The sequence below is a fragment of the Onychostruthus taczanowskii genome, unplaced genomic scaffold (assembly GCF_017590055.1).
Source record: "Onychostruthus taczanowskii isolate IOZ18803 unplaced genomic scaffold, ASM1759005v1 scaffold8, whole genome shotgun sequence".
Lineage (NCBI taxonomy): Eukaryota > Metazoa > Chordata > Aves > Passeriformes > Passeridae > Onychostruthus > Onychostruthus taczanowskii.
The window spans coordinates 10,031,035-10,102,233 of record NW_024505892.1 but is presented as its reverse complement, the minus strand read 5'-3'; the positions used below and the strand labels follow the sequence as shown (position 1 = coordinate 10,102,233).

At 40.8% G+C, this 71,199-nt stretch overlaps 3 protein-coding genes across 4 annotated transcripts in view; all 3 read left to right on the top strand.

The window, feature by feature from the left end:
• MAS1 (MAS1 proto-oncogene, G protein-coupled receptor) overlaps nt 1-447 on the top strand; it is a 7,182-nt gene extending 6,735 nt beyond the window's left edge. The window contains exon 3 of the mRNA XM_041424035.1: nt 1-447. This exon is cut by the window's left edge and continues 178 nt beyond it. Coding sequence (XP_041279969.1) covers nt 1-436 — 436 coding nt within the window. The 3' untranslated portion in view covers nt 437-447.
• Nucleotides 448-12,479: 12,032 nt separating this feature from the next.
• On the top strand, nt 12,480-68,304 carry IGF2R (insulin like growth factor 2 receptor). 2 transcript variants are annotated; one of them, XM_041423643.1, is made up of 48 exons: nt 12,480-12,636; nt 20,296-20,429; nt 25,776-25,900; nt 27,511-27,609; nt 28,019-28,148; nt 29,174-29,294; nt 30,394-30,511; nt 32,040-32,202; nt 32,357-32,537; nt 33,262-33,365; nt 33,747-33,911; nt 34,598-34,738; nt 35,099-35,251; nt 36,121-36,252; nt 36,639-36,786; nt 38,165-38,342; nt 38,905-39,020; nt 39,413-39,575; nt 41,067-41,246; nt 42,281-42,382; nt 43,190-43,291; nt 43,966-44,140; nt 45,409-45,576; nt 46,138-46,281; nt 47,537-47,715; nt 48,077-48,164; nt 49,531-49,737; nt 50,089-50,219; nt 50,897-50,994; nt 51,796-51,932; nt 52,529-52,719; nt 53,285-53,411; nt 53,783-53,905; nt 54,888-55,150; nt 55,841-56,053; nt 56,975-57,124; nt 58,149-58,310; nt 58,796-58,997; nt 59,392-59,538; nt 59,662-59,896; nt 60,900-61,036; nt 61,557-61,671; nt 63,044-63,190; nt 63,615-63,799; nt 64,182-64,368; nt 65,387-65,551; nt 66,147-66,216; nt 66,626-68,304. In XM_041423643.1, the coding sequence occupies exons 1-48, from the start codon at nt 12,533-12,535 to the stop codon at nt 67,025-67,027; spliced, it is 7,407 nt and encodes a 2,468-aa protein (XP_041279577.1). In that variant the 5' UTR covers nt 12,480-12,532; the 3' UTR covers nt 67,028-68,304. The 2 variants fall into 2 exon arrangements, with proteins under 2 accessions (XP_041279577.1, XP_041279578.1); XM_041423644.1 differs by lacking the exon at nt 12,480-12,636 and adding an exon at nt 12,719-13,138.
• Nucleotides 68,305-70,848: 2,544 nt separating this feature from the next.
• SLC22A2 (solute carrier family 22 member 2) overlaps nt 70,849-71,199 on the top strand; it is a 10,268-nt gene continuing 9,917 nt past the window's right edge. The window contains exon 1 of the mRNA XM_041424034.1: nt 70,849-71,199. This exon is cut by the window's right edge and continues 60 nt beyond it. Within this exon, the coding sequence (XP_041279968.1) occupies nt 70,849-71,199 (351 nt within the window).

The window sequence follows — 71,199 nt, the reverse complement described above, 5'->3', positions numbered from 1 at the left end:
CCATTGCCAAGCACTGCTCATCTTCACATGGATCCTGACTTTCATGATCTTCATTCCTCTAATGATTCTCTCCAGCCTGATCTTGGTTATCAGGATTCGCCGTAACTCCCTGCGACCTCATTCGTCAAAGCTCTACATCATCATTGTGGCCACAGTCATTGTCTTCCTCATCTTTGCCATGCCTATGAGGCTGTTGTATCTTCTGAATTACCACCACTGGTCATCTTTGCTCAGCCAGCAGAACCACGTCACCATTGTTCTCTCCACCGTTAACAGCAGCATCAATCCCCTGGTTTACTTCTTTGTAGGAAGCAGCAAGAAGAAGAGGTTCAAGGAGAGCCTCAAAGTGGTTCTTAGCAGAGCTCTCACTGATGGCTTGCGGCCAAGAAGCCAGGAAGTTGGCATGAGTTTGGATATAGCCGAAACAATTTTCTAAAGCTTAGGGGGGAAACTCTAGGGACAAATAATTGGATGTGGAACATTTAATAAAGCACTGCAAAACTAAAGTATTTTTCATAGGATGTAAAAAGCAAAGGTGAAGTGGCATTGTTATCTTTAATGGTTGAGCAATGGAAAAACATGGACTAGAATAAAGATAACTTTTATTTGGGTTTTTTTTTTTCAAATTTGTATTTTCTCAATTATTCAAAAACATGCTACATCTTGATGTGACTATACCAATCAAAGATATCACAGTGAAAAACAGATAGGCCAACAGAGAATATAAAAAAAGGACACAGAAATGTGTTATAAATAGTGTGACATTTATAAAAGCACCGAGCACCCATAAATGCTATTGAAGTCATCAGGGCCTGTGTGCGTTCACATTTTTAAAAGTCAAACCCACAAAACACAGGATTCATGTTACACACTGGGATTTAATTTCAACTGTTTCCAGTTTGTTTAAGTGCGCAAAAGAGCTGCTCCCTGGGGGAAACAGAGGAAGAAGTCCACGTATGACAATAAGTCCCCATACATAGCCAAGCACATTGGGTGTAACTTTGATCTAGCAAGATATTTAAGTATGTGTTAAATGGCCTAATTAATCTGTTGTTAAACTTCAGAATTTGTTTTCAAAGTATATGTTGCATAATTTCCACTGACACTGAGATGTCTCTGGGTCCTTGGACAATTCAGTACTTGACACATAGGAGTATCTGGCAACACAGGGATGTTGCCAACTCACAGAGGGCTTTTGCCCTAATTATGAAGGGTGGGGCAGGCTTATCCCCAAAATTTCAGCATTCCTGTAGGTTTAGATATTCAAGGAGTCTATGAGAAAGTCAGTCCCAACCTTTGCTGTCCCAGCCATATACTTAGTATTTATCTCTTCTTTGGAGAATATATATCCCCTGTGTGGCCTCTCTGTTTTATAACAACAAATTTTGGAAAAACAGAAAAAGGAAAGGTGCCTCATACAATGAATGACTGGAGCTACACACCAGCCACCCTTTTCCAGCTGCCTGCCTCCCTCTGTTGTATGCCAGGGTACTGGAGCTGGTATTTTGTGGAGTTTACTTCCCAGGGTCACTTGCCCAACTATAGCTAAGCTGCAGAGTGCAGTGGGCAGTAGGAAAGATATGATGGAGTCAGATGAGCTTGATAACACAGAATATGGCAGATTTTGTCAGTCAGAGCACTGTGGCACTTCCAAAGAGACACAAATTTTCTTCTGGCCCCCATGGAGCTCCAAATTCAGCAGGAACTGAGACCTCCCTTCACAAGCAAAAGCAGCATCTTCAGCTTCCCGCCAAGTTTCCATTGGCACACTTAATAGCTAACTGGGGAAAGAAAAATACAACCCACCCCTCCTTTGTTGAAAGATTGCCAGTCCTGGAATAAGAAAGATTGTAGGTTTAGACAGAGGATTGGATGGGAATTCAAAAGAGATCTCAGAACGATAAATGTTCCTTCTACACGTGCCCCTTCCTCCTTACATTAAAGTGTTTCAATGTGTCATTGTAGAAGATTTGGGAGAAGGAAGAGGTTACTCCTACGTCTTCCTGAGTCCCTCACTCCATCAAAACCTTTATCTATGACAGCCTCTTCCCTGACCCAGTTTTTGTCTTTGAAACTCCAGTCCCAGGCTTGTCACCTCTACTGGTTTTGGCAGTAGATGAGTGGAGTCTGCTTCTCTCTTAGGACACAGATCTACTATGCTGCTGCAATGACACATGAGCTGAGCTGCATCCCATCATTGATGGGGAGTGCAGGAGAGGGCAAGGAGGTCTGTGGACACCTTGTGAGGGACACCTTGTGAGGGAGGGCCAGGGGGAAAAGTGAGTATGATGTGCACATACATGTGTCATGTGTGTGCACACAGCTACTGAGGGCTGGGGGACTATCGGGCAATTTGTCAACCCTGATGAATGCTATAAACTTAAATACTAGGGTAGATCTAGCCCCCACCAAAACAACCCCAGACTTTCCTTTAAAGCTGTTCTCTACCTCAAAACCCTTTACAATAATCACACAGAGAACCAGAGAGAGGGGCAACATTGTAGGAAGCACCTTCAACACATGCTTCTGCAGTAACCACATGTAACCCAGTTCTCTCAGAGTGATTCAGGTGAGATAAGGCATATGATTTACAGTGCTTAAACATATCCAGATTATTAACAACAGGCTTGGGTTAAGGACCACCATGCATGCAGCCAGGGCAGTAGATCTGCAGAGGCAATAATATGCAGCGGGGCAATTGGGATGCTTGTGAGCTGAAGAGGTGCTCTAGGACTTCTATCTTCTTACCCCTTTTCACCTGGCCATGCGTCCAAATGTTTCAGATTTTGGACAATGGTCCATAGATCAGTTCACAGAGCAACAAAATTAACACTCAGCATGAGATGAACATCCAGAAGGACAAACAAGAATGAATATCTAACAGTTGAAAGATTATTAATATTTCCCAGTGGACAGATAAAAATAACTTAGGATGTTCCTTCTTTATCATAGCACCTGGTGACTGTTCTCTGTGCAGACAGGCTGCAGTACAAGGGGAACTAATACCCACATGATTCCATGATTAAAAAAACCCAAAACCCCAAGACAGGGAAAATGTGACAATGTTGCACAACAAGGATGTGATTCTCCACCAGCTTGCATATTTAAAAATTATTTGCAGCTGTGGAAGAGATTGAAATACCACTGTGCAGATCAGATGGTTTAGGCACTCTTTAGTGGTGCAGAACAGGAAAGGCTGTCTTGCAGGTCAAGTACTAGCTATGGAGTTTTGAGATGTGGGTTCTATTTTAATGCAGTATTGGCATCTAATTTTTCTGTGCCATTCTTTTTCTTTCCTACCTATAAAATGAGAGTTGTATTATTTTGCCTCCAGTGTTGTGCTTTCACATTTGCACTACAGGCACTTCAGAACAGCAACTATCTCTTGGTTATCTCTGGGCAATAAGGATGTAATTTTGCTGTGCTGTCAAGACAAGGAGTTATTCAGGAAAATAATGTCCAGTATAGAGCTTGCTTTGTTAAAATGCTCATTTCTAGGCTTCTGATCAACTTGATACTAATTAATGTTGTGGGATGTAAAAGTGTGACTAAGAAATACAAGGAGAGGTCACTTCCCTCGATACAGAAGAGTTTTTCTCTTGTAGCTACTCCCTGGGTGGAGAGGATGATATGGGGCAGGCTGCTGTTTCAGGCCCAAAATGATGTGATGAGTTTATGCAGCAGCTTTCCTCTATAACTCACAGACTTTGTGAATTATGGACTTGTGAATTATGGACTTTGTGAACAGTCCTTGTGACAACAAGGGCAGAGAGGTGAGGAACATGATACTGGCCAGTTTACTTCTACCCTGGAGGATACCCTGGGAAATCCTCTAAGGGAAGCTGAAATGCTTCCCAGTTGTACTGGTTGCTGCAAACAACAAACCTCCCTTTCCCAGCATGAGAACAACCCACAAGTCCTTGGCATTCCCTGGTAAAATGCCTCAGGCCACTCTGTGGAGTGACGGTAAGAGGGACAGTTCCTTTGCAGGGTCCTCCAAAAACCCTAGATACATTGTCTTGCTCCCCATGCACCTCAGAGAGATTCCTCAAGTCCTCCTGCTGTGCCAAGTCTCAGGGAGAGTGTGATCCACATACTGGTTTTTATGAGCAGATGTCACAGTGGTGGTACTGGCCAGCAGAAGGTACTTTCAGATGGTAGCAGGTCAAGGGAAAGAAGAAAGTCAGTGCGAGCTTGTGTGCAGCTCACACCATGCAATGCTGCCTGCCATTTGTGTGCCTGCTGCTTCTCTTCCCAACTCCATGCAGAAATAATTCATTAAAATCCACTACACAGGGTTTCTAGATACCCACCCAACTGAAAAGCCAGTTTGCTTTCTATTTGGTTGCCCAGCACTTGTGTGATGTCCACATGGAATTATTTTCTTTTCCAGTTGACTCACACAAGCCTAAAAGATGAATCATCAGGATCCACATCCAAACAAAGTATTACAGGTGCAAAACCTTGAATTCAAATTAGAGGTACTGAGATAGTCTGCATGATTCTAATACTTCTTCCTTGCATATAACATTCCATTTTTAATTATATGATTGCAACCTATTTTTTTATCCAAACTGGACTCTTGCCTCATTAAATACACAAGATTAGACCTGCTGCTGGTTTAGTTAAGGATTTCTAGAGTCCTTGCTTCAATTGTTTCAGAAATATGAAGGGTAATAAAGGGGAGGGAGTGGCTGTGGCTGTTTCCATCTGGCCCCAAATCCTGTCTCCAGTAGTGTTCCCAAGCAGATGCCTACAGAGGAGAAGGAACAGAGCAAACACGTATCATGCTTCTTTCTCATCCTCTCCAAGCCTTCAACAGTTATCAGCTCGAAACACTTTGGTCTAGAAGTCTTTACACTTGGTAATTTTCAATGGATTTCTCTTCAACAAAAACATCAGACCTCCATGGAAGCCATATGAATTTTCTATGTCTTCAACACCTTCATAGAAGTATTTTATGGTTATTCTGAAGGAGTGTCTTCAGGAATAGGAGAATGAAATTCTTACTTGGATTCCATCATTCTAACACCACTAAGCAAGACACAATACACAGCAACCAATTTTTTTTTTCTCTTAGAGCACACATTTTTTTTTCCTCTGGACACAAAGCATCTCTGGAATTGGAGTAACGTTTAATTATTCATTTTTCCTGTTAAGAATTTGCTCTATAAAAAAATATGGCTCTAGAAAAGTGGACATTATAGCAAATAGATAGCAATTATAATGATAAAAGTTAACAGCATTTTGAGAATTTAAAGAATAAATTAAAATATTCATAGAATCAGTATTTTTAGGTATAGTCATCAAAGAGATGTAAAACTTAACAGCTACGTGCAGGAGATGGAGTGAACACCTTGGTATCACTCTTCTGTCTTAGAAAAAAACTCCACTTGCTTAATGCATTAGAGGAGGGTGCTTTATGTTTCATGCTGTCTTTGGTCTATCTGGATTTATATTTTAACTCAAAGAGTGACTATGTGTTTCAGATATAACTTTTTTATATTATTTATAGGAAAAAAGTTCTCTTTGTTATAAGTCAAGTATTTCAGATGACCACATATGCTAAGCTCAATGACTGTACTCAGTTATATACTACAGCAAAATGTAATTATTTTGTAAAAATAAATATATACAACCAGTAATTTTTGTTTTGGCTAATTTTGATATATTTTTTTCTTTTGCTAGGCTTGGCCTGGAATGGACCTGCTCTTAGCCAGGGGACAGGCTGAGCCTGTCAGACCAGTGCCTGAACAGTAAACAACATGTCTATTGCTAACCTGGGCCTGGCTGAGGTCCTCTGTAAATATAGCTCTGCTCAATAACTATTCTTAATATTATCACCTCTCTTTTGGTTCATTTATCTGTTGGCATATATAGCATTTCAGTACAACACTGGCCTCTGTTTCTTAGCAGCATTCAGTGTGGAGAAACTTTTCTCTGTGCTTTTCTGTATCTGGATTTACGTCACCTCCCAAAGCACCATTCAGCCGCTGCATGTGCCATCCTGTGGGATCTCCCTTGTTTAATCCCTGTGGCAGGAGACCTCCAGCCTACAGCACAGCTGTTTTAACTCCCTGGGCAGACACAGTGAGATACACACCATGCATCTCCCAGCTTTCTATTCACCCTGAGTTTCCTACTGTGCACTCCACTCATACTTCCCTCCAGCTTCATCATTCACATAAAGCTTGTACAATTCCGCAGATTTGATGCCTCCTACCCTGTCTGCTCAGAGTCACTGCAGCCATCACGTTCTTCTCTTGGCCATACTCATGGCATCATGTCCCTCATCATGTAGCACTGGGATACAAAACACTGCCCAAAGGACTCAACAAGCTTTCAGCATCACTGCCTATCATCAAACTCAGTCAGTCTCCTTATTGTTGCTTTGTGTGAAGCGATGAGAAAGAAAAGACACAGAAAATCTCTCCAACTAGTTTTATGGAAGGCTTCAAAGACAAATTACTGCTAGCTCCTGAGAAAGCTCCAACACCTGTTTCAGAGAGCAGGCTCTGAGGCTTGAGCACACATTAGAACATTGAGAAGGTAAAAGTTAAGACAAATAATACACAAAGAAAACTATTTTCTTTGTTGTGTGGGACAAACTTTCTATCCTATTTTGGATGAGAACACACATGGCATTTCCTAGTGTTACTTTATTTCAGCTGCTGAGGCAATAACTGTCTGATAATATCAGTATTTATTACTAGCAATTTTTCCACTATGGTGTTTATTCACTTCAGTAAGGGTGAACCAAAAGATTTTCTTCCCCACTGTAACATCTATCATATCTTTAAATGTCATGTCAATTCATGAAAAAATGCCAGAAAACTCTTCAAGACAGTTGTCATTCCATGTCTATCTGATGCATATTTCTTAGCACATTCGCTATCATATTTGTACACTTTCTGTTCCTTTTACTCTGGCTCTAACTGAAAAAAGGCAAGGAAAATCTGGATTGCTGCACAGATTCAGATGGCAACATTACAGATACAAAACTGTGCAGTATGGAGATCTCCTTCTTGTCTTGTGATCCACATGTGTAACCGGTTTCTATGATCTAATGTGAATCTCTAATTGAAGCATTTATTAAATACTGTAATGGCTTACCTGGGCCTTCATGTACACACTGGTACTTATTTTTCTCTACCCTATCTCCTTCAACAACTTGTGAATATAAAACATCCAGGGCAATGTGGTATCTATTATTAAAAAACTCCAGATTGTTACTTTTCTTCTAAGTTAATTTGTAAACGTCTTTCTTCTACTTCATATATCTTAAAATGTTTTACAGACAAACATAATGGAAATAAAATGCATGCCCAGAAGAAGTTTAATACTGGCCTAAACCTATTTATGAATGAGGCTATAAAAACAAATATATATGCATGGACAGAATATATAAATGTATCATCAGAATATATCAATAAATTCTAGCAAGGCAGGGTGATAGAAGAATCACCTGAATAAGGTATACCACATATTTTAGTCCTCTACAAATATCACATTATGCAAGGAATTTCTTGCTCAGTTCTTTTCCCCTGAGAGGACTAGGAAGAAAGAAAATGTAGGTTGAGCCTTGATGCTTTAAACAAAACCAATTTGGTAATTTCTCTGCTGTGTATGAAGTTTGTTAATTTTTAAGTGTGACGATGAAAACAGCATTTTTATTTCAGTGCCCTTCAGCTATATGGGAAAGAAGAATTTCTTTTTCTTTGTAATTTCTCATTACAAAGAACCAGGAAAAATACAGCAAAGCAGAAATTTATCACATACCTTGTAACAATCAAGAAGGAACAGATGACAACATATTTCCTTACATAATACTACTGAATTAGGTGAAGTAACTACTGAATTAGAAAAAGAAATGTTGCCTATTGTCTTACAATAAAAATAAAACATGATGAAGCAGTAAGACTTCCAGATGATTAATTTTTTCACTTCAGCTCCGCACGAGGTACCTGCAGGTTTCTGCCATCGTAAAAAAGTGGTCTTTACACATTTTGTACCAGCTTGCCCTTCTTCCAGCCAAGGATCCACAGCTGTTTCCAGCTTTAGGTCAGTGCTGTGGTTTAGACCCACCTGGCAACCAAGCCCCATGAGCCACTTGCTCTCTCTTTCAGGAGAGAACTGGAAGGGTAAAAGTGAGAAAACTTGTAGGCTGAGAAAAAGACAATTTAATGGGGAATGCATAAGCCATGTCACCAGCAAAATGAACAAGGCATTCACTCACTGCTGCCCATAGGTGTCCAGCCATCCCCAGGAAAGCTGGGCTGCATCATGTGCAACAGTGACTTTGGGGAAGACAAACACTGTCACCCCAAACATCGCCCCCTTCCTCCTTCTTCCCCCAGCTCCACATGTGAGCATGATGCTGTGTGGTGTCGGGTATCCCTGTGGTCACTTGGGCTTGGCTGTCCCGGCTGTGTCCCCTCCCCACACCCTGTGCACCCCCAGCCCTCTCGGTGGTGGCGGGGGGGTGAGAGGCAGAAAAGACCTTGATGCTGTGTGAGCCCGGCTCAGCAATAACCAAAACATCTCTGTATTATCAACACTAACCTTCTAAGCCACAGCACAAAACAGTGCCCTTTTTGGTGCAAACACCGAGTACAGCACGTAAGGACTTTCCCAACAAGACAAAGATTTCACATGAAGTCAAAGTGTTCAGACAAAGCTGACGTTCTTTTACAGTGTCATTGAACAGCACCATCTAGATTAGGAAATGTCATTAATTATCTCCCTAACTGCATTGGGAAGCCTAAACCTAAGTCTGCAAAACAAGGTCATCAGGGACTGTTTTGTTTTTTTTTTTGTTATAAAGCAGGATAATTCATCACAACAAATCAGAAGGTAGCTCTTATCGAGAGCTTGCCTTTAAAAATGCTAAGGAGAGCAGATGTAGAACAGAAAGAAGGAGGGAGCATTAGAAACAAGCAGCAAAAAGGAGCATTTAGAAGTAATGGCAATGGGAGTAATATTAGAAGACTGAAGTATAGTATAGCAAGCAAGAGAGCAGGAAAGAAAAGGTAACTAGCCAATGAATGGCACATCTGTGCTTTTTGAAAAACTGTGCAGCTCCATGGAAGAGCCTTATGAAGCTTCCATCAAGTACAAAAGTAATTACTTCAAGATAATGTAGCTTACAGACAGATAGAAAGAAACTGTCCAGACCTCGCAGGATAAGGAATTTCCCACAATCAAATGTAAAAACAGCTCTGGATGCTGAATTTTTTTTCCCCATTACTGAAAAAAATAGAGATCAGATGTGAGTGTTAAAGGGAACTGAGACAGTAACAGTAAAAGGGAGCTGCCTCTCAGCCAGCCTGACCTGCACAGCTGACGGTGGCCACATGAAGCAAGACTGTGACTCATGAGAACAAAAAATGATGGGATGTTTGACACCTGGCAAGATGAAAAGAAGAATCCTGGAGGACCTGTGTATCCATCACTTATTCATGACACTGTGCCTACTGAAAACCATCCACAACATGGAAATTGCAGCATGGCTTTCAGGTGCACTGGGATTTACTCCACATAACTAGCAGCCATCGTGCTGAATTTCTCCTGAGGGAAAGGAAAAGGTAAGAATAAGACAAGCACATAATTTCAGAATATTTTAACACTCTGTCATGGTACATGATTAGCTGAGATGCCAGTATGATTAAGCATGGGAAGTAAATATTTACTTTATTATTTATAAATCATACTCAGAATGGCATATTCCTATGGGCTATTTGCAAAATATAGTTTAGGATACAAAAATGACTGACACATAGGACCTAACAATTTCTATTGCATATAGCTAGCTTTAAGCATGGCAGAAAGTCCATGAATCTTGAGAGAACTGCTGCATCCATCAGATTATAAAGGCTAAGGAAAATATGTAGTAAATCATGTAGTACATGTTCCACATGATTGGAACTTGCAAACTTTTACTTCATTTTATTTTAAAGATATTTGCACTTACATTGTGTATTTCAGTATTTCTGCAGCACCCTTGCTGTGTTGCATCATTGGTTCATTGTTAGGTTTATTCTTCTGTATTAGCACAGCAGATAAAAGAAGAATTTCTGGTTTGGTCCTTTTCCTTTCTAACTGTGATTTTTCTTCCAGGTATTTCAATTTCTTTCCTTCTGGCTAGATAGCTGTTCACATACTTTCCTCTGTATGCAAAGAAACTTCTCTGAAGTCTTGTGCAAATACAGAGGCCTAAGCATTAACAGCAGTACAAGAAGTGAAGAATGCTACTCTAAGCTTCTTCATTCTTTTGCCAGAAAACAACTTTGAGTTAGCTCTTACCAGGTAACTGGTAAAATTAACTGTTTCTGCACTGCCAGGCCCTAACACTGCAATAATTATATGTATTCTTAATGTTACAAGGCGAGCTGTCACATTTTTCAGTGGAGGCACTCAGGTACTTAAACCTACACAAAGAAAATTTCAGGGATAAAGCCCTATTTGCAGAAACCTGGGTAGCTAGAAAGATCAGGAGCTACAGAATGTCTGCCTGCTCTGCTGTCTGCAGTGAACTTCCTGGCTGACACATTTTTCATTCAAGCTGGTAGGCTGAGACAGGATTTCCACCAAGCCTTTTCTATTTGCACTGTGTGTAAAGTGAGTGATGCCAGTCCTGCCAGCAGAGCAGCAAAGTTTAAGAAACATAACCACAGAAATAACAGATCTAGTTTTTTTTTGTCAACTGCTTTTGTCTTTTTGAGCCTTTGAGTTGGTGTCATCAAGCCTCTCTTTAAACTATACAGTTGGAGTCTTAAAAGCAGACAACAGGGATTCTTGGGTAATCACATTTGCAACTTTCAGGAATACATTGAAGGCTGAATAAAAGACAACAAATTGACAATATTCCATTACACTGCAGTAGAAAGCTGTACAGGACAATAGCATTTACTCAGTCCCTTTTAATAACTCTTTTTCTGCAGTTCCTCTGCCCCTTCTGGAGGTGTTTGTGCAGATAAGCATCGAGCCTAGTCAGTCAGGTGACAGGTCCAGCTGCAAACTTGCACAAAACAATCAGAACAGTACGCCAGCTTTCAGCCAGAGCAGCACCTTCAGGCAGCTGCATGCCCTGCTGCAGAGCTAATGCTACCCGAGAGGTGGGCTGCATCTGAGAGAAAAGAGAGGAAAAGGAGATCACGGCAGCCTGGAACCACACTGAACTGCCTGAGAGGCAGATCTTCAGTGCTCATTCTCATGGATGCTAGGGAATGGGGCAAGAAAAACTATCTCAGCCCTAGGCCTTTTTCAGGTGTTTTTTTTTTTTTTTTTTGTGCAAATGGCTTTTGGAAAGCATTCATAATTAGTGAACAGGATTTCTTCACATAAGACAGCTGTTTGTTAAATGAGTGTGACTTTTAGTTTTTTCTCTCTCCCATTCTTATGCCCCTTACCACTCTCAAAGGTGCTTTTCTTCTTAACTACACTCTCATAAAAATTTACTGCTAATTAATTCCCTCTTTTGAATCCTTAATTTGCAGTTAAAATTTGCTAAATCCTGAAAATAACTATGCAAGCTCCAGGCTGGATCACTTTTCTGTGTAGGCCAGGAGGCAGTGGAGATAGGACAGTGTGTGTTTCACTTCCTGCCTTGTGCAAGCCTCCCCTCCTGCCCTCGGCTTGAAATAGGGGCAATTTCCACACCACACCAGCCTCCCTGCTGCAGTAATAATTCTTACAGCCAGGCAACAAACCACTGTCATTGCCTCTTCAGCCTTCATCCCTAATGGGTTTTGGTTCCTGATGTCTCACAAGATTTCACTGTATCTTTTGAATAACTTGTTCAAAACCCCACTTAACGTTTCCCAAACATCATTCCTTTGACTCAACCACCAAGGCACAGAATGGTTCTGGTCAGAAGGGACCACAGTGGGTCGTTTGGCCCAACCTCTCTGCTCAAGCAGGGTCGTTCCTGAGCACATGGCACAGGATTGTGTACAGATCATTCCACTGAGGGAATCTCCGGTGAGGAAGACCCCACGCTCTCTCTGGGCAACCTGTTCCAGTGGTGATACCCGCACAGTAAAGAAGTTCTCCCTCATGTTCAGCAGGATCTTCCTCTGCATCAGTTCCTGCCCGTTGCCTCTTGCCCTACGGCAGGGCACAACAAGGAGAGCCTGGAAAACCCTCTTGGCACTCCCCCTTAAGGCACCTATAGCCGAGGTCTCTTCTCCAGGCCCAGCTCCCTCAGCCCGTCCTTGTTAACACTTGCTCCGCTCCCTTAATCTCTGTTGCCCTCCGCAGGACACGCTCCGGGACACTCCAGCCCAGGGGCAGTGCGCCCCACAGGGCGAGCCCCCGCGCACCTCAGCGGGCCGGAGAGCAGCCCCGGGGACAGAGGTGCCGGTGTCCGGGTGTCGCGGTGTCCCGGTGTCGCCGCACGGGCCGGTGGGAACGCGGCGCGCACCACGTGAGAGCCGTGCCCGCACATGGCGGCGCTCACGTGACCGGAGCGGGGGCGCGCGGCGGTCACATGACGCGCCGGCGGCCCGCCTGACGTCCCGGGGCAGCCCGGCCCATGGCGCTCATGGCTGCGCTGCTGCTCGGCGCCCTCCTGGCGCTGCTCCCGCCCGCCGGGGCGGCCGCCGCCGCGCTCCCCGACCCCTACCAGGACCTGTGCAGGTGGGCGGCCGCTGGGGCGCGATGGGGCGGGTGCAGATAGGGCTGTACCGGGGGGTGCGGGAAGAGGGGGGGCGTATCTTGGTGCCCGTGCCGCTCCTGCCCTCCGCGGGAGCGCAGCACCGGGACTCGGCAGCGCGGGCACGGGCCCCGGGCTATTGCGGCCCCTGGGCTATTGGTCGCCCGTCCCGGGAAGGGTCAGGCCGGGGAGCTTCGGGGGAAGCGGCGGCCGTGTCCCCGGGCGTGAGGCCGAGGCTGGTCCGTGGCGAAGGCGCAGCAGGGCTGGGGGCCTGAGGGGCCGCTGCCCCGCGGGACCTCTCTGCATGGATCTCCGCGGCGCACACAGGAAATCTGCGGGGGAGAGGACGAGTAGACTTGCGCTGTGCAAAGCGCCTGTTGTTGGTGTAGTCTGAAAACCACGAAGTGTTGTTGGTTTGGAAGGGATGTCACTTGAGAGTTGGCTTTTTGATAAGGATATCACCATGTGCCACTCGCTTACTTACAGGTGGGTTGAGAAAGTTTTGGGAAACTTAGCACGTGGAGATGTCACCTTTATTCATGTCTTGACATTTTTCTGCTCTAGCCGTGAATTTAATATGGCACATATGTGTTGCCAGTCTTAATTTCTTAATTATTCGGCCAGAATATGCAGGGTACATACAAGAACCTATTTCACTCAGTGTCACTGCAAAGGCACCAGTGTAGCAGGGTGAATGTAGCATTAAGGGCAGAGGTTGGATCGCTGGAGGGAATGGGCTCTCCACCTGGCAGAATCAGGGATATGATATTCCTAAATGATGAAAAAAAGGGGGAAAAAAGTGGGTTGGTTTTCAAGAATAACCCATAAGGGTGGCAGATTGGTTTTGTCAGATGACCAACCTAATTGCAGAATTGAGACACTATTGTGTAGCTTTTGGAGGGAATTTACTACTTTGATGAGTGATTTTTGTTGGTGGTGGTTTTTTTTGTTCGTTTAGTTTTTTTGGTTTGTTTTTCCTTTTCTTCTTGGCTTTGTTGTGTGTCTGTGACTAGAGGAATATTTGAGAGTGCTGTGGAGAGACATGCAGTCTCATTTTGGATGCAAATTACTTCAGCTGGTTTCATTTTGTTACTGGCAAGTGGAAATAATTTGCACGCAGATAGCACAATCAGCAGGGTTTCCTTTTAAGATGGACTGCTTTAAAAGCATGTATTTGCTGTTGTGCCATGGTGGGGAAAAAACTGCTTTGAAGAACTTATGTCCAGTAATGCATAATGGGTAAAAAAAAAAAAAAAAGAACTTGAGCTCTGATAGGTGGGAAGTCCTCATGAAGCTCAGTGGGGAGGTTTCTTCTTGGGTACAGTTGCCAGAAAACTACACCAGGTGAGGAATGATGCAGGCAATGCAAACACACTACTGGTGGATTTCTCAGCCAAAAGCTGCAGTGTTGGTATGCAGGACAAGGCCCTGACCAACCTATTTTTGTACTGGCTTAAAACAAGGTTTTTATTTGTTTTACAGTTGTCAAGAAAACAGTGTCCTGGATTTTTGTGTAATAGGGCTGGTGAAACTGCAGCAGCTGTTGCATGTGGTGTGTGAGTGTCAGAAGGTGGGCTAAGAAGGAAATTGCTGGGGCTTAGGAGAGGCACTGGCTGTCCTTTAAGTAAGAGTAGGAAAGCTGTTTGGCAGGCAGGAGGAAAGGTGTCAAAACTGTTTTGCGCAAGAACTGCGGCATGAGGCTACTTAAACTGGAATTGGAGGTTTTTGTTGTTTGTTTTGTGTAGCCTTACTGCTGCTCTGCTTGGATGGTCTCAGGAAAGAAGAAAAGCTTTCATTCTCTGAAACTTTGTCTAATGGCATGGCTTCAGTCACTGATTTTGTTATGCTTTCTCCTTTGTTCTTGTGTGCTCCGGCAGCTGACTGTGGCTGTCATGTGACTTGCAGTTGGAATTCTTTTTTTATCCTCTGTGTAGAGGTTTCTCCAGGATTGCTGCAGTATGAGTACCTGGGAAAGAGTGAAAGAGTGTACAGGGAACTGGTTGGATATAGGAAGTTACTGGCCAGCCCGGTCTCTCCCAGATTTTCTTCTTTCCCTTATATCTTTCATGTTATGATGCAGGAAAAATTCTGGAGTCAGAATTAATTTTGTGACATGTTATTTAAGTCCATCTACTTCAAAAGAAATCGTGACAATTTGGGTTCACCTTCTACGTAACACTACAAAAGTTGCTGTGTAATTTTCCTTTCTTTCTTAAAAAAATGCAGAATGTGATGGTCGAACAGCAAATACAAGCTGCCTCCTCTGTGGGCTGTTTTGCCTGAGGATCTATCCTGGATGAGAGGTCATTTAATGACTGATGATGTTTTTGTCCCCTTGCAAGGATGGGAGCTAGTGCATAACTTCAGTGATTTTTTGACTTGTGGATGTCAGGGAATCTCAAACTGCTGTACAACACAGGATTGCTATTACACAGACTCCAAATTTTGGGGTTGTAAGTCAATTCTATTTTATGTTAAATGCATAGTTTTAACACAATTCCTACAGCTGACTGTACCTGCGCTTCTGCTCATTCAAAACTGTCTTTTCAGCCTTTGTTGTGAAACCACAACTGTGCTCATCTGTGCTGTTTGAAACCCCAAGCTTGGCCTTGGTGAAGAAGCACATGCTGAGTACAGAGGTGACCTTTGGGTGCACTCATTCAGCTCTATTAAGTGCTTTGACATATTTAAGTGGGAGATGTCATAAATAAAGTATTACTGGATTTATATACCAACGTGAATGGTTGTGTCACATGCCTGGGAAGCTGCCATTGTAGTGTCTGAATGTGATTTCTCAGCACATGAGCCACCTCCTGTAGCTTTTGCATGCTTAAACTTCAGGTTACCACCCCTTTTCTTAAGCATTCTCTGAAATGGTGTAGGAGATGTAGTTTAGAGTGCAGCATGAAAGACCAAGTGTCTTCTGGATGCAAAAAGCAGAAGATCTTGTAGTGTAGCTGTGAGGCTGTCATGCATGATGCACACGCAAGAAAACTTGCCTGAAGATACACAGTGTGCGTGGTAGCTGGAAAAGGGGACGGGTGATCTAGAGCAGAATTATGCATGGGTAGGGATGCATTAAAAAGCTCTTGAGGCACAGTGGTGGCTGTACTTTGTGCTGTTCAAGCTCTCATTTTCTGTAAGGAGAGCTTGCATTGACAGAGATTTCTTTACTGTACACGTTCGTGTGAAAAGGGTGGTCACATCTAATAGTGATTTCTGTGGCAGGTGAGCTGCAAGCTTCAAATTTACAGTGGCCATCTGTAAATGGCAATTGTTCCCGATCTTGTCTGCCCGAGATTGTGCTGGTTGAAACTGCTGGTAAAGAGCTTTGGATACTCGTTTAATCTCTGCAGTGTTCTAATAGCTGAGAAGCATCTGGGCACAAAACCGTGTGGCTGCATAATCACATGTGGATGTGCTTTCCAGCTCTGTGGTCGTAGGTTGCCTTGTCTCTCTGCCAGGTCGTCTGTGTAACACCCCCTCAGCAAAATGAGCTATTTCAGTGCATTCCCCTGAGAGGAAACACATGATTCTTTGCGACTGTGCTTTACAGCCGTTTGGAGCAGGGTGCACTGTTCTTCCCAGCAGTCATCCCTTGGGTAACAGTCTGAGAGCCAAAAAGCTTGAACTATTGTTGGAGATTGGTGGCAGTAGTATCTCTGGTGCTCTGCTGATTTGAAGTGGTTCCCTAGCACTCAGGCCTCAAAGTGGCTCAGGTGTTGGGATGCACTTGCTGTGACAGGAGTTAGCCTTTTGCACCTTGCTTGACTTCCGTACCTCAGCTGCTCATCACGAAGTAAACTGGACTTGCTTTTCCCTTTCTCATGTGATTTTTTTTCATATTGCTTCTTTGATTTGTTAAAAAAAGCAGAGCTCTCATTTGATGTTGCAGCTTGCTTGAAAAGTAGATTAATTTTCTTTTTCATGTGATTGCTTCAGTGTCTCAAGAACAATGCTAGGTAGCTGAAAAGGCTGACCTGCAGGCAGGGTTATACCCAATAACTCTTTTGGACCTTGCTTGCACAACTGCTTTTGACAGTGGTCTGAGCTGGCCCTGCCTCCTCCTGTGCTTCCTGGTGTTGGTGTATGGCCAGAAACCACCGTGAGCCAGACGGGGAACTGGCCAGGCTCAGTCCCCCTCCACACACATGCACATGCACCTGTTGTTTTTGCTGAGTTAAATTTGAGAGAGGACAGGCCCTGAGCCCAGCTTGTGTCAGGTGCTCGGGCCAGCAAAGCTGGCAGGAGACAGGAGAGCCTGCCCTGGGGGCATTGATGTGGGTGGTGTATGTTTCATCCCTTAATTGTGGGATAGTTCGCAGTTGGGTTTATCAGAAAACAAGCATTGTGGTTTCAGCAAAAATAACTGTTTGGCACTTTTATTCAGGGCAGACAGCATGTTTGAGCCCTGACCTTGAATTGCTCCAGAAATGGCTGTTTGAATGGTTTAATCTGCAAGGTAGCATCTCTACTGAGCCCCCTGGATCAGAGGATGCATCACACCCCACCCCACGATGGTGGCTGTTGCTTTTTAAAGGTGCTGGTATAACAGCTCCCTAAACTAGCTCAACTGCATTGAAGCAGGATAGCTTAAGCCCTTCAAAGAAGATAACTTCGTCTGGCCCTGGCAGAGGTGATTACATCAGGCATCACCACTGGTTGAGGCGAGTGCTGAGCAGGCTGGAGGAAGCCAGTTCATGTGACTCACATGGTCATGATGGGCAATGTGGTTGCCAACAGGTTGTTTCCATTATGGATTGCAGTACAGAGGTCAGCTTGTATCTTACTGGAAAGTAGAGCATATGCAACTTGAAACTATTCCCAGGTACTGATTTTAATGCCTGGAGTCTTGTGTGCGAAATAATTCCTGCTTTTACTGTGAAAGTACTTTGCATCTCTCTGAGAACAGCTGCTTAGGCTACATCTGGGCTGCTGTTACTCACAATGAATAAATCCCACCTTGCTCCTCCCACACATTAGAAAAAATAGAAGTCTCTGTAACATCCATGAAAGTAATACTACTCTGATTTTCACTTCAATGCGCCCCTGAAGTTGTGGTTTGGAACATGATTGAACATTAGATTTCATATTTCTTTGGTGCAGACTTGTTTTGAAGGATTCCTCAACCTTCCCTGTCCAGGGGCCTGTTACAGGGCAGAGGGAAGGTCTGGCTTCAGTGGCTGCTTTGCTTCTGTTCTGTAAGCTGCACATCTTGTTTCTGTTTTGCTTCTGGCCTGTGGGTGAACTGACTTGAAGATGCTGATTTCCTCTATTTCATAACATTGAACTGGAAAACCAAAACCTTAATCTCAGAGTGGTAATTCTGTTGTGTGAAGGACTTAAATTCTTGTTCCATTCACAAATAGATTTTAGCTTGCAAGGTCTCTATAAAAACCCACAACACACTGAACAACACCCCAGTTTGATCAAAAACATTGTGCCTTAGTATTATATATTAACTTTTTGTCATCTTCCAAAACCAGTTAAAAAAAAAAAAAAAGACTACTGGAGCTCTTCAGAAATTTTCAGTTCTCAATTTGAGAAATGCTAACTTTCTGGAGCTTCATTGTGAAGAAATTTGGTTTGGATTGAAATGCATTTTCTCCTGGATGTAAAACCAGCTTTGGTTTTAATCTCTTGCTGTTTTCAGAGCTCTTGAAGATAGTCAAGTTTTTCTAACTTCTTTTTTTGTGTGTGTGTTGAGAAGCTTTATTCCATTGCTGAACTTTGGTTATTCTCTACCATAGCTAAATTCTCATCATCCTCCTGCATTGATATTGCCTTTATCCACTTCAGAAATGCAATAGACTAGCTGAGAGAACTAATCAATGATTGTAAAAGGTCAGGTCTGCCAGCTTATGAGGAAAGAATAATGGCAAGTATTTGTCCAGGATTGAGACACAGTCCTTGAATGCATACTTTTATTGATGCTTTGGGTATGACTCAATACCTGGCAAGTTATTTTTGACCCTGGTATTAGGCTATAAATATAATGTCATGCTAATATATATTATATATGCTCAAATATAATATTATGCTAATGTATAAAGACTTGATTTGTTTTCTCGGTTCACAGAGAACACTCTCGTATTTGTCCCTAACTTGTTCCAGCCATCAGCAGTCTGAATTGAACATGGCTGCTGTAGTACAGGGAATCCAATAGCCCTGTAGTTAGTAATTAAAATGGAAAAGTATGTGATATCTTACTGCTGGCTCTTTGATTAGATATGGGATGCACTGGGTTTGAAAGGAATTCTCAGAGGATTTAAAATAAAGTAGCTGAACTGTTGTTGCCCCTTTCTCATCCAAGGACTGGAGTTCAGAGCTGAACAGGAATGGTGTCTCCTCCTGGGGGGATCTGGAGTATGATAATGCTGAGTGGTGCAAGACATATGACCAGAGATTAAGGCAAGCAAACCTGATGGGTGAAGCTTCTTATTAACTGAGATTTGTACATTAAGACAAATGCTTCTGTGGGTGAGATAGGTGCACTAAATTTTGTGTGAGTTTTAAATAACAGGAACGCCTAATACGTCACTGTGCTGTCCTCAGTTTTCTGATGTGTTGGTGAGTGTGTATTAATCCTACTGAAGTTTCCACTTGGAATAGAAAGGCAGCTGGGGGATCTGTTATGTTGCAAAAATCAAGTGTCCAGAAGATGCAGGCTGCTGCCAGTGCCAGAAGAGGGATAGCTGAGCCAAGGTGACAGCAAACATTTATTGAGTTGTGCTTTTTTAACAGAGCTTGGCCAGAGCACCCTGATAGTAAGCCAGGCTGTCTAAAGAGCTCCTGGCTCTAGACTAGATGACCTGAGCCTGCCTCAAGACTGAGCAGTGCTGTGTCATGCAACTGGCCACATTTCACTGCAGTCATACTGCCTGCTGTGAGGGGAGGGAATCCTTGCTCTGCCTCTGAACTGTGCTGCATTTGATTTTTTTTCTACTGTTACTCAGATTTATTCTTGGTTATATTTAACCTGAGCTTCATGTTCCTTTTCCAGTTTTTAGACAGCTGGCTTTCTGATAGGCCTGTAGCTAGGTAGTGTGATCTTTCACTGAGTGTCTTGAGGATAGCTCTGCTTGGTTTCCAGCTTTTGATGTATATGTAATTCCTAAAGGTGCAGCTGGGCCCTAATAAGCACTGTTAGCATCTTTTGGTCTGAGTACTGTAAGACTCTCAACCTTAATTTTGACCCTGAAGCTGGGGGACTCTGCTGCTCTATTCCACTTAGATTTTGCACTTCTTCCACTGTTGTTGGGCAGAACACTAAGGTGCAGTAGTGTCCGGCCTGCCAAAGTCATCTGAGAAATTTATCGGGCTGTCAAGGATAACATCTCACAGGTGATCATCCTTAGTCAGGGTGGCCTTCATAGAGATTTGGTGGGGAACAATGGATAATTGGGTGTTCAAGACAAGGAAAAATGGACTCGCTGTTACATTCCACAAGTGGTTAAATCTCTTCTGCTCTTAGTCCCAACAAAATAGCATTTATTTCTGGCATTTACAAATACAGAAAATGAATAGAAATTTAAGTTAGTGGTGCTCTTACCTTTAACTTGGTTATTTCAGGGACTGCTATCTAGATGGGATGCAATTCAGACAATTTGAATACCAACTCATAGGCATTTTTGTCTTTTCAGTTACACTTGGGAAGCAATTGATGCAGACAAAAAGGTGCTTTATAAAATAAATTTCTGTTCTGGTGTTGAAGAGTGTGGAACGGCAAGTGCAGTCTGTGCGTATGACATCAAGACGAATACCCATCTGTCTGTAGGTAAGTGTGTAAGTGTCTTGTAGGGAGTTCAGAACCGTGTTAATGGATGGTCTTATAACTGTTGCAAAGTTTGATGTGTTAGCAAAGATTTCCCTCCACTCCCCCTGGCCCCCTCTTGGAACTGTGTAAAACTTTGGTTTTTTGCAGATTTACTAGGGAGATTTGGTAAAACATGATCTTATTGTAGATAATGACTTTACGGGACAGTGAAATGGATTTTATGCTCTAGTTAAGTGTAATTTAGTGTGTAAGTATGCAAGGCTACCTCCAGGACAATAAGCGCATCTACCTCTGTCAGGGTATGGACTGTGCACAACTTTGTAAATACTGAACACAGAATAGAGGTTGAGTTACAGCTCTAAAGTATATTCAGCCTAGCCTGATGTAATGTCAGATATTTGTTCAGAGGCAGGTTGCTCATTGTAGTGCAGTCTTGGGAGTATTGCTAGGTGTCTGGGGTGTCATCTTCAAGTTGTTCCACACAGAAAGGAAGCTAATTACATGCAGTTCTCTGGTTGTGGTTACACTTGTGAAAGCTGGTGTCAGCTTCAGTAGTTCACAGATGTCCTTGGTATTCTGAGGAGAGGCAGACTCGTGCATGCTGATCTAAATATGAAACTGACGTATTCCTATACATGTACACGTGATTTCATCAGTCAGAAGCACCTTGTGGTCTGAACAGTATTTTTTTTTATGAGTTAATGTGATTTATTTTCATGGATGTTTGTCACTTTCAAGGTTGCTTTTGCATTTTGGCTAATGAGACAATAATATATGAGTATTATTCAAGAGGCTTTCTCATAGTTGACTGTAACTTCTAAAAGAATAAAATAATAGCGTTCTGAAGAGCAATATCTCTTCAGACTTCTTCATAGTATCTGGAGATCTGAAATCTGATTTAACGTGCTTGCCAATCTTGCCAGACAGCTCTTAAAAGAAGCTATGATTCTTCATTGAATTGCCTGAGCTTGAACTGCCAGAATGTGGTGAGGAGGAAAGTGTTTCTCATCTGTTATGCCAATGCACAGCAGCTAGTCAGCTTTCATTCTCCCCACACCTCTCTATCTCAAAGCAGAGATGCTTTGGTTTCAGTCAATGCTCCATGAGTCCTTTTCAAACAAGCTGGTAATGTTGGGACCCAGGCTTACAGAATCACCGAGTGCATGAATAAAGATATATTCAGGCTCCAGAGTTCTCTGGGATGACTGGTTAGATTGCATTTGTATTCAAACTGCAACTGCATGTAGTGTAGCGTCTTCTCTCTTGAGGAGTATGGCATATTAGAGCACTTGATGCTGTTATTCTTGTTGTACATTTTAGGAATGAAACACATTTTTGTTTCCTGCTGATGGGGGTCTCAGCTCATATGCTGTTGAGGCTTCAGTTGCCTGTGGATTAGAAAAGAAAGCAGCATCTGAGTGTCTGTTTTAACTTGCTGCTTTGGGTGAGACTGGAATGTGGCAGGTGGAGTGAGATTGAGGAAGTCTGTTCTCCACAGGGAAGTGTGAGAACTAGAGGCTTGTGTAGGTTTTGTTCCACACTTTTTGTGGAGAGAGGAAGGGCAAACAGAACTGGGTGGTGACTGAGCAGTATCAAATATTCCTCTGTGTGGAAACCTTGAGTTCCTAGGTGCCTCTGTGCTTCTGAGTGGAAGAGGATTTAGCAACAGATATACTGTGGTCTTGCCAGGGCAGTTGGAAATGACTTTCAAAGGTTAAGCCATGAATCTTGTTCAAGTGAGATATTTTTAACTACCCTGCGATAAAGTGCGAAAACAAGGTGAACAGTTAACGTTGTCATTGAATTTTGGTTTTTTCTATTGGTCAAATTGTCCAAGTTTTGTTCTTGCTCATGCCTCTAAATGCCTTGAAGCTTCATCACCATCGCACTGAGTTTAGATCATGCTAATAGGTGATCAAACCTGTTTGTTAAAAAGTTTAAAAAAATAAATCACTCCTAGTGAGAAAAGAGGAATCTCTCTGATCCAGGTCTAGGGAGGTGTAGACTCCTGGCTACTTAAACCAGCTAAACCACATACTTGTTTTCAAGCAGTCCAGATGGCATGAGGTAACCTGTATGCCAAAGCTGTGGGCCGATGAAGGACATTTATTTGGGGGAAGAAGGGCAGTTTGTCGACGGATAAATTTTGTTAAGTAGTAAGCTTTCTTCAAATATGGGTTTAATCAGTTCTCTTCTTCATTCTTTCAGAAAAAACAATGCAGTGCAAGCAGTTCTTTTGTTTTTTAGATATCATCTGTGCAAGGGATGACAGCTGTAGGACTGTTGCTCCCAGCTTTGAGGGGTGTTTAGGCCATATGCTCTGTGGCAGTAATCAGCCTGTATCCCAGACAAGCCTTGTGGCTAACCTTAACTGTGTGTCAGATGTACCAGGGTTTGCATGGATACCCCAAAGGCCTCTCCTCTGTACTTTTATTGATTAATCCTAGAAGTTTTCAAGGATAGGCAGATGTTTAGTTCATGAACATCAGTGACGATGGAAATAACATGGTAGTTATTTAACTTTCAGCTTGCCATGATACCTAGTGACTCATGTGCCATGTACTTGGACTGCTTCTAGAAAATGGAGATATTACTTTAAGTGTCTGTTAATCTGATCGTGGAATGTGCACTTTGTCCAGCTGCTGTAGGATGAGTGGACATGAAATGATAGCTGCCTCTTAAAAGCCACTTTATTCTGGACAATTTCTTAGATATCTTCCATGAGTGCCTTTTTCCTGCTAGGTAGCTAAACAGATGGAGTCAATGAACAGAAAATGTTGGGAACAGTGCCTTTGGTACTGATTTAGCACAACTGTGTAATATGAAGTATTTGGTGCTAATTTTTGTGAACAGTACTAGCTGATTTGCAGTGTGTTGCTTTGTGGAAACAACATGTCTCTGAAGGCATGAAGAAACATGGGTGATGATTGTAGAGGGAGTTTGATGCTACAGTAAAAGTGGTTGCAGCTGTGGGAAGGAAGCTGATCATGTGAGGGGCTGATATTCCTTGCGCTGTGAGCAAGGGTGTGACGAGGCATGTGCCTCTGAAGAGGCTTACTAAAACTTTTAGCAAGTTCCCAGACTAATTGTAAGCATGTTCAGGGGAAGAGAGCATATGTGTTGGCCTGTAGTAAACAAGATTTACTGGCTGAACTTGTTTTTTCTTGAATATTACTTTAACTGAGAAAATTGGAATGAGCTCAGAAGTGCCTTTAACACAATGCACTGTTTTTAGCACAGAGAGAAGCTGGTGCTTACAGAGCACAAAGTCCTCAGATGGTGCAGCCATAAGTTCCCTGCTAAATAGGAGCTTATAGCTGTGTGCATTTATAACTGGAGAGGTTTTAAGTCATGTGCATATTGTTACTGTATACATCTCTTGCCTAGAAAGTTGTGTTGGCTTCCTTCTGCTAATCTGAGGAAGAAAAGAGGACACCTTGACAGTATCTTCTAAACAATCATGTGATAAGTAACACTCGTGCTCTCAAAGCAGAATGTGGCTCTTAGGTTTAAGACAGCTGCATGGCACTTGGGCTAGCATCAGTGCTGGAAGCTGTAGAACATGAAGATGGCCTTTTGATAATACAGGAAATAAAAAAAGGCACAAACCACATGTATGATCTTTCTGCACAGTTTTTTGACTTCTGCTCCCCTTCTGTTCTCTAGGCTGTATTATGTGGGTACAGTGTAGTTTTTCTTGCCTTAAGTGAGGAGGTAACAGGCTTGGCAAAGTTCCTACAAGTGTATTTTTAAAAATGAAACAACATTTGGCCTAGGTACAAAGCTGCTATCTGCAATGATTACAGATCTGACTTGCTTTCTCCCTAGTGTAGACATAAACTGAAATGGAAAGGGGGAAACTTATCCATGCTCACACTTTATAGCATTTTCTGTAGTTCAAACCAAACTCATGGCAGACTTAAAATCTACTTCTTTAAAAAACAAGACAAAAAAACCCCAACAAAGCAAAAAAACCCCCAAAAAACCAACAAAAAACCCCCAGGCTGGAATTAGCGTGTAAGGTCTAAAAGCGGTTGGTGTTTAATATTAACCAAAATGGGCTTGAGCAGGAACATTTCAGTGGCCTGAGCTGGTGCTCAGCATGGCTTGAAATGTGCTCCACCTTTCCCCTTCTTGTCAAGTGCTGGGGAGGAGAGCAGTGTGCAGTGACAAAGCACTGCCCCTACTCGTCGTGCAGCATGTGAGCTGTGCTAAAGGGGATGGGGGATGTGGAGAATTAGCATTGAGGCAGTGGATCTGTGCTGGTTTGTCTGCAGAGAGTGCCAGTGCATGGGCACCAGTGTGTTCTTCATTAAGTAGATTAACTATTAATGGAGCCAGCAATGTGCAGCCCAGAAAGCCAGCTGTATCAAAAGCAATGTGGCCAGCAGGTCGAGGGAGTTGATTCTGCCCCTCCTTTCCCTCTCGTGAGACCACACCTGGGCTAATGCTTCCAGTTTTGGGGTCCTCAGCACTGTAAGGACATGCACCTGTTGGAGCAGGTCCAGAGGAGGGTCACAAAAATGCTCACAGGACTGGAGCACCTCTCCTATGAAGACAGAGTGAGAGAGTTGAGGTTGGTTAGCTTGGTGAAGAGAAGACTCCAGGGAGACCTTATTCAGCATCCTGGTGCTTATGGGAGGCTTATAAGAAAAAATGAGGACTTAGCAGGGCCTGTTACAGGACAAAAGGTAATAATTTTAAACCAAAGGAGGGTAGATTCAGACTAGATATAAGGAATAAATTTCTTTGTGATGATGGTGGTGAGGCAGTGGAACAAGTTGTCCAGAGAGGTTGCAGATGCCCCATGCTGAAAATGTTCAAGGTCCAGCTGAACAGGGCTCTGAGCAACTGATAGAGTTGGAGATGTCCCTGCTTATTGCAGAGGGGTCCCTTCTAAGCAAAAACCTTTCTATGATAGACTCTCTCTCATCTTGTGCTGATGCTATTGCTATAAATGGTATAAAGGCTGAGAAACTGATAAATAGAAACTCGTAGGAGGAAGAAGTGAATTGTGATTGAACATAGTTGGTAACAGCTTCCCTTGTTTCTAAGGAGGTGACTGGATTGTAGTAGCACCTGCTGTTGTACTTTCATTTTAAAAAGTGTTTGCTAAAAACCTTTAAGAAAGTACAAGTGTGGTTAGAGAGTCAAATACTATCTTAACTTGGATCTGATCTTTCAGATCAGAAAATCCACAAAGATCTTTAGTTGTACTGTCTTCAAGTGGACTTGTATGTCTTGTGCTGCTCGGTGGTTGAAACTAGACCCTGTCTGTTGAGATTCTATGAAGGTGTTGCATTATAACACCCTTTTTCCCCCCACCTTCTCATTTTTAAACCCTAGGTGACTTAGCCTTGCAAAAAGTTTCTGAAAGTCTTCTGGAGTTCAACACTACACGTAACTGCTTGCAGCAAGGCAGTGAACACCAAATTCAAAGCAATATTAACTTCCTGTGTGGGAAAACACTGGTAAGTCTAAATAATGTGCTGTTATCTTCAATGGAAATGACAAGTAGTTCTGACTTGCTTTGTAAAGAGACTTGCTGTACTTTTGGGTGTACTGATTACTGAGCTTCACAGCTTAAAGAAGAGCCAGTTACATTTTACTGTTAAGTTAAAGGTAATTATTTATTGTGGCTTTCAAAATTCAGTCCTGGTAAAAAATTGTTGCTGGTCTGCAGCTCTAGCTCTGGTTATGGGCTCTTGTTTGTCTTTAATGTTTCTACATGGTTGGCACTGTAGTATTTTATTAGCTTAATATGGAGGAATGAGTCTACAGTATGCAGGGTACCAAACAGTGTGAGCTGTTGTTTAATTGTTGGCTGCGGATATGGCAGGGCTGTTTAATAGAACAGTATTGAAGAAAATGACTGACCTCTTGTTGTGGGGCAGCATAGTTGACAGCAATAAGCCTTGGGCTTGGTCTGCACATTGTTGAGCTAACTGTGCTTATACAGCCAGCTGGGCTTCTGAGGAAATAGTTGTTTGTGAGAATGTGATTGGAGATCCCCAGAAAGTTTCTAGGGGCCTGTGTGCATGCAGTTCACTTCAAAGTGCTTTTGGAGTTACACCCTCCAGACACTTAACAGGTAGGAGAGCTTGCTACAGACTGTGATCAGTTCACGTATTTGTGTATTCAGGAGAAGTATTTATTGGTGCTGCTCTTGGCACTGACAATGCTACTGCACACCCCCTCTTGGAAATCCAGCCAATTCAAACAAAGTGCCAGTGCAGCAGAGACTTAAATCCTTCTTGTTCTGTTTCAGCAGATGACTCTTTAAACTAAATTAAAAATTATTGCTCAATTTCAACTGTAACACCAGATCATACTGATCTTCAGACTTCTTCTGGTTAGCTCAGTTCATCTCGTGACCTAGTAAAAGGATTTTGTAATAGTGTCTGGAACAACTTGTTTCGTCCCCTTTTATGGCAGAGTTAAATGAGAGAGGTAATCAGTTTGTGTGCTAAACTGCTTCTAGCTGAGGTGATGGAGGGCCAAGTGAAAAATGGTTGTCTTTTCACTGGGAGGCATTCAGTTGAACATCCAGTCCTGAACCATCTTGAATTATATACTAAGGTGTATAACATGAGCCTATAAAAATGGGTCAGGTCAGGGATATTCTTTCTGTGTAGCAGAGACTGCTAATCAGTTGTTTCTGTAGGATAAAAGGGAGCTGATAAACCATGCATTGCCTCACTGTGTTAACCTATTTACTATATGGATTTCTCTTGGTGTCTTCCTTTCTAGTAAGCAGATATGACTGGTGCTTCTGTCATTATCAGTTGGCATAGTGAACACTTCTAAAAGATGGAATACAGTCACTGCATATTGGGACTGGATATGTTGAGTATTGCTGCAGACTACAGATTTGGCATCTTGCATCTTCTTGAGTGGCCTAACAAAGCTGTTATATAACAATCTTGCTGTTAACGAGTGCCATTAAGAAATTGTATGTCCTTGTTCTTTGATGTGCTGTATTCTGTTTTTCTTGATCTCTTGAATAAACTTCATGATGTCTACAGATGTAAAATAAACCCAGTGTGTTTTTCAAAGCATTATTTTTTCTTACTTAAAATAGGGTACCCCTGAATTTGTAACAGCAACAGAGTGTGTGCACTATTTTGAATGGAGGACCTTTGTGGCTTGCAAGAAAGACTTGTTTAAACCTGTGAAAGAGGTAATCTATGTACTATCCACGCAGAAGTTACTCTTCACATATGTGACAGTTGTACTCTAATTACCTGCCCCCACCCCAAATTAATCTGAACAACCTCCATAAACTTATGTTTTTCACAGGCATGTAAAGCATAAATGTTGGAAGTTGGTGGAGCTGAGAATTTTAAATAACTCTTGAACTTTTTCTGTCCATTGGGTGGTTGTTTATAGTAAAACTCTTTTAAAAGCTGGAGCAAATGAGTCTAGCTTTGGATGCCTCATTTTAATCAGGCTAAATTTAATGTCTATCTTTGAGCTTCCAGAAGTAAAAAAACTTTACCACACACTAACAGGGCTTCATATATGCCTGTTCATTACTTCCCTCTACTAGTGTAGTGTGGTTTGCATGTAATTTTTTGTTGTTGTTCTAGGTCCCTTGCTATGCGTTTGATGAAGATCTCAAGAAACATGACTTGAATCCTCTCATCCAAGTTTCAGGACACTACTTGGTGGATGATTCTGATGATGATTCCTTGTTCATAAATGTCTGCAGGGATATAGGTTTGAGTGGTTTTTTGTGTCACCTGTCAGTGTGTAAATTTCTTCTAATGTGGTTCTTCTTTATTGTCTCCATTAAAGCTGTCCTATGTCCAAAGTTCAGTATTTCAAGATTTAGATAATTATTTTGCACTCCCTATTCTCCAAGTATTGAGGTGTTCGGAGATCTGCCCCTTCTGGATGTGCAAGTACTGTTGGCACAGTTTTAAGTGCCTTTTTCTGAGTGGGAGAGGGCAGCTTGTCTTGTGTCTGTGTTTTGTTTGCTGCCAGATAGGACCAATATTTTTCACAGGGCTTCATATGCTCCAAGTTTATTCGTTTGGACTCCAGGTTGTTGCCCAGTTCCAGATGAATATCCTGAGGTACATCTAAAAGCATCGAAGTGCATCTAAGCACTGTTTAGGTGCTTGCCTAAGTACTGGTGCATAGCTAGCACTTCACTCTCAATTGAAAGCTATACGTATAAGGAATTAAACCAGCAAAAACACATATTTGAAACTTGCTGAAAAGGTTAGTTTAGCTGTATACTCCCACTGCATTTTTTATGTAGCAGTTAAATATGTTTTGTGCCCCTGTTAAGGGTTTAATGCTTCTAGTTTTAGTGAGAGGTCTAGTCTTTTAAACATCTCACTAGTATGGAACTTTTTGCTGACAGCTTTGAATTAGATGATTAATAAGAAACAAAGGAGGGGAGGAGTAAGGAGGAGTTAGCCCTGACTTGGTTGTGGGGAAAAAAAGAAATACTTGGCACACTTTTGGAAGTTTTCAAAGCCCTGTGTATCCAGCAGCTGTAGTAGCAATTAGCTGCAGCTGTTTTGTCAGGAAGGATGAAGTTGCTGTCACCAACCAGGGCAGCATGAATTACCACAAGCACTGCAGGTTTTGTCTTGTCAGTTTTACATTCTAATGTAGCCTGTTTTTTTAGAACTATTTTCAGAAGAACCCACAGATGAAATGGCAAGATACTTTAGGTACAGCAGGGCTTAGAAACTGACTTCTATAACTTCTTTTCTATGTGCTATAACCAGGAAGTTCAAGTGGAGAGACCAGAAAGTGCCCTGCTGGCAGTGCTGCTTGCTTGTTACGTGATGGTCTGGCATATGATGTTGGCCGTCCAAAGGAGCAGCTGAAGCTTCAAGACAAAGACAGGTATGCAATTTCTGTGGTAATACTTCTGTGGGCACTTCAGTCATCTGTCTTGGAAACAGTGCTCTTGGTAACAAATGAGTCTCCTAAAACATAACATTAATACCTCTTCAGTGTTGAAGCATTAGCAGAAAACTATTAAAAATACTGTCAGAGCAGTCTATACTGTGGTACTGCCATGACAGATCAAATTTTCTCCTTTGTTGTGAGAGACTCCATTTTACAGAGTTGCAGAACTCTTAGTGGCAAGGGGTGATTAGTGCTCTTGGCCCACAGAGGGAGTAAGATTTGGTACTGTCTGAGGGCCCACAGGCTAAATGCATTTGGCTCTTTGGCATTCTACTCCCCAGGAGTACTTCAAAAATTGGGAATAGGACCAGATGTTGCCTTTCTGTGGTTTGGCTAATCTGAAGCCAGAATGTCACTGCTCTAGGAGATGTTGTCTTCTGCCTGTTAAACTGCATAGGATAATAATGCATAGCTGGGAAGTTGTGGTGATCGTCCTGTTCTCTCATCTAAGTTATCTTGCTATTTGTCTCCCTGTCAGATATTTACTATGTTTTAATCTGCGTCTCCTGCTTCACCTGATCTGATCCATTTGCCTTGCTTCTGTCAATTTGCTGATGAGTTTGTTTTGCTGTTAATTCTGGGGGCAGAATGGGAAGAGTTTATATGTAGAGAGGTGATAAAGTACAGGAATGTGGCAAAACCTGAATGGGTACTGCTTTCAAAAGTTGTAAGAGCATTTGCCACATCTGCTCTCCAGCAGTAGTTTTGAGAGCAAAACTGTGATTATCCTGTGTTCCTGTGATTATTAGCTAAATTCTTGCTACAATATGAGTCACAAGGCATTCAGCGTAGTCTTAAGTAGGGTACCAGAAGGTACTGTATTAATTTTGCTGGGACTATTTTAGTTTTTATTTTTAATTAACTCTTAAGATTAAAGGAATGAGGATCTCCCTAAAAGTTGCTGTCAGGAGCAGGGCTACATTGATACATTCTGTTGGAGCGTCTAGCAAAGATTGAGCATTTCAAGAATATCCTTCTTCTGTAGAGTGCGGTGTCTTAACTGTCTTTTTGGTTTGTTGTTTTCTATTTCTAGGCTTGTGTTGAGTTATGAGAGACAATACAAGCATGATGAAGAAAGGCCAAGCTTCTGCCTAGGCCACAATCCAGCAGTGACCATCACTTTTGTTTGCCCATCAAAGAGGGGAGAAGAGGTAACTTCAATGTTTTAGTTTGTGTTAACTGGTTGGTATTTAACTTTTGTTTTATTTTTTGTTTTTATTCAAACCTGAAGAGAGCATAAGTATTTCTGGCTTGTAGCTTATGAAGGGTGTGAGGTTCTACATGTACTCTTAAAGTCTTCTAGAACTTAAGAAATAACAAGAACCTGAGTAGAATTTCCCCAGGAGTGTGTGGTCTCTTGTATTGGTGAATTTGGTTGTCCCTTTACAGGTTCAAGGCTTATCTCTAAGCATAGGATGAATTTAGTAGAGTTAATCCTGGGCACATTGGCGCAGAGCTTTGCTTGCTAATGAGCACGCTTCCTCTTCAGTCAGGCTGGACGTGCTTATAGCTGTTGCCTGTTACTTGGTTTCTTTATTAATCTGTTCTTCCTCAGGGTAAAAAAAAAAAGTCGCTAGTAAGTGTCATTGCATGGCAAGAGTCTGTCACTTAATAAGCAGGCTCATGAATTCTTTTTAACTTTAAGTAAAAATCTGTAGTGTTCAGCAACAACTCAGTTTATGCAGGACACTGTTTTAGCCTAACTTGAATGCAGTGTGACAGTCACTTCAAAGTAATGCTGGATAATTTCAGCAACCTACACTCCTTGAACTGGGCAATTGCTAATGCTCTGCCGTTTCATATAGTGATGGTTTTTGTTGCAGATGAGTGAAGAGGGAGCTCTTGTCTGGCTAATTTTTGGTTTAATGCTTAGTCCCTCGTATGACCTAGATAGATACTGTGCTTCACTCTTGTTGCTGCAGAAATAAACTCGGCTCTTGTCTACTGTCACCTTGTAGTACCTTGCTATAGCTATGCACTCTTGTAGGATGAGTGGTATTACTGATGATACTTGTACCGGTAACTTACCTCATACCTGTGTAGCTGCCAGTTGTTCCAGTAGATGGTGGAAATACAGATTTATGAAACAATTTGAATTTCTAGTGTTTCACTTTAAAGTGAAGAAAACCAAGACTACTGCTTCTCCCAGATGTGCAAAAATTTATCACCACAGAAGCTCATCTGGTAGAATTGTTGGCTAAAGAGTTCTCAAATATCTATATTTTGATTTGGACCAAGGGAATCAAAGTTGCTAAAACACCAGTGTCTAAAAGTCTGCTTTGCCTTCAGAGGGCATTTGACCTCTTATTTCCTGCATTGAGGACTTCTCTGAGGCAAACACAATCCAAGCTTAGGCCATTTGGGCTCACATCTTTGCTTTTTCCAACACATTAAGGAAAAGTACTTTTAAAAGCACTATTACTTTTGCTGTCCTTCTCCTAATGTCTGATGCTTTACTTCTGCTTAGACTTGTAATAGTTTGCCACATCATTTATAAGACCTGTTTTATTTCTTCCCAACACCTATTTCTGAGAGGCCAGAAACACTGTTTGCACATCTTAAGTAATTTAGAGGTGAAGTAGTTGTTACTGACCTTAGAGGAATGTGATACTGTTGTTTTAAAGATTATATTTCAAGTAAGTCTACTTATAATTTAATTTCTGTTCACTTATATTTTAGAGTGCAGGTCCCAAACTTACAGCAAAAACAAACTGCCGGTATGAAATTGAGTGGGTTACTGAGTATGCCTGTCACAGGGATTACCTGGAGAGTAAGACCTGTATTCTGACTAATGAGCAACATGATATCTCCATTGATTTAAGTCCACTTAATCAATTTTCAGGTAAGCTCAGTATTTTTCTCTTATTTTTGTGGTTTTTAATAGCCAGTTTTGCATTTCCTTATTTAGGGACAGAAAAAATGTCCTGTGTTGATATTTGGAGTTTCATGTCTGTCCTGATGTGTGTTAAAACTTTTTTTTTTTAAAATTCATTCAGAATATGTCACACCATATTCAGCCAAAGATGACAAAGAAGAGTATTACTATTACTTGAATGTATGTGGGAAAACCACTGCAGGTAACTGCAAGGACAGTACAGGATACATTTCATCTTGCCAAGTAAAACTTTCAAATAACCAGCAAAAAGTGGCAGGAAGATTTGCGAACCAAACCCTAAGGTGTGTAAATGCTTTTCAGCCCTGCTAACTGGTCTGATTGGTCTGTTTCCTGCTTTGATGCTTTCTTACTTGTTACGTAATCAACAATTGATACAAAATGCAAGCATTTTTGGTCTTTTTTTTTTGTCAGAAAAACTGTCACAGTATAACAGGATAGCATTAGCAAACAGAGGAGCCAGTGAGGTTGGCAGAGGCCATTGACTGGACAGGAAGACTTCCACTTTGTTGTCCTAATTGCAGATTTTGGTGCACTGCCTGTTGCCCTTCTTTTTACATGTTTTACCTGTAAAGCAGTATCAGAAGCTGATTCCCAAGTGGCATATAGGGATAATAGTTTGCATGAGATTGTAAAGCAGAGATTAATTCATGTGGATATGAATTAATTTTGTCTGTAACAGGTCATTGCAGTGATCTTCCAGGAAGTATGACTTCCTCCTTGTGCAGAAACAGCCTCACAATAAACTAGTGGGAATAGATATCCCTCCATACCTAGGGGAGCTTTAAAGCATTATTTAATTTCTATAGAAATTAATGAAAATTGATCAGAAAAATCAGTGGATGCAAGTCTTCTTTGCTGTAGAAATGTCATTATTGATTTTGAACTAGCATTTGTTTTCCCTTGGAGTGAGACAATAAATGAACAAGAATGTGACTTCTGTTATGTGAAGAACACTGTGTGATTGTCTGACCCCACATTTCTATCTAAAACTGATTTCTTACTCAGGTACTCTGATGGGGATCTCACTTTAATTTATCCGAATGGGGATGCATGTAGTTCCGGCTTTCAGAGAATGACCGTCATAAACTTCGAGTGCAATGAAACAGCAGGTGAGTTTAACAAGCTCTGACAGCTCTGCTCAGGATTTGACTCCAGTGCTTGCTAGTAGACCTTATGCTCAAATGAATGCTTGCTTTGAGCCACAACTAACACAAGAAATAAATATTGTTACATTAAGCAGTAGTTTCGATAGCTGGCAGGATGTGCTGTGTAGTAGCACTGCTAGTTTAAATTTACACTAATGGTTGAGAAGATGGAAGTATAAAAGAGCCTTTTTTTCTTAGCCAATGGTAAAAAACTAGAAATTCAAGTCCTCTGTAGCAAAAGGACTTCTTGCCTTCCTTGCTAGTTGCTAGTCCTCAAGTCTCCTTGCTTTTTTCCCCTTCCCTCACTAGAAACCTCATATGTGTTCATCTGTTTTTCATGTTAAGGTAATGATGGTAGAGGAACTCCAGTATTCACTGGTGAAGTTGACTGCACCTATTTTTTTACTTGGGATACAAAATACGCCTGTGTTAAAGAGAAAAAAGATCTCCTTTGCAGAGTTACTGATAAGAGAAAACACTATGACTTGTCACCTCTTATCCGCAGTTCAGGTATGGCAATAAAAACTGGCTTTCAGTTACTTCTACAGTCCTGAGTTTACATGCCACCTCCAGTGCCATTCTTTAGCTGAGTATTAGTCAGCTTTTGTTGTTCTTAGTGAATTTCTGAGATGCTGGTGTTTGCTTCCCTCGTTCCAAAAAGACTGAGACCCTCAGTCACCATGTCTGTGACTGCCTTGGTTGCTGCCATCGTAAGTGGTTTTCAGTCACAGAATCACAGTTTGTGTTGGAAGGGGCCGTTGAAGATCATTTAGCCTGACTCCTCTGTCGTGGGGAGGCACAGCTTCCACTAGACCAGTTTGCTCAAAGCCTTGTCCAGCCTGGCCTTGACCACTTCCAGGGAGGGGGCATCCACCATCTCTCTGGGCAGCCTGAGCAAGTCGGGAGTCACCATGGCTCAGCAGCTTCCACCCAGTGGCTTGTACAAAGGAGACACCTTTGGACCTATCCAAAAATGGCAGGATTTGGAAGCTGTGGCTTCAGGGGACAGATGCAGGTGGTAATCTCAGCTGGTGGGGGAATGGAGCTGAAATCAGAACTTCTGTGTGCTGGGGCATACTCTGAAGGAGAGGTTATGACACAATTGTGGTGTACCCTATAATAAGAGGTATTTTGGCATGGAGATGCTGAAACCATTTAGCCAGATGACTTGTTCTTAACAATGCTCTATATTTCAGAGTCAGCCCAGAACTGGGAAGCTGTGGACAGTAGCTTTTCTGAGGTAGGAAGGAAACATTACTACATCAATGTCTGCCATAAGGTGTTGAAGAGAGGAGGAGCTTTCAGCTGTTCAGATGGTGCTGCTGTTTGCTCTGTAGGTGAGTCAGGGGTTTTTGTTGGTGGTGTTTTTGGAGTTTTTTTGGTTCACTGTTTTTTTAAGCCTCTGAAGGCTTGGCACTTCCTGTGCAAATGCGGTCGGTTTTTCTGAGTGCCTTCATTTATCTCAGGAAATAGAAGTTAGGAGCACATTTCTTTTGTGATCTCAGAGATGCTTGAAGAAAGAATGCACATATTTTTCTAACTAAAGAACCATAGGCTTTGCAGCATGGTTTGGCAAGGTAAAATAAAGCTCCTAATGATGTTTTCTCATTACCTAGACAAGTGGAAAGTCTTAGTATCTAACAGAAACTTCACTTCTTTTCAGAGAAACAAAAGTTCTGTATTTACTGTTTTTACAGATAAGCAAAACAACAGTAAGAATCTTGGAACATTTGTATCTTCTCCAAAAAAGGTTGGAGAAAATATTCAACTTATCTATTCAAATGGTGATAGCTGTCCTTCTAAAGAAAAAGAGAAAATCCAAACAGTCATCACTCTAATATGCAGACCAGGTGAGAATACCCACACCCTGTTAATTGATCCAGTTAAAAACTGAAGGTTATGTAATAAGCCCAGATGAGAGTGCTGAATATTAGCATATGCTTTTGTCTTCTATCTCGCAAAAGCTTGAAGCATCAGGGTTTACTAGCATGATGGCAATGTAATTGCAGATATTTAGTTCTGTTTACCTTTTATGCAAGTACTCTTTAAAAACTCTTGAAATAAGATGCTTCTGAACATGATTAAAGTATACCTAAGTGTTTAGAACTCCACAAATATCTGGAAGCGATACAAATATCTGGAAGCACTTTCTCTAGATTGTCTTGATGGGAAAGAGTAGTTCTGAACTGAGATAAAATACTTTAGCCTTCTTTTCCAATAAATATTGTTTGTATCTAAACTGCTGGCAGTTTGTGAAAGGCAGAAACATTTGCAGAAGTTCATGTTGATTATAATAGCCTGCTAATTAACTATCTCCCAGGAAAACAGAAAACCTGTGTTCCTCTACCTCAGCCTGAGGAACTTGGAACTTTCGAGTGTGCTGTCTGTTAGGATCAGATTATGCACTATTTGCTAATACAGCTATTGCTTTGTGGTAAAACACCAGTTTTGTATATCAAACTAGACATTTTTTCAAATATTGTGATAGTTCTCAGGAGCAGATTAAGCCCTGCGCCTTTACTTCTGGGGTAAACTTTTAGTTTTGGGGAGGAGGATGCAAAGACTGTGAAAAATATTTTTGGTTCCATTTTCAAAGAGGAAGTACTGTAACAGTTACATTGGCTTTTGAGGAGAAATTAGTTTTTTTAGGTGTAGATTCCTAGTTCCTGTTGGCAGCCTGGCTGTCTGTATGTGTAATGTGTTGCCCTTGTGATACCAGGTGATCTAGAAAGTGCTCCAATCTTGATGGCAGAGCGTGAGTGTTCATATGCATTTGAGTGGTATACTGCTGCTGCCTGTGTCCTGTCTAAAACTGAAGGAGATGACTGTCAGGTGTCTGATCCACAGGCAGGTATGTATTTCTGTTCAGCAAATCAAAAGGTTATTAGGGATACAACTTATCCCACATGTAAGTCCTTATGATACCCAAGAGCAAAGTGAGTTCAGCCTAATGCTAAGTACCCACAGTTTTAAGTATGTGCATATGGAAGATCAGAACAGCATGAGCTTAATACTCCCTTAGTGAATGTAGTAAAATGATGTAATGTGTATTTTACTGAAGTAGATCTCTCGGTATAAGAAACCATGCTTTTACTTTGTCCACTTTGTTTCTGGAACAGCAATTACATAGACTGAGACTTATTCAAGGGGAGGTGAGCTAGCTATGTGATTGAATCAAAACCTGTGGGAGAGATCAGGACAAAATCAAACTGATACAGTTTATTCCTTTCTGATTAGGCTTCTCTTTTGATTTGTCACCTCTGGCCAAGGCAAAAAGTTTCTATACAATTACTACTAAGGAGTACTTGTTTTACATAAGTGTCTGTGGTAGTCTGCCTGATGATCGGTGTCACACAAAATCGGCAGCGTGCCAAGTAGCGCGGAGGTGAGTAACTCATTCTGTTGTCTGTAAGGGAAGATCTCTTGTTGCATGATGTGTTGTTGTCAGTGTGCAACAATGAACAATTTGCATGTAATTACTGGGCTACCTCTAATAGATCAGGTAATTAGCATATAATTTGCAGTAATTACATTGCCAGCTGTTTCAAGCCAAATGCACATATATGTAGTCTTGCTTAGAGCTAACTTGTGAGATGGAATGTGCCCATTGCTCTCCCTTTTGTTATCTTTAGGGACTGTAAACTCCAGATTTACTGCTACAGCTGTATTAAGGCAACCTATAATCCAGAGATTGAGGGTCAGCTCTATTCCAAGAGCTGGCCTAAAGAATGTGAGCTTGCTGCACTTGGGATGAGCAGGGGCTCCCTTAGGTAGAGGTGAAGCCCAGAGCTTGGATGTCGTACCATATGGCCTCAGGTTGTGCCAGTGGATGTTTAGATTAGATAGTAGGAAAAGTTTCTTCATGCAAGGGGTTGTCAGGCATTGAAGCAGGCTGCCCAAGGAAGTGGTGGAACTGCCATGCTTGGAAGTGTTCAAAAAAAATGTGTGGATATGGACTTGAGGACATGGTTCAGTGGTAAAGATTTGGTGGTGGTGCTAACTTGATAGTTGGGCCTACCAGATCAAGTCTTTGTCCTTAACAATTTTATGATCTCCCTTGCTAAATGGGCTGTTGCAGGCATGGTCCCAGTGTGTACTGCTACTCTGACAGCATTACTGCTTTTGCCTCCTACAAACTATGTCTGAGGTAGTATCTCTGCATTTCAGGTTCCAGGTCAGCCTGCTGCCAGAGATGGGGTGCAGTGCAAACACTTGCAGCAGTACTTGGCTCTGAGTTATTCTTCAGCCAAGGACATTCACTGCAGACCCTAGAAATGTTCTACAGAGGAAGATGATCAAGCTAGGTCTGATAGAGTTGATGTTAAGTCAGTGAAGAAACACTCCAGAACCCAAGCTGATACCTAGCAGTGAACTGTTGTGCAGTGCTAGGTCTTCATTGTGCATATGTAATCGGATGAGGCCAGTTTGACCCCAAGATGAGGGTGTTTGCAGTTTGACTTCTTTGGAGAATGAGAACTTGATGGTATTGTCACTCTTTTAGACATGGGAATATTAAAGTTTTCTAGATATCTTAGCAAATGTAACTTCCTTTGCTTTTCCAAGGAGGGCATCTGTTCGTGTTTTAAGTTTCCTTTTGGCAGCATTTTTTTTATCCCAACTCACTGAGGTGTAGTCAACCTTATTTAATTATTTTGTCTTACTATGGTGTCTTGTATAAACTTATATGGTTTCTATTTGTAAGATTTCTCTTAGAGACAAGTTTGCATTCTGTTCACTCTCAAAACTCACTTTTTCTTTTCTAGTGATGATCAGTCTTGGAGTCTTGGACTGCCCAGTTCCAAACTTTCCTATTATGATGGCCTGATTCAGTTGATCTACAAAAATGGTGCAGCATACAACGATGAGAATAAAACACAGCGCTCTACCCTCATAACTTTCCTGTGTGACCATGATTCTGGAATAGGTCAGCCTGAGTATCAGGTAAGAAGTTCTATATGAAGAAAGGAAGGATCTCCATCCTAAAATACTGACAACAGCTAATAGGTCAGTACAAGCAGAGTGTTAAGTGTGGAAATACCCAGTATCTGTAAAGCAGACTAAAATAAATAACTATTTCTCTTGGTATATTTCACTCATGTTGCAGCCATAAAACTTTCCTTGACCAGTGAACAGTAAGCTGTTTACCTGGATCCAGATTCTTACCTCACTCTCCTCTAGTCCCTGGGCTATGTAATTATTAGTGCTTTTGATTGTCTTGTATTTCTATCTGGGAAAAAACCAAACTGGCTGAGAAGTAACAGATGGTAGGACTGTGTACACAGCAGACAGTGGCTTAACAGCACCAGAGCAGGTTTTTTTGGCAAGAGCATTTTTGGTGACACAGGGATTGACAAGATCTGTAACAGGACAGACCAGCACAAATCAGTCTGAGAAGTACATCCCAAAACCAAGGGGAGATACCAAGCTTGGCATATAAAGCAGTAGCTGTGAGTCACAGAGCTGTCAGTGTGAAAAGTGTCTTACCTATTCTGCTCATTTGTAGAAAGAAGATAACTATACCTACAACTTCAGGTGGTACACTGAACATGCTTGTCCAGAAATTCCACTGGAATGTGTTGTGACAGATCGCAACACCATGGACCAATATGACTTGTCAAGGTAGGAAAGTGATACGTACACTGTAACTTAGCTATTCTAGTTTGGTGTTCTGGCTGATAGTTCTGGCTGAAGTTGGTTTCCTGTGTAGACAGCACCAGAAGCTTCACCTGTTGTCATGGTCTTGACTGCAAGTATGTTGAAATCCCTCTAGCATGTTGGTTTGCCTCCTAGGATGTAAACTGACTTTTTGGGATGGTTTTGCTTATAAAAACATACTACCTTGTTAACTGTGTTCTGTGTCCCAGGAGTATTCTTTCTAATTGTAGCACTTAAGAATGAAGGGGAGGTTAGTCAGGAATGCCTTAGGGTTGCTCTGTTTCTTGAGACTGAGAAAGCTGGAGAGAGTCTATGAAGCACGTGTCCTTAGAGCAGACCCTTCTCTTTCTGCTCAGATTAGCAAAATCTGAGAAGAGAGGTGAAAACTGGTATGCCATGGATAATTCAAGACCAAGTGAGCGCAAGAAGTACTACATAAACGTCTGTCGACCCCTGATTGCTGTCCCAGGATGTGACCGGCGAGCATCTGTCTGTCAGATGGAATATAATCATGTTTCTGTGAGTACCCTTTCCATCCCAGCTCAGAGCTGGTTTGCCATGTGAGTGAGATTAAGACAGCCATGTGAATTCTGACTCCTTGTGCAAAGGGATATTCTGTGTACCATAATGGTTGCATAACAGTAGCAAAATGGTAGCACTCCTGTCCACCTCTTCAAAGAACTACACAAAGCCTTAATTTTTACAAGTGTACCAATGTCATGTTTGACACTCATGATTTTTGCCCTGTGTTTCAGAGGCAGGCAAACTGCATCTCTTTTGTATAAATTGCTGGAGTCTCAGAGACTGCTAGGAATACACAATTCTTTAGGAACAGGCTGTCCTCCTGGATATTTTGTCATGCTTTTGGCTTGTTTTAGATTGAACTGTGGAAAAGATTTGTTTAAAGATTCTTTTTTGCATCCCTGCCCTCCCTAAGCTTGCTTTGGATCTGAAGAGTAGATTAGGCAGATGTTGCCAAGCAAATAAAAGAAGAAACAATGCTGGTGGTTGTTATGGGCTTCTGCTTCTGTATTGCCCTGAAGTATAACAATTTATCATGGAAGTGATAGCAGCTGACAGGCTGAATTGGCCCATTGCCCACTGCCTGACTTTATTGCTGCTCAGAGCTGTAGGGAAAGCTGAACTAGAGGCTCCCCAAGCTGTCCAAATTCCTTCTGTCAAACAGAGAGAACACCTTCCCCCCTTAAGGGGATGTGTTAGTGACTGAAGCCAGTCATTGCCAACACAGCACTTAAGAGAGAATTATTACTTACTCCCTGTGCTTGCAATAGGCTTTGTTGTGCAAGGCTGCTTACTGTACGTGTAGAGACACTTTAGGGCTTCATTACTTCACTGCTTGAGATAGTGGTTAAAAGGTGAGCACATTGGGTCAATCTAAAGAGTTGTTAAAAAAAAATTTCAAGGGCCGAAGTGTGTGGACAGCTGTTTTGGAGGTATATTCTTCAGTTTGTTGCTGCTATTGACTTAAAGTAGTTTCTTAAAACTAGGAAGCACCAGTTATGTTTAAGTGATAATGACTTCAGACTTTGGTAGTAGCACCTACTGTTCTTCTAGTGCTCGGTTTCTGTCAGTGATTTTTAGCCTTAGCTAAGCATGGCAGATCCCTAAAGTCAATTGAGAACATCTGGAGGCTTCCACATGTTTTAAAGAGCTTTACAATACATTCTACCTACTACAGAAGACATAGGCCTCCCTAAATTGCTATGCTATGTAGCCTGGGAGATGTAGACAGGTGTTTTGAGGTACTACAAGCACCTTATTTTACTAAAAATAAAAACAACAAAAATGAAACCATACGTGGTTGTGGAGGTTGTCTGTTAAATATGTGAAACTTGAATACAGAATAGGAAAGAAAAATGTAGTGGTATCTCTATACCTTTGTTATCTTCAAAGCTCTCAAACTGTGTACAAGAGTACTGTAGTAGGTATCTTCTTTTTGGTTGTATCTAATTTTTTAATAGTTGTTGACATGCTTTTCTTTATTTCTAGGCTTCTTATTCTGAAGTCACTTCTATTAGTAATCTTGGTGTTGCCAGCAAAGAACTAGTAATTGAAAGACCTGGACATGTTTCTCTAACGTATGCAAATGGCTCCGTGTGCATCAATGCTGATGGCAAGACAACTACTTATACCACCACCATCCACTTTGTCTGTTCCAGGGGCACTCTTGTAAGGACAAATGATCTTCCAGTTGTTATTTCATCATAGTAGGTTTCTTATCCTGTAACATGAAGCCACATGAAGATGTGTAGTGCATAGCAGATTCGTGGCAAGGGAGACTTCTTGATGGTTTAGAATTGAGATGTAAAAATGAAACTGATTTAGATGCTAGAGAAGCATGTGTCTGATTATTTTATCATAAACAAGAACTAGATAAAAACTAACAGCCTTGATGAACAATAGTGTTTCAGACTAGTCTAATTAGCTTGAAAAATACATGAGTACTTAAAACAGCAAACATTGTGGACACTCTTAAGAGGAAAAATATTGTAATGTGTATCCTCAGGCTCAGGTTCTTCATTCTCCATAGATTGTTGATTGTAGAATTCTTAAGTCTATAGAGATTTTGGGGCTACAACTCCACATACTGAAGATTAGATTGAGGGGATTGTTAGACTTAAGCTTGTGTAGACTTGTTCTTCCTGGTTTTGTGAATCTGCAGGTCTTGCTCTCCCCTTACCCATGTGATCTTTTGCCCAAGAGATGTGGTAAAAAATCTGTGACATGGAGCAGTTATGAGCTGGGTTGCTTTTGTCTGAAAACACTGACATGAAGTGTACATAATTAATATTCCTGTTACCCTGTTACCTTGTTACTTCATCTAACAAATTTCTGTTGCTTTACTTTTGCTTTTTTTTTTTTTTAAATTATGAACTATGTATTATACCCCAAAACTCCTCAAAGCTTAGACTGAGACAATATCTAGTTATACATGTCTAAATTAAATATTGACTTTAATCTGAGTATTTGGGTATCAGATTCAGTTCTTGACTAATGCTTGGTCAAATGGTAAATGTTTAACTAGACCAAGTTTTCAGTGATGACCTTCAAAATAGATCAGGGAGAGGGAAGTGGGGAATTGTGTGCCTTTGAAGTGAAGTCTTTTAGAAGAACCTGATAGTTTCTCATAATGGGGAATCTCAAACTTGACAAAGTGTTAGCTATTACACTTACTCTGGTCTTCCTCTGCAATCTGTTTCCAGAGTAGCAGCCCACGGTTTGTAGCTATTCTGGATTGTGTGGCCACTTTCTTATGGGAAACTGAGGCTGCTTGCCCAATCAAGGAAACAAAAGATGATTCTCAGGTGAGAAAGGAGAATGTAAATCATATTTGTAGTCTCAATGTACAGTGTTTTTTTCTAGCACTCTTGGTTGCTCTTGAAGAAAACTAACTAAAGTGAAGTCTCAAGTTGGTCACAATGTAGTCTTGTGATATTTTACTGCTTTATTTTTGAAGTATTTCTGAAATGTCTAACTTCTGACCAAAATATTCAGGTACTTTCTCTTGAGAATAGTTTACTCCCTCTTGTATGCTTCATTTAAAGTTGCATTCCCTTGCTATGTTGCTAATAAAACTGAGTTTATATGTATGGATATGTATTGTCCTTGTTTTCGGCAGATCATCAGATGAGACTTTGCTTTTTTCACACTAAAGCCTGAGACTAGCTCAGTTGCTTGGAGCATGTGCTAATAACACCATGGTTGAGGGTTTGATCCCCATACAATCCATACATTAAACAGTTGGATCCCTTCCAATGCAGAATATTCTGTGCAATCTACTCAGTTGCTTCTGCTTTACAGGTCTCAACATCAACAGTAGTGTGAAAACAGCCCTTAGTTAAAATTTCTTTGCTCTTCGCTAATATGATAGGTGCCATCTGTTAAATTCCACTTTGATATGTTGGTGTGGCTGATGTCAGTGGACAAAAAGAATTGAACAAATGTACAAAATAATTGAATGAAGCCACTGCCAGAGCTGTTATCTGGTGTTCTGGTATGCAGGATAGGAATATGTCTAAATCACTGCTTTGGCTCTTGAAATGAGTTAGAGGTAAAATCTAAACAGAAGAAATGCAGAAGAAGAAACTAACTTTGTTGTAATTTTTTTCCAGTCCTGCTCTGCGCGAGATCCAAACACTGGCTTTGTGTTCAACCTGCAGCCATTAGCTTCTGAGGAAGGTTATACGGTTACTGGCAATGGGAAAACGTTCTCAGTAAGGATTTTGACTGTACAACATCTTGTTTATGAGCACTGTTGTTGCACTTTTTTTCTTGCATAGTGATCTAGAGGAGCTTTCACTCAGTCCTCTTAGGAAGTGTGAGTTGGCAGGAAAGCACTGTGGTTGAGGGAAGGAATGAAAGATAACGTCATTTGTCTTAGATGGTCTTGAATGCATTAAACTTCTGGTTCTTGGAGAACATAAGGTAGCCACGCTTTTGAGGCTGCCTTTTTGAGGTGATTTTTCCCCTCATGGACTCTGTTGTGTACTACCAATTTATCTGCTGCTTCTGAAGAAATTGACAGGGAAAGCGTAGAAAAAGGGATTTAGTCTGTCCATGTCAATGTTTTTAATATAATCTGCATGTGTCGGTATTCCTAGGCTGTCATAGGTAATACCATAGTGGTATCTTTAGGCCAAGAATAAACATGCTGAACCACATTGTTTACTTCTAGTGGGGAGAATTTGTTGACCCTGTAATCTGAAGATTGAGGATACTCTTACTGTACTATGGGTGAATTGTAGTCTGTCATTTCTGCACTGCAAGACAACTGTGTTGTTTGAAATAGTTCTCTACAAGGGTTTTACTGTTTAGAAATGGGTATATGGACCTTGCTTTTCTGATGCAGTTAATACTGTGTGCATCTGTATGTTTTCAAAACTTCTAGCTAAACATTTGTGGACACTTGCCATATTGTGGTAAAATCAATGGCAAAACAGCTGCTGGGTGTGAAAGGGAAAATGTGACACCTCTGAGGCCACTGGAATTGGACAAAACCCTTTATCTATCCAGTGAAGGGTTTCTAACTCTTACCTACAGAGGCCCTCTTCGTGTGGAATCAGGTGAGTTCAGGAAATACACAGTGCATTGTAAAAACTTATTGTGAGTTGTCTTCATTCCTTCTTTTGTGTACTGAAGTCTATTTGGCTTGGTATTAATTACTTAAACAAGCTGGCCCATATGGAAATTTTAGGAAGTAATGAAGTTACACAGAATGGTAATGGCTCAGTAATACGTGTGCAAAAGTTCATTTCAAAGCTTTAGGAAAGTCACTCAATACACTGTAGAGTTTTCTCCTTAGCAGATGAAAAATACTGGTCCTTGCATGGAGAAATGGATAGTTAAATTGGCAAAACAAAATTAAGGTTCTTATTCTAAGTGAAGTAATAGCTTTTAGCTTCAGTTTCATGGATAATGCTCTGTAAAGTTGTTTCATATCTGAAAGGTCAGTTTTCAGTAAGCTTATACTCTCCTCTATGGATTTTTTTGAATTAGTGCTCTGACACTTCATGTGCACCTACTTCATGAATTTAAGTCTCTTTTGCAGGTAAAATGAATGAAAAAATGTGTATCTAGTTATTTGATATTAGATGCTCTCCAATACTGAAACTAAACTTTGTAGAAAGGAATATCACATCTTAACAACAAAAGATGGAAAACTGGGTTTTGGATTCGGGAACCTCAAATGCTTCAGCATGCTTAATTGCTGGGGTGCTATCTCTTATTTTCTCAGTTTTGACATTTTTGTACATAATATAGAACAGTGATTAAGCTCTTATGGATTTTACTTTGAGGTTCAACAATTTTTATAACACTGCTAAGCATTTTGCTGACAAATACTACTCCCTGACAAAATTCTGTCACTTCTTGAGGATTAAACAGAACTTAATATATAGTGCTTTGATAGGATCAGTACTATTTGTTCTGCAGTCACTACACTGAACTTCTTACAAACAAACAGAACCCCAAACCCAGAACTTTGTGTGATGTAATTTAAAAGCTGCTGTTACCACTGGTGGTGTTTTAAAAGGTTTCTGTTTCTTCATAGATGTGAAAGAACATAGGGAGCAGAGGTCAGTGAAGTTAATTATGTTCCCGAGATGTGTCAAGGCATTTTGGTTTCTTATTTGTAGAGGCAATAGTGGCTGCTAGCTCTCTGAAGAAGACTTGCATATTTACAGCTAAAACCCCATAAAGCAGCAAGGTAGTGTTATCCTTGAAGCAGTTATTAATAAGAAACTCTTAGAAAATTTTGAAGTCAAGTATTGACTTGAACTTAAATTCAAGTGTTCCAAACAGAACCATCAGTAGATAAATATTTGTTTTGTAGGAACATCAGACATGTTCAGAGTGACTTTCATTTGTAATGATTCATATCCTGGAGAGCTTAAGTTTGTGCGTGAGGAGATAAACAGTGTGCTGGACGTCCATGATACTTTTTTTGAGTTTCACACTGCTCTGGCTTGTGCTCCTGCTCCTGTAGATTGTCAAGTTACAGGTAAGTACCTGGAACTTAGGTGGGCTCTTTCCTATGTTGGAAGGATTAACTGAACAGCAAACTTCTGCTCAGTGGAGGGCTTTAAGAATACCTGTTGAGAAGACATTTGTAAGACTTAAAATCTTTGTAGAGGTTGTAGGGTGGGAGACGAGGTAAGTTATTTGAAGCAGGCTTAACTTACAAAAAGAGGGAAGGAAGCGAATTTAAAACATTGTGGTATACACAAGAAAGTTGATAATTACTTTGAAAACATTTAATCATTACTGTGACTGATGCTGCTTCAGCCCAACTCTAAAGAAAATGAGTGAATTTAGTATTGGCATCTGTAAAAATGCACCTGTGATTTGTGGAGAAGTTTACATTTGGGAAGTAACTGTCAAGGGAACTGTGTTCTGCATTTGGCATGGTGATGTTTTTGTGGCAAGAGTACATTCTCGTGATACATATTTAATGATTCTGAAAGTTATTTCAAATTGTGTATTTGTCAGTGAAACTGGTATCATTTAAAATCCAATCCTGCTGCAAGTATTAAGTTCTCTCAGCTTATTGCGTTTCTTCCAGATGCTGCTGGCAATGAGTATGACTTAAGTGACTTGAGCAAAGATGGTGAGCCATGGGTTGCTATAGACACTTCAAAGGAAGCAAAAAGGCGAACGTTTTTCTTGAATGTCTGCAAGCCCTTGCCCTACGTGACTGGATGTCCTGGTAAGCCAAGTGTCTTCTTACCTTGTGTCTTCTGATGCAAGACCTTATAGTCCGAGGGATGTCCCTGGGTATTTCAGTAAGATTTATTGACTCCTGTCTGTTGAATCACAGAAATGGCATAGATCTGGGTGACATATGCGGGAGAATTAATAAACAGACTTCTGCAAGCTGAGAGCAGTGTTAATGCTTATCAAGACTCTTGCACTGAGATGCATTTGGGAAAATTGCATTGAGGGCAGTATTTGCCAGGATCTCTGAGCTTATTATTATTTTTTAAAGAAGATAGGATATAAAGGGTCATAGTTTAATCCCAGCCAGCAGTCAGCCTCATGCAGCTGCTTGCTGATTTCCCCACCAGCAGGATCGGGGTGAAAATCAGAAGGGTGAAGGTGAGAATTTGTGGTTTCAGGTAAAGACAATTTAATGGGCAAAGCATAAGCTGGGCATACAAACCAAGCAAAACAAGGCATTAATTCCCTGCTTCTCATGGGTAGGCAGGTGTTCAGCTATCTCCAGGAGGGCAGGGCTGCATCACATGTAACAGTGACTTGGGAATACAAACACCATCATTCCAAATGTCCCTCCTTCCTCCTCCTTCCCCCCAGTTTATATACTGAGCATGATGTCATATGGTCTGGAATATCCCTTTGATCAGTTTGGGTCACCTGCCCCTGCTATGTCTCCTCCCAGCCTCCTGTTCACCCCCGACTTCCCTTGCCGTGTGGTAGTAGGAAAAGCAGAAAAGGCCTTGGCTCTGTGTAAGCCCTGCTCAGCAATAAGAAAATATCTCTATATTATCAACCCTGTGTTCAGCACAAATCCAAAACACAGCCTCATACTCACCACTGGGAAGAAAATTAACTCTACCCAGCTGAAACTAGTACAGAAAGTCAAATGTTGTTGAAGCCTCCTGGCTGAATTAAGCCAGAATGAGAAGCTTTTGCCATGTCTTACTCCATTTCTAGCCAGTTTAATGTATTTAACTGTACTGTAGTCTTTTATGAGTCTGGGGAATCAGGTAATCAGTGCAGTTTGAAATATTTCAGTATGCAGGAGTAACTTGCTATATTCCTCAAAGGTTTTACCTACACAGTGTCTCTAACTGTATTGATGAATATGTGTCTTGTGTTCTGCTTCAGGAGTTTGAGACAGTTTACTTCAAAGCTCTCTTAAAGCTACCCTGTTATATTATTTTACAATCAATTTAACACTAGTTGTCAAAGCTTTGAACTAAAACGCAGTTCTTTTCCTGTAGGTGGTGCCATAGGATCTTGTGTGAAATACGCTGATAAAAGCAAGAACCTTGGAGTCATTCAGATAAACCCCCAGGCTGCTACTGATGGGTCGTTAAGCATTATCTACTTGAATGGTGACACATGCAAAGATAATCAGCGTTATTCTACACGTATAATCTTCCAGTGTGATCAAACAACGGTAATTTTCTCTTCCACTTGCTGTTAATGAGGATTTTAGTGCTTGTACCAAAACAAACCATGTTTATTCCTCTCAAAATGGAGAGACTGGTTCTAAAAAGTGAAATCTTACATATTGGGTTTTTCCTTGTCTCTTCTTGAAAAAGCTGTCTGTTTTACTGAACCTGTAGAACACAATTGTGAACTATCATGGAATCCTGTGAGCCACCAAAAGCAGCTCTTTGCTGAACATGAATACTGCAATTTAATAGTGGAGACTTTAAATTGTGCAACTGCAGTAAAAAAAAAAGGCCATGTGTGTATATTTTGAGACTTGCAGTATAATTATTAGTAAGCCTCCTTCATATGGCCCTTTTCTGTAGGGATCACCAGTGTTGGAGCAAGAGAATGACTGTGAGTTTGTCTTTGTTTGGAGGACTTTGGCAGCATGTCCTGTTCACAAAGCAGAAGGTAAGTAGTTATTTGAGATTTAAAGTATCAGCCAAACTGTCCAAGTAATAAATACTTGAATGAAACTATGTTGGCTTCTTGCCCTGTGAATTTTTATGTAAAAAGTGTTGGCTTGTGGAGGAATGTCTATTCTGAGCTTTAAGCTAACTACAAATCCTGTCTAATGTTAAAAGTACAAGTTAGGGTGACAGGCAGATGTACTTGCCTATCTAGGGAAAGAAGATGTAGTACAATACTTTATCAAAACAGCATTATTGCTCTCATTTTAAGTCAGACTTGCTAGTAAATATTAAGGCATCAGGTTTCATGAGAACAGAGATTCTGTGCTGCCCTGTCGCTCACTGAAGACTGGAAGCAAGACTAAACTTGACCCTAGTTAGACAATGGGGGAGAGTCTCGTTTGTATTTGACTCCAGGATGTGCAACAAGAAATCACAAGTTCTAGTTCTGGTACTTGATTGTCTCTTAGATGGAAGACTGAGTGTGTAGGCATCTTCTCTGCCTTTGCAGGCTTTGTTTTGCAGCTTGTAGATAATTCCTTATAAAATATCTGGACTTCCTGTAAAGGATCTATCACAGCTATCCTAGTCATTATTGAAACTGCTGATGACCTGACGTGGCATGAGGAATGTTCACAAACTGCTGCTCTGTAGCACATAGTTACTGTGCAGGACACTGGTGACTGAGCTGTGGTTTTGAAGGAAGAAAACTGATGTCTTTAGCTGGGTACCAACATGTGTGATCAAGAAGAGTGTAATGTTCGAGTGATACAATCTGATGATTTTTTAAAAAATTTCAGAATATTGAGCAAAGGGTCACTTTGAGGACTTGAGCAACAGCAAAGTCACTGACATATATCAGCTAATGAGACTCTTGAAACTAGAATTTTCCTAAATCTTCTTTTATATGCATCTTTGTAGATTTGTAAGCTGGAATAAATATTTCCTATGGCTGATTATTTTCTTAACACAGCCAACTTCAGAGCTGTTAAAAGAAGATACAAGACTGACATCTAGGACACCTTTTGCTTTGATCTTGTGACCTTGCTGTTCTTTCCAGATAATTAAGCAAGTTCTGGACTTAGTGTCTCTGAGTTTGTACTTAATCTTCAGCACAGCTGAAGGAAGAACTTGAGACCACTCTGAGGCAGTTTTTGAACTACAGTGTGACTTTCACATCTTGCTTTAGTGGCAGTTATAAAATAAATGTGCCATTTATACTAAGATGGTTCTTCAGTGTCACTGCCTTGAGGTAGCTACTCATTTTTGTGGCCTTATTTGTGCAGTAAGCCATAATTGTCCCCAGTGTATTTGGCAAGGCTAATAGATCTTAAGTTGTTTTTTAAATTGTTAACTTCCTTTTAAAGGAAAAGATTGCCAGGTGAAAGATCCAAGGTATGGTCACGTTTTTAACCTGAAGCCGCTTTCTGGTAAAAACATCAAAGTGAGTACAGATGAGTATGACTACTACTTCAGTGTTTGTGGAGAAATAACAGAACCTTGCAGAACAAAGGGTCGCGGTGTTGCATCGTGTCAAGTAAAGAAGATGGACCCTACTTTTGAAAAAGTAGCAGGTACTGCACTTACCTAAACAAACCTAAGGAGTGGGAAGATTAACCAGGGTGAAGAAGGGTTCTTGCTAATCTAGTATGTCTAATGAGATAGAACACCTCACTGCTTTTGCTCAATGTGCAGATAAAATGTCATATGTGTAGTTACCTTGACACTCAATTATGAACTAGTTCAGCCTTACTGTGCTGGAGTAGTAGTCCCTCAATAACTGGATTGCAAATTTTAGAGGAAGGTTGAGGTCTGTCTATTCTTTAATTGTGCATTTTATTGCTGTTTATGTGAGCCTGTCAGAAGCATTACTGCAGTTGTGTGTTTACTGTAGCTGTTGACTTCTCTCAACTCTTTGCTTCTAGGCTTACGTACAGACAAACTGACTTTCAAAAATGGTCTAATCATGATTAATTACACCAGTGGGGAGAAATGTCATAAAATATATGAACGATCAACTGCTATATTATTCTATTGTGACAAGACTTCATCTGAGGTTAGTTTCAAAACTGTGCTTCCTGTACATACTGTCTTCCAGAATTACTCTTTTTTAACGTATGGAAGGTTAGGGTGAAGAACGTGAACATGCTTGATCATTTGCAGATTAGACAAGTGATTCATAGGTCCTGTGAGGGGAAAAAAGATGAAGAATGTTTTGAATCTCCTGTTTATGGATGGTACCTTTATCATTGTCCAGGAAGATCAGTGCATATTGTTCCTTTAAGGGATGTCTATTATTACCAGAGCTCTTGGAGAAGTTGGGAAGGGATGTTCTTCCATAAATAACAGCTGTTTCTTTGTAAGAAATAAAAGGTAGAAGGTTGAATGTGCAGGAAAGCAGTTATTACATGGCCAGACTAAAATAAGCTGGTTACTTGCTTTTGGCATCTGATTTGTGCTTCCCTTGCTGTTCTTAATCAATTGTGTATAGAATTACTTTTCTCTTCTTATTTCCTGGAGAGGCAGCAATTACTAATCGCTGTCCTTTTATCAGAAGTGTGCATGTGGATAAACTCAGATTTGGGAGAAGCCATGCTTAGCTGGTCAGAGGAATAGTGTGGCTCTAAGACAATATGTGTGTTCTTGGATTTTCCTGAAGCATGACTGAGGCATTTCATTGTTTCCATGTGTCAAAATAAGAAAGCAAATTAATTTCTTATTGTGTTCTTTCAGCCTGTATTTTTGAAGGAAACTCCAGACTGCACCTACATGTTTGAATGGCATACTCAGTATGCTTGCCCACCTGTTAAATCTACTGAGTGCTCCTACAAGTAAGTTGTTTTCACAAAATTAAAATGGAACTGTATGTTGAGAGAGACAAATACAGCCTTCTTGCAATTCAGTGCAACCCTGCCCCTTTAGCTATGTCCAGCTAATGTAGCATTCAGTGCCAATGCCTAGTATTTTAAATAACTTTTGCAATTTGTGCTTCTGAAAACTAATTTAATTGGGAAAAAACCCACAACTTTGAGATTCTTCTGGGGAATAATAAAAGGGAGCTGTTTGATATGTATTTATTGGTGGTTGAATGCTGAGTATGTTAGGTCATTGCAATTGTCTAGTTATTTAACAACAGCTAATTTAAATAAGGCTACAACTGTCTGTTTGGAATTTCCACCAAACAGTGCTTCAGGAAAAATGTCATTTATATCAGTCACAATCAAGTATTAGCTCATTAAGATTGGAGGTGGGGTCAGATGTGGCTAATATTTGGCCCAGAATTTGGACATCTGGCCTCATTATAGGTCTCTACCCTAAGGTAAAACAGTGGACTGTAACTGTGTGTGTGCTTGCCGTGCACTGAAAGCCAACATGCCTGAGTTAAAAGTTGGAATTACTCTTGCATTGGCTGAGAGCTGTGTGCATGTGGACAGTTTCTGTGGGGATAGTTGGGACAGTGATATTATCCCTCTACTGAATTTGAAGTTTCTGGGGAGCACTGCATCTGATGCAGATTTCTTTTCCAGTGCAATACTCTGCTTAGAGTTATCAGGTTGAAATTACTGTAATAACTTAAGAACTGCAACTTTAAAGTGCTGAATTATTTTACATGCCTTTAATCTTTTGTCCAGGGATGACGAAGGAAATTTCTATGACTTTTCGTCCCTGACACGACACAGAGAGAACTGGGAGGCCATTGCTATATCTGCTACTACCCAGAAGTACTACATTAATGTCTGCAGGCCCTTAGTACCCTATAGTGCTACACGTAAGTGCAAAGTACAAATATATTCTTCCTGCAGCTAGGGAAGGCAAGTGGTAGGACAGTACTGCTGGTGGCTGTTCTGAGTGAAATAAATCACAAAGCAAAGTATGCGGAGACAGTGGTATGATTTTAGTACCAGAGGGAAAGGTAGATTGTGAGCCTGATTTCCATCTGTTTAGTGGGTGAGATTCACTAGCAGCTCTTCTCTTGATAGCTTTGGCACCCTCGCTCTTCAGTCCTTATCCAAAGTTTTCTATAGCTCTTAAAGATTAAAATCATCAGTTCAGAATTTTCCTATGGCATCTTCTGACTGACTGTGTTTTGTGCAGTGCAAGGCCAGACTGTAGCCTTCCACTCTGTAGTAGTCTACTTCCCCTGTGGTAGCTGCCACTAGTTTTTGCATTATCTTAAGTGAAGTGAGACAATTGCTGCTAGTTGTGTTTTTTGTGGAAAATGCACCGCAGTGAGTATGGTTTGGACTGTGGCTTGGAGACGGATCAGCGTGATATACCTGAAAGTAGAGTAGTGGACTTTTATTCCAGGCAAGTACACCTTACTAACATTTGGAGTAATAATGCAGTTTTTGTTTATCTGTATAGGTTCCTGCCCTTCTGATGCTGCTGCCTCCCTTGTTGAGGGTACAAAATGTACCAGTCTTGGGGAAGTGGCTGATGGTCCTCGTTGGGAAAATGTCACTTTTATCCTGAAATACATTAATGGAGATCAGTGTCCAGATAAAACTCGGAAGAAAACAACAATATTGCGCCTCAAGTGTGATGAAAACAGAATTGTGAGTGGGTTCCTTCTGCTGGGATTTTATGTGTTCATGCGAGCAGAAGGATTTACAGTACATGAATTTTAGATGCTGAGCAATTTTAAGAGGTTGTTTTGTACACTCTTAGCACAAATTTTGTCATCTATAATAGGTTCAGATCATCTGCTTACATCTTGAAGATGAATGTAGTGCAGGTTGGGAAGTGTTTCAAGTAGTAAATAATGCTATTGGCTGTGTAGCTCTTAATTCTTGCACATCTGTATGCCTTGCCATTAAGTACTCTTCCATTTGATGAGATTTGAATTGCATTTTGGATTTTCTATTACCCTAGGCTACCTTTAGCTCTCCTGTCATTAATTTTATTTCTCCTGATAATGATTCTGTACTGTTGTGTATTTGAAATAATCACAGTTGAATACTCTGTCCTTGGATTAATTCAGTGGACTATGATCATCTGTCAGGTTTTAGGACTGGTGTTTGAACTGAGGTCAACTACAGGCTGTAGGGATAAACCTGTTAGCATGAAATCTTACATTATCACTCTACAAAGATGTTGCTCTCTCCACCTTTTTCTGTCTAGGAATCAAAGCCAGAACTTATAACTGCCATTGAAGATTGTGAATATACCTTCTTATGGTTTACTGCTGCTGCATGTCCTCTTAAAAGCAACGTGCAAAATGACTGTCGAGTAACCAATCCTTCAACAGGTAAGGAGGAGGCCTCAGGGTTTTGTATGTGGAAGAGGCTGCTGGAAGCAGCACTGCTGTGTTTGTGTTCTTGAGGGACTTTACTAATAAAGGGTAGTGTGACACATCCTCTGGATAGTGACTAACAAGCTTAGTGATGGTAGAAATCTCTTGTACTGCAATGTTGCTTGGAACAGAAATAGTTGGTAGTTCAAAACTAGTTTTTCCTCTGTTAATGTGAATAAGTAACTGTTTGCCTTTCTAAGCTAGCAGGCAAATAGGGTCTGGTTAACCTTCCTACTAAATTAAGTTATTGAAAGCTTATAATACAAAGAAATGTCTTGATTTTGAATCTGAATAAGAGATTAAATTGTTCCTTGATCTCTCTATAGGCCACCTCTTTGATCTGACATCTTTAAAGCGAGAATCTGGCTATACCATCAGTGATTCACACAACAGAATAATTGAGCTGAATGTTTGTGCTGAAGTTAAAAGTTCATGTGCTAATGGAGCTGGTAAGCAACTTATCCTCTCTGGTGCTGTAATCATTGACTATAGGATAACCAAAAGAAATGCTTATGCTCAAGTTTACTGTAAAATGTGATGTTTCACTGCAAATGCAGCAGGAGTGAAGGGAACAGCTGGTGGCTGTACTGACTAGGAGAAGAACTTAAACTGTCTTAGGAAATGAGGCCATATATTTTTACCCAACACCATTCACATGGGCTCACTTCAAGTCCCAGTCCCTTTAGTTTCTAATGAATGGACATGAGGGCAGGAATGTAGTTGTCTCTGCTGCATGTCTTCAGTGCTGTGAAAATGGAGACATTACAATCTTGCAGCTAGAGTGAACTTCATAGTGCTGCATTGCTGTAATACATCTGCACTGGGCTTTGTGTCTGCACTTTAAACCTTTGCCAATCCTCTTTGTAGCTTTCTGTTTTGTTCTGGGTGCTTCTGAAACATCAGTAGGAGTTAACTTTCTGCTTAGTTAACTGGTTTTATAGCTGCTTTATTGCAGGTTGAATGACTAGGTCTTCTGTCAAATTGAATATGAAATAATACTTAAGCATCTTAGATGCTAAAATAGGAGTATTTCTTGTAGTGAAAATTATTTTTGTGGAGTTAGAAGAAAATATTGGATTGATTTGGTTTTTAAGAGGCATCTTAATAAAATTATATGTAATCTCTCTGACATTTTGTGTTAATTGCTTGATTTCCAGAGAAGTGATAAGCAAACACTGCTCTGTGGCTGCTTCAGCATGTATAGGTGTAGTACGTTCAGCTGGTTGATGAAGCAATAAAGGCAATATTTGGTGCAGTTCAGCTCAGTTTGATGGCAACTCCAGATGCTGTGGCAAAGCCATTCTTTCTTAGGAAAATTAAAGTGATGCAAAAATCTTAAGATTCCTGCTGTTTATGTTGTATGGTGCAATTTTTGAGGGCAGTTGCATCAGACTTCATCTGTTTTCTTAATTTTTCTTTTTTCCATTTTAGCTGTCTGCATCACAAGTGGCCGAAAACCAGTTAATGCTGGAAAACAGAGTAAAACTTTAAGTTATAAAGATCAGGTGTTAAAGCTTGTGTATGAAGATGGAGATCCTTGCCCTGCAGACCCTGCACTGAAGCATAAAAGCTATTTTAGCTTTGTATGCAAGTCTGATGCTGGAGATGAGAGCCGGCCTGTTTTTGTGTCTTTTGATGAGCAGACGTGCACTAGTTACTTCTCTTGGCATACTTCCTTGGCTTGTGAAGAAGAGGTAAGAATTACTTCTGTAGAAAACACTCGTGGGGCTTAAAATTTTTGAGGGGGTTAGCTATAATAGCAGTATATTTTAAACTCCTTGAGGGAAAGGCTTCTTCTGATCCCTTTTTTCATAGTGACCCAAGCTATTTCAGTGTGATGATATCTAGACAGTGACAATGATTATTTGTCCTGAAATTTAATGGTAATTTTGTTACTTACTACTTTTCCAGTATCTAAAGAATAGATTTATCAAATTCCTCATAGGCTCTCAGTAGGTTTAGGCATGTTAAGAGTGTGTGAAATTGATTCAGAGGAAAGGTAGTACTCAAGCCATCAACTTGCAAAACGCTAACTTTACATTGTCGTAATGTTATAACCTGGCTAGTTATAGGTGGTGGTGCAGATGAGGAGAGGAAGGCATGGGGCCTGATCTGAGGAAGTCATAGTGACTATGTATGCTGGAGTATGTGTGCCAGAGCTTTGAATTGGTATTGTTCTGATAGGGACTCCATTCCATAAGAATGTTTAAATGATCAAGGTTTTTCATATGCTACTTGTAGGTGCTTAGTATCTATAGACAAGTAAAAATTATAACAAATGCTGCTTTACTTATATTTGAAACTTTTAAATGTAGCCATGCTTCTGGCCCCAAGAAGGATGTTTGTCAGTTAACCAAAGCAAGTGAAAATGTACCTTCTTGCAGGTGAAGTGCTCAGTAATGAATGACAGTTCCATTATTGACCTGTCTCCTCTGATCCATCGCACCGGGTATTATGAGGCATTTGTGGATGAAGATATTACAGATGTTTCTCCAGATTTCTACATCAACATTTGTGAGCCTCTCAATCCTATCAAAGATGTCAATTGCCCACCTGGAGCAGCTGTTTGCATGGTTCCTGTTAATGAATCACCAATAGTAAGTGCTATGCCAAGAATCACTGAAATGTGCATTTCCTTAATAGTCTAATATACTATCCCTGCCTAGAGACCCGATTTGAACCAGAGGCTTGACAGTGGATTAAAGAAAGGGAATGCAGAACCAAAATCTCCTCTGCAAAGTCCCCTTTTATTGCTTTTCCCTATGAAGAAGTGTTTTCCTATACTGAACCCCAGTGGACTTTTTTGGATGTCAGAAGATTGAATACAGTGATAAATCTAAAAAATTGCTACAGAGAATTTTTTTTTCACATAGTGGAAAAGAATTTTCGTGCCAAATATGGACATTGTCTAGGACATTCTGATTTCCATTCTGTGGCTTGATTGATCTTGTGATAGCCTGTTGTAACTGGAAGCAGTCTAGATGCTAGTATGCTTCAAAATGCACTTAGGTGATCTATGTAAGAACATGACAGCTACATTAGTAGCAAGCCTGTTACAGAGGATTGACTGACTTGTCTGTGTCATTACCTTGAGAGATCTATGTTTTGTCTTTTGAGGACTTGTTTACAAGCTCTAGAATATAGATGTAAAAAGCTGTGATTGTTTTCCACAAATTTCCGTAGTCATCTAAGGATCTTATCCCATTGTCAATGCTATTTTTAAGTGATGTGTTGGTAATTTGGTACATTGATGTAAAGAAGAATCTACCTCTAAGAGGCAGAAACTCCATGGCTTTTGTCAGACTCAGTGAAAAACTGTTTTGAGTTGCTCAACATGTGTTTTGTTAGGATTGAAATGTAATGGCTGTTCTTTGACTACAGAATGCAGTTTTTGGAAGGGCAGTAGTTGTGCTCCCATGTAAACGAAATAGATGAATCTGAATTGATCGGAATCTCTGGGCTTATCTGGAATCTAGGTGTATCCTGTAATTCTATTAATATATATTTTTGCTTTGTAGGATATTGGTCGTGTTACTGAACCTCCCCAGTTCAATAAGGCAGTAAATGAAGTTTATATCACTTACAACAGCACTACTCCTTGTCAGATAAACAATGGATTGAACTATACTTCTGTTATTGCATTTCACTGTGGCCAAGGAACTAGTCTGGTAAGACATCTATTAAACTTAGGTTGATATTGGAGTGTAATGGAAAGTGGGTAGTAACTGGTGTTAGCTTTGCTTGAAACTAAGTCATAGATTTGTTTCTATAATGTATGGATGGACTGTCTTCAAGAAGAAATATCTTATTTGTTCTCTTGACTGGCCAAAATTTTATTGAGTGCATGAACTTTAAGCTTGAGAATAACAGGTTCTGATGATTTCAATCATCAGATTCCACAGAAGTAATGTAATGATAACTTATTGCTGACATTAAACTTAATGCTGTATTGCACCTCGTTTAGATCCTAAAGTTTGTACTTGTACCTCAAGCTAACACAAGAACCAGTGTAACTGTACAGGTATTACTGTGAAGTGTTCCTCCTATGCTGTAACCTTTTCTATAATCACACACAACTTAAAAAATTTGCAATTGGCTACTTATATTTTTATTTTGTGTCAGCACCTGGGCACTAAATTGAATTTGCGTGGTGATGTGAATTTAACGCTTCTTGAATTTTTTTTAATGCCTCAACAAACTGTAGAGAAGCACTTAGATATGTTTGTCAAACTAGAGTGTTCTGAAGGTCATGAAACCATTTTCCATCAACGTAGGGCATGAACTGAAACTTGAGGTAGCTCTGAATATTACGCATACTAATACTTCAGTTTAAAACATGATAAAGTATACAGTATTCTCTCTAAACCTTAAATCAGTGAAGTCTCTTAACATTCTCTGTCATCAAGAAGCACAGCCCTCACGCTATTGCCGATTGCAACTGTGCTGAACATCAAAATCTCAACCCTAATTAAGAAGAAAGCTTGTGTACCTTTACTGTTTTGTTAAGCTAGGTAGAATGTACTTTCCTTGAAAGTTTCTTTGGTACTGGTTGCAATATGGTGTTTGTCCTACAACTGATGAAATCTAGCCATGGTAATAACAGAGATTAACTACTGGGGAAGGGGGAAAGTGCAGAGACAGCAACAAACTCTCCAAAAATTAAATGTGTCTTCCTGTGTTCTTTGGTAACAGGGTAAGCCAAAGATGATAAGGAAAATTGACTGCACATTTGTGTTTGAGTGGGAAACTCCACTTGTGTGTCCTGATAAAGTGAAAACTTTAGGCTGCTCTGTGATTGATGAACAGCTACACTATACGTTTAACCTGTCCAGCCTTTCTGGAAGATCATTTGAGGTAACGCCTTCTTAGGGTGTGACATTTATTTATCTTTTTATTTATAATTGCCTATTGCTATCAACATTTTAAAACTGCAGGAGGGGTTTCTTCTAAGCATTCTGTGTGAGAAAAGGCTGAATTGTGCTGTGGTCAGTATCGATACTTGTTTGGCTTTTGACAGAGGGAATAATATTAGAGAGTATAACATTTTAATATTTTTGAGAGTGAAGTTAATGGACACAGTGATGGGTAAGGAATGAAAAATCTTCACATTTGACAGGATCTTGGATGAGGAAGTAGGTCTGCTGAACATATTTTATCTGTGGTCCTGTGTGGTTTATCTACAGTTTTGTCATATTAAGGAAGGCCAGACTTGCAAAATTAGTTCTCTCTTCCTCCTGCATTATGCAAGTGCTGCCTGAGACTTGGTTTTATGAAGCGCTTGTGTGATTTTGTAAGTACTGACTCTAGACTTGCTGTGATGCTTCTGATTGTCTACACAGGTATTTTCTGGATCCAACAATTACCACATTGGTGTGTGCAGTGTAGGCTTGCCCCAGGGAAAATGCAGAGATGGGGCAGTGTGTCTGACATCTAAAAGTGGTGTGTCATCTTTTGGAAACATAAAGGAAATGAGACTGGACTATAGCCACCAGGATGAAACAGTCATCTTGCAATATACAGGAGGCGATCGGTGCCCTCCAGGTGAGACTGAAGCAGGCCCATTCTTTATGTTCAAAACTTGTCAGGATATTTTTCCCTTAAAATAGGAGGTTTTGTTGTGACAGTAAGCAACCTAGATTTTACATACACCAATAGAACCATGCAGTTTTGCTAAATCACAAGTGTCCTACTAATCTGCAACATCAACATGCATCTCCCTGGAAGAGACAGCACAACTTTTCTGTAGGGATGATTGTAGCTAATTGTATGCTACATCTGGTTTTTTAATTGGGTTTAAAATCAATGTTTCAGTATTTCTGTTGTTTGCCACTGACCTTTCTTCAGTACTGAAGTACAGGCTTTGAATAAGGTTCTGAATACGGATACACCTCTATTCTGCCATGTGTAGTTATGAGATTATACCTTTCCTTCTCAGTGACTGAAAAGGGAGAGCTCTGTGTGTTCCCCTTCAAGTACAAAGGGAAGACCTATAAGGAATGTATTACAGAAGGGAAGAATAAACCATGGTGTGCTACAACTGAAAACTACCAGGGAGATGAAAAGTGGGGATTCTGTAGTAGCAGTAAGTACTTCATATGCTTTATGTACAAGGATGTTAGCTAACACACAGATTTATCTGCACTAAAGTCCATACATGCCTGCAAGCCTCCTGTAAATTACACTTTTTTAACCTTTCCCCTTACAGCAACTGCAAGAAGGGAATCTACCATTATCTTTACATGTGACGAAAATGCTGGTGTTGGGAGCCCGTACCTTCTCAGTGAGACTCTTGGTTGTGCTGTGACATTTGAATGGAAGACTCAAGCTGTTTGTCCTCCCAAGAAAATGGAGTGCAAGTTTGTCCAAAAACACAGAACCTATGACTTGAGAATGCTCTCTTCCCTGACAGGATCATGGATCTTTTTCCACAATGGGAACTCGTGAGTAATGTGCAACTCACAGGGAGCAGCTTGATTATCAGTAAAGTTGTAATGTGACATAGAATTTCTGTTTAGTCCCTGCTCAGTGTCTTAAAACTGTCAGTGCTTAACACTTCATATAAATAAAAAAAAACTGAGACAAGAATCCATTTTATCTGAAGGGACTGAGTAATCATATTCTTCATTCTCACTCTTTCCCTCTATTGGTAACCCTTTTTAAGGGACAAATATGTCTAAACTAAAAGCTACTTAAAAACTTAATATTTCAACTGCTATCTTAAAAATGTAATTTTGTTGTTTAAATGCTTTTTTTTTTGTTTCTTAATCTTGTTGAAGCAAAGTCTTAATTACTTAGTTGCTTTCTTTTTACTCAAATGTATAACTTTTTTTTCTGATGTTTTACTGCGGCTTTTCACTCATATTCCTTGATATATTAGCCTAGTGGGAAATGTGGATGTGAGGAAGTCATCAACCTCTCCTGCCTCCCTCCTCCAGCTAGGAAATAGAAATTAACTGGGCGAGGATGACAGCATCTAATTCTAAACTTAGGATAAGCTGTGGAGTAGCAAAACGCTTCATTCACCACCTTGCCAGCAGTTCTCTGCTCTAACATAATCTGAGCTGGCATAACTCTGAGGAGATGCTGAATGTAGGGTAGTACTATAACTTCTATAAATGAAAAAACTTCAGGATATTTCTTGACTCTCTTCCAATTTCTAGTCTGGATCTAGGTCAAAATTAACTAGTCACCTAATCTGGTAAATGAGCAGTTTTATTTTTTGCACGCTCTTGTCCTTAAAAATGATAGTTAGAAGTAATCTGCCAGACCTTAGTACATGTTTTAGTCTGTCAGCTAATTTAAGATTTAGTTTCTTGCAACCTAACTAACTTGCAACCTAACTAACTTCCCACAAAGATTCTAAAGTTTCTAAAGATGTGTATCACGTCTTCAGTTTAGCCTAAATGAATTTTAAAGAAGTTTTGTCTTCCATGTTCTGTATAGGTACTACATGAACCTCTGTCAGAGGGTACATGAGGGACCCACAGGCTGCCCTGAAAGAGCCAGTATTTGCAGGAAAAGCTACAATGGAGATGTTCAAGTTCTTGGACTTGTTCATACACAGAAGCTGAATGTGACAGGTAGAGTTACTTTTTCTTCCTGTGGAGAGCTAGAGACTAAAGGTTTAAATCTTACAGCTTGGCTGTAGTAGTTTTTAAATTATACTGAAGCCTTTATATTGAAATATTTTTATCAGTGAATCTTCTGTTTCAAAAAACAAAATGTGATGTTTAAGGCATGAGAAAACATCAAAGCAAATAAACAGTGTTGTCATTAAAGCTTTAAGAAATTAATTATCTATCTGAATATAAAGAAATACTTTTATTACAGTCAGAATACCCAAACACTGGCACAGGTTGTCTCAGGAGATTGTGAAGTTTCCTGCCTTGGAGGTATTCAAAGGCTGTCTAGACATAGTCCTGGACAGCTGGCCCACATGACCCCACTTGAGCAGGGGGTTTGGACCAGATGACCTCCAGGGATCCCTTCCAACCTCAGCCAAGCTGTGATTCTATAGTTGTGAGAGGGCAAAGGAGCAAAGGAAATTTCTGACAGCTGCTTACAAAAACCTTTTGTCACCATTTTTTTTTTTTCTTCTAGGTGATACAGTGTATATTAGTTATACCAGTGGGCAAGAATGTAGGCAAAATAAGAAAGTAACAACAATTATAGAACTGAAATGTGCAAGAACAGTTGGCATGCCCATGCTGCAGAGGTGAGTGATAAATGTACATACCACTGATCTTCACAGCTGATTCTTTTGTACCTCTCCAGTAAACTCTTAAATCTAAGGACAGCGACTCTGCTCTGTTGGACAGTCTGTAAAATAATCCATGGTCTCTACTTGCAAGGCATAGGATCTTTGGAGTTTGTGCAGTTGTTCATTTTCATAAACATCATATTTTGTATTTATCCTAAAATTTCTGGGAAAAAAAAATTACGCATTCTGCTTCTGTGTTAGATCAGACAGTGGCTCAGATGCTGTTGTGTTCAGTGTCAGTAGTCAATGTCATTGTACAACCACTCTTAACTCTGTTCAAAATCTGTGTATTAAAGAACGTTTTCTGCAGGTTTGAGCTAATAAAGCATGGTTTATTTCTGCTTCAATACAGTGTATTTAACAAGAAGCTCTCTAAAATAAGGTATATGTGCATGATCACAAATACTAAGAAAGGTTGAGGACTTTTTGCTTTCCCTTGATATTATTAACACTATATTGCTTGCAGAATTGGAAAACTGAACAAAATGCTCTGTGTGAGTCAAAGAACTAGACAGCAAAGTCTGACTAGCAGTCATGGTTTAGGAATGGTATTCTCTAAGTCAGTGCTCCCACTGAAACTACACGCTGCTTGTTCCCCCCTTTCCCCTTCCGAGGGCTGGAGAGGAGACGTGTGGGGGGCACAAAAGGCGCAGATCATGGGTTGAGATAACACAATTTACTGGAAACAAATGAGATAAGAAAGAAACAGTACCAGCAATGCTACCAGTGGCAGAGGGTACAAGAAGGAGCTGAATGATTCGAACAAGACAATGATACATGGCTGGGGTCCCTGTGCCATGCTGTGCTGGCACAGGAGGGACCCCTTCTCCCTAGAAAAGATGTCCTTCCCCCTGTCCCTAGCAATGATGTGAGCTGGTATAGAATAACCTCTGGGTCCTGGCCATGGCCCTTCCTGGCTACTGCAAAAATACTACCCTGTCATGGCCAGAACTAGGACACTAGCTTATACCTCTTGTTCTGCTTAAATAAAAGGCACGTTTAACATGCTGCAGAAAAGCAGCCTGATGTGTTTGCTAGCTAAAATATATCAATAAAACCCTTTGATACACTGTGGGAATTCTGGAATTTTCAGTAGGAAGTTCAGGTGCAGCCAAGTCTTCTAACATCACAAAACTGCAGAAAAATCCAATGTAATTCTTCAGGTAGCTTTTTTTGAGTGCTGCTTGTCTATTTTAGCTTACTCTAGATGTGATACTTAGGCAGGACATTGTCACATGTGGGTTAGCAGTTGTCTTTTCCTTTTCTCAAGATACCAAAAACTTGTTACTCTTTCCTGGAATGATCAGCTTTACCTTTTATTTGGTAGGTTTGATGAAGAAAACTGTGCTTACTACATCACATGGGACACACGTGCAGCTTGTGCTGTGAAGCAGCAGGAGGTGGAGGTGGTGAATGGAACAGTCATTAATCCTGCAACTGGGAAAAACTTTTCTTTAGGGGATGTTTATTCCAAGTGAGTAAAAAAAAACCCGGAACAACAGAATGGTAGAAGTAGTTACCTTTCTGGAGAAGATGGCTAAACTGTGCCATTTATCATAGCTGCAGAGCACACCAGATGGTTCTCACAGTCAGTAGTGTATATGAGCCACTGAATTATGCTTTTATCTTCATACTGTCTTAAACCTTTGAAGGTATTTACATGTTCACTCACACATTGAAGGCAGTATAGCTGGAAAAATCAGCTTCCTGTGCTTGTTATTTCTACTTTGGGGAGGAAGCCACAGTCCTGCATCTTTTCTGGTTGCTGAATCGATCATTCAGCTTGCTCTGGAATCAGCCAGTGATGGCATCTACCACTCTTGCCAGTCTTATGTCTTGGGAATAACCCCAACCTGTGAGTTTAGGCTTAAGAATAGATTTTTCCTCTGTTTCCTCAGGTTGTACACAGCTTCTGGTGATGTACGGACAAATGGTGATAAATATGTGTATCAAATTCAACTTTCTGGTATAACAAACTCAAGTTCCCCAGAATGTTTTGGAGCAAACATCTGCCAGGTGAAAACCAATGAACGGCGTGTTCGGAGAGTTGGTTCTGCCAGAAATGCCAAATATTATGTTGATGGTAAGTACATGCTCATGTACCAGACAGAACTGCTTGATACTCTGTGAATTGCTTCATCAGAAAATGGTTCTTGGTTGACAACATCTATGCCAATCCATTTCTGTAAAGCTATCCCAAGTCTGTCTAGCATAATTTAGTTGGTTTTTTTTTGTTTTCTTTTTGCTGTGTAAGCTCAGTTGCTAATATGGCTTTAATAGGGGTTAGGGCTTGACACTTGAAGACTGAAAGACTTGAAGTTGGAAGACTTTCATCTTCTGTTTTCATCTGTGCTCATGCTGCATAAGCAATGATTTCCTTTAGCTAGCTACTTTTTTTTTTTCCCAGGGTCTAGTGTTTACAGATTGTTCTCAAGGAAGTAAACTATTTTTTCTTCTCATTGTAGATGATGATTTGGATGTCATATTTTCATCTGACTCCAGATGTGGTAAAGATAAATCAAAGTTTGTGTCTTCAACCATTTTCTTCCACTGCAATCCAGAAGAAAAGGAAGGCATCCCTGAATTCCTTCACGAGACAGCAGATTGCCAGTATTTATTTACCTGGTACACATCTGCTGTATGTCCATTAATGTGAGTAGACAACTGTTTCCTGAAAGCAGCTTTTGTCAGCACTTCTCAGAAAAAGGCTTTTTTGTATTTATTTGTCACAGTGATTGGGAAAAGGGGAAAAGCTAAAAAATCAGTAGGCTTATAGATAAATTGATGATCATGTATGCAGTCTTTGGCACATGACTGCTAAATTAAAGCTTGCCAAACTGATCTGGATCTAAAGCTGGAGAGTCACAGTGGAATTAATATAATTGTTTTCACTAAGTAAAAGCTACTGTAGCTGACAGAACCTGATGTTTCCTGTTGCTGAGAGGAGCAGACAGTTTATGGGTGAGGTGTTTGGTCCCCCTTGCCTTGCTGTCTGGAAAATTTTGAAGCTGTGACAAAGACTGGCCTTCCCCTCTATCTGCCCACTTCTTTAGTCTGGAATGGAAAATCATTACAGGTCTTCAAGGAATAATGAAGCATTTCTGCAATTAAATACGATCAGCTAATATACTGATTAATGAGGGGACAGTGTTAAAAGGGGAGTGTCTGTATCTAGGTGCTTACAATGTTCTTGACAGGTAGGCAGCCTCACTGTGAAAAATGGAGTGACTACTTCTGGGAGTGTTTACTTTCTGGCTGCTAGCTTGAAAGCACAGACCAGCTCTTGATTCTGATTTAAATCTGTTGAGGAAGTTTGGTGTGTGAAGAGCCATAGTCAGATGAGAGGTAGATAATTTCCGTAGCTGTTGCAGCTTGCTCATGTGCAGATTTGGTTCTAAAACAGCAGCTTTATAACTGCTGCTGTATAAGCTCCGCTGTCTTGACTGTAGTTTCATGCACTATTTGATAGCATACTGGGATGTAGGCACAGTACATACATTTGTGTTTTTCAAGTTGTTTTTTACTTAGATGAAATCCCCTACATTCAGTTCATGCCGCTATTAGGTGGGAATGACAGGATGGTGTGGCATGTCTTCTTTTAATCTGCTGTTTCTAATCCAGTTTAAAACAACTTATCAATAGATCTTGTCTTTTCAATTTACACTGCTAGATCAACCAATGATCCAGGAAACAATCAGCACCAGACAGATGAGGAGACCCAAATGCATAAAGGTCTTTCAAGGAGAAGCCAGGCTGTTGGTGCTGTGCTTAGTGTCCTCCTGGTTGTTCTCACTGCGTGTCTCATAATCTTGCTGTTCTACAAAAAAGAGAGGAGGTAAGAAATTAAGAGGCTTTAGAAGTTTCTTTGTCAGGACTTGGTTTTCTGCCAGAAATGAAAGGGGAATAGTAAGCTTTAGAGATTTGGGTTCTGTTTTTCAGTTGGCAGCATTAGCTGTCAAACTGCTGGCTCCTTTGAATTCTCCGTTACTATCTGAAGGCCCATGTAAAGAGGGCTGAGGTGTACAGTTGAGTTGGTCTAGTGTCTCTTGTGGGCAGCTGCTAATTCAGGAGCATAAAACAGTATGGCAATATTGTTAGTATTTAATATCCCTCCACTTTCATGGATTCAGACTAGATCCATACAGTGGTGTCAGGGAAAAAGTGCAAGTCCTGCTGTTCCTCTGCTTTTCAGATTTTTGGTTCAGTATGAAGGCCAGAGGGGTTTCAGAACAATCAGCCTGAAGCTGTAGCAAGGGGGAAGATGTACTTTATCCCTTACTGGATTTTGATAGAGTGGTTCAGGGTCAGTGTGATAGTTTGTACCTCATTTGTTGACATGCTTTATGTTGATGGTAAAATTCCAGTGAAGAAAAGTGAGGGCTAATAAGTGGATATAGTGTTCCTAATGTAGTATTCTTTTCTTTGTTTAGGGAAATTGTAATAAACAAGATAACAAACTGCTGCAGAAGATCATCTGGTGTTTCCTACAAATACACAAAGGTACCACAGTGACAAAATGAAATTTGTTTCCTGTCAAGTTTTCTTAATATGAAGCTTTTGTTAATAAATAAATAACCCTCTTAATTCCTAATTCCTTTAGTGCATGTAAACCATATGGCGTGGCATCAGGAAAGCCACATGGCTGATCTAAATATATATATTTATATCGTGAAGTGGGAAAGGAAGATAGAGTTGAGAAAATGAAGAGCAGTCCATAAATCACCAATTAACACGTAAATGTACAAGAAGAGAACAAAGTCTGTTTCAGCACAGTGAAAAGTGATGCTCTTGCAGTGTTTGCTCTCTCAGCTACCTTAAATCAAGGCCATGCACGCTCCCCGCCTGGGGAGATCAGTGTGTGTGTCAGTCTGGAGTGGCAGCTGCATTCTCCTCTTTTCTTTTCTTGCAGATAAACAGTGAAGAAGAAGCTAATGAGAATGAGACAGAGTGGCTTATGGAGGAAGTTGCAGCACCAAATCCAAGAACAGCAAAAGGAGGGCAGGAGAATGGTCACATTGCTACCAAGTCTGTTACATCTGAAGCCCTTACCTCTCTCCATGTGGATGACCTGGACAGTGAGGATGAAGTGTTAACCATTCCAGATGTAAAGATTCAAACAGGAAGAGGACTAGACAAGAGCAAGCACCCACAAAAGAAGCCACACAGTTTTGGCAGTGATAACAAATCTTATTTACTGAACGGAGGAAAGGAAACAAAAGCAATAGCAAGGCCAGGCCAGCATCAGGCACAGAACTCTACAAATACAGCATCATTTCATGATGATAGTGATGAGGACTTGTTGAATATTTAATAACCCTTCTTGTGCCTAATCAAATATATATAGAGAGATTATATATAACAGGACAACATTTCCAACCAAATATGAGGACTTCAGCCTGAAAGATTTTTCTGAATTTTGCCTTTAACAAGAAACCATTGAAAAGGGAAGAAGAGAAAGATTTCTTGATTGTTTACAATGATCTGTTCAGTAATGACTGGATTTCTGACATCCAGTTGGCTGAGTTAGTTGACTCTCTCTAGCCAGGACACTTTTTTTTTTTTTTTTAAGTCTCAGCATAGATGTTAAATGCTTGCTTAAAAAAGAAAAACCTTTGAAAGGAAAAGATTAAGGCTCAGTGAAGCCCCTGGCTTCTGAGACTCAAGTTATCAGACTACTATCGTTTTAACTCCTTGTATTTATTGATCCTCACTACTCAGGTTTGCTTAATAGTAACATGTTCTTCCTGCCGGCAGGGTATTCTTCTATGGGCTCACCCATTGTGAGACAAGGAAAAGTATAACTTTTGTGTGTTGGGATGATTTGATGTAAATTTTGGAACTGGTCTAATTTATCCTGTAAATTTGAATATCCATTCTAATTTAAACAGATCATTGGTTCAAAGGTATGGACTGAAAGGTACAATTCTGTATAGCTTTAGCCTGAAATGGTTGCTGTTCTTCGCATGGTATTTTTTTTTTTGGTACTAGTCATATGACTGACTTCATCAGTATTTGCCTAAGCAGCTGACAAGCACCCAAAGATTTTTTTTTCCTTGATTATGGCTGGACTAGGCCAGCTGCACAGAGAACCAGACTTTTCAAGGACGTAGAAGCAGAGTTCCTATGTCTGCACTACCCAGTTTGTCATCACCAAGAAAAACCCAAGGACTAGAGGAGCTCTAGTCTGCATAATGCCTCTCTCTGGTATTAATTTCAAGAAAATAAATTTGGGCCAATATTTTCTGATAGCCTAATTTCTAGTCTGTATGCTATGATCTTGGCCATGGCCATTGATTTGAAATGTTGCTGGTAATAAATGCAAGTCAGTTTTTCTCTAGCAGTCTTGCTCCTCTCCAGGTGTTTCTTAATTAAATTATGGACAATATTAGGGTTTCAAAGCATTGTACAAGAACATGCATTGGTCAGAATTTTTTGAAACTTTTTGTTGTTCCTTTTGGCTGGCATATTCAGTTTCAACAATGGTTTCTTTTTATAAAAACTCCATTTTGAATGAAAATAGTGTAATATAAAGTATTCAGCAATTTCAATAAAAGATATGAAGTGGGTATTCCAAATCCCACATCTCAAGTCTGGAATCTTTCTTGCACTGTTCTGTATGCTGCTTACCAGCCTGGTGAGGCCCTGTCCTGCTGTGATGGATGCCTCAATCATGTCACTCAAAATGAGAACCAGTGTTTGATAACAAAGATCAGAATATATAGGTAGGCCCTGGTGTTGTATTTGTTTTTTAATCAGGCTTGGGTATTAGTTTTGTATTGTTACCAGTGGAGCTGGTAAGTCAGTTTGGCTTAAGCTGCATGTTTTCAAACTTAAATCAGCATTTTTCATATTTATAATTAGGAGAGCTTGGAGAAGTGGGAGGTTTGATGGTGTATTTTAAGTGCTGTCTTTTATCATTACAACAGTTCTCTCAATGCATGTCAGAAAGTTCTGCTTTCCTTGCCCAGGTCATCAAGGCTGGCATTTTGGAGTTATTTGCTCCATGAACCAACTGCATGAAATTATTTCTCCTGTGTAAAATCACATTGGTTTGGGCTGTGCCTAGCAAGGCTTAGGTAGAACAGAGCTACTCTGTCTGGGGGTGCTTATCTGAGCAAAAACAATGTTATAATTTGCTTCTGACAGCAGTGAGTGACTTCAGTGCCTGGTCTTGGAACTATTGCCCACTTTTTACCCAGGCTTTTATAGGTAGCCTGGCTGAATCTTACCTCATAGAGAGCTGGATGCATAACCAGCTTCACCAGACTATTTTCCCCAGAAGAATGCTCTACTTAACTGTATGGAGGGACAAAGGGTTATGAGATGGCTGGGCCAGGAGCAGAAGCCTTGCCAGATGGCAGCACGACTCCTTGGGAAGTGTCCCTAAGAAACCCACCTGCCTGGCAGAGGCCACACAGCCCCCTCTGGGCTGGCTGCAGAGAGGATGGTGGGAAATAAGGAAAACTGGCCCAGTCTGGATCAAACTTCTGTAGTTCAAGGTAAACTTTTGCACTCCAGTGCCAACTGTTTAAATAAAACTGTTGGAAAAGAAGTGATGTGAGGGAGTTTTGGGTGTGTTTTTAAGATGCAGCCTAATGCCTTAGCTTCACCCACTTCCCAGGCAGGCTTTGACTTCAGTTCCCTCTCTCCAGCTGACTACACACATCCCACTGCTGAGGAAGGTTTGCATGGGCTGGCTCTGAGCGTGGTGACTGCTGTGCACATTTGTGCCCCTGTTCCCCTCCCCAGCTCCCCATGGAACTCCTGCAGCCGGGGGGAAAGGTCTGGTGTGGGGTGGTGGTGCTGTACTTGGCTGAGGGTGACACAGCTGTGAGTTGGCCAGGAGAGGAGTCCTTGTTAACTTGGTGTAGATGTTCCTGATGGAGAAGAGGATGAAGCAGGAGATGAGAAAGCACATCTGTGTGATGTGGGGAATGATCTTTGAAGTGTTGGTTTGCAAAGCAGCTTTCACAGCTGCTCAGGCCACTCTTGGTCTGTAGTTGATGAGCAGTGAGACCAAGTTCTCTTTCAACACCTGGGCCAGAATGGCCTTCTAAGCCGTTTTTTTTTTTTTTTTTTTTTTTTTTTTGTGAGTGTATTGTGTCTTTAATTTCTTCCTTGTTGGCTATTGCTTTCCAGGCAATTTTTCACTTTTTTAAAATGTCTTTTAAATGTTACCTCCACTGAAGCTTTTCTTTGTGATGGAAGGAGGTTGCTGTTGTCTGCAAAAGATGTAGGAGTAGCTGGTATTTATCCGTAGGCAGGACAATGTACCACTGGAGCCTAACACACATTTATTTGAGGGGCCTGCAATGAAGTCTGTCTAAAGTCCTAGAGGTCTTCTGTGGCTAAAAAAAAAAAAAAAAAAAAAAAAAAAGCAGCTGTTTTGGCCATGAATACTGTATATTGTGGCTTTCCCAGTGCTATTTCCCACAGCTATTCCCGGTGCATAATTCTGTAATGAATGCTTTTTCTCTTTTGGATCACTGCAAAAAGATGGCAAATATGCTCAGGTGAATCCCTGATACAGGTGGGAAGAGGTTTTCCTTGGGAATGGAAGAATGTGGAAGGTGAGAGGTGAGACACGTGACAGAAGTTTTCAGGAAAGCTGTTCCTTTACGGCCACATGGCTCAATGTACAGACATTCCTTTTTCAGAGTGTACCCACCTGTTTTTTACAGATCCTGGCTAAGAAGCTTTGCTCACATGAGGTGCCCAGCCATTCTGCACTAAACCCATGTGTTGCTTGTATGTTGGTAGAATTTTCCATCTATGTTTGCTGCCTAAAAATGCCTATTATGTGAGGAGCTGACATGCCTAACTAAAAAAATAACCCCAAAATCCTCCAAAAAAACCCAAAGGGCTGTGGCCCATAGGGGCTTTTCTAGAGAGCAGGAATGTGTAAGTGCTCTGATGAGGGGTTAAAGGCAAATTAACCTTGGGTGAATTAAGGTCTGATTTCAAATGAAACCTAAAAAGTAGAGCTTGCAACATGTAGTTTAATAATTTATAGAGTTAGTCTTGACTTTTGGTCAAATATCTTTGTTACTTAAGTAGCTTTGCTGCCAACTAAATATATCAGGGCTGCAGAGAGGACCTGGTTGAGGGTTTTGAGGTGGTTTGGGTGCCAAAATGCCAACCCTAGATGACATTTTGGAGCACGTTGGAGAATTTGACAGGTTCCAGAAGCAAACCTTTTTCGTCCTATGTTTGTTATCTGCCTCCTTCACCCCAGTGTACGTGGGGGTCGTCTTCTTCGGCTTCACCCCTGAGCATCGCTGCTCCAGCCCCGGGGTGGCTGAGCTGAGCCAGCGCTGTGGCTGGAGCCTGGAGGAGCAGCTGAATCACACAGTTCCCGAGTGGGATGGCCACGGGGCCAGCTTCAGCAGCCGCTGCAGGAGGTACGAGGTGGACTGGAACACAACAGGCATCAGCTGCACTGACCCCCTGGGCAGCCTGGGGGGCAGTGGGAGCACCGTCCCC

Coding starts and splice junctions, on each gene's coding strand:
- IGF2R (XM_041423643.1), top strand. CDS start 12,533: ATGGCGCTCATGGCTGCGCTGCTGCTCGGCGCCCTCCTGGCGCTGCTC. Junction 48,165..49,530: donor TCCTGTTCACAAAGCAGAAG/GTAAGTAGTTAT, acceptor TTCCTTTTAAAG/GAAAAGATTGCCAGGTGAAA. Junction 66,217..66,625: donor TTTCCTACAAATACACAAAG/GTACCACAGTGA, acceptor CTTTTCTTGCAG/ATAAACAGTGAAGAAGAAGC.